At 31.5% G+C, this 72,089-nt stretch overlaps 5 protein-coding genes across 5 annotated transcripts; 2 read left to right on the top strand and 3 right to left on the bottom strand.

Annotated features, from left to right (window-relative positions):
- The first annotated feature begins 763 nt into the window (after positions 1-763).
- Positions 764-6,392, top strand: LOC114759796 (amino acid transporter AVT1I-like). Its single transcript, XM_028949047.1, has 3 exons — positions 764-1,088; positions 4,415-5,025; positions 5,669-6,392. Exons 1-3 carry the CDS (start codon positions 896-898, stop codon positions 6,185-6,187), a joined length of 1,323 nt encoding a protein of 440 aa, XP_028804880.1. The 5' UTR covers positions 764-895; the 3' UTR covers positions 6,188-6,392.
- A 4,371-nt stretch (positions 6,393-10,763) lies between these two features.
- LOC114759797 (amino acid transporter AVT1I-like) lies at positions 10,764-13,585 on the bottom strand. Its single transcript, XM_028949048.1, has 3 exons — positions 13,493-13,585; positions 12,206-12,813; positions 10,764-11,501 (listed from the first exon to the last, which is right to left on the bottom strand). Exons 1-3 carry the CDS (start codon positions 13,581-13,583, stop codon positions 10,977-10,979), a joined length of 1,224 nt encoding a protein of 407 aa, XP_028804881.1. The 5' UTR covers positions 13,584-13,585; the 3' UTR covers positions 10,764-10,976.
- An 18,219-nt stretch (positions 13,586-31,804) lies between these two features.
- Positions 31,805-38,648, top strand: LOC114759793 (inactive receptor-like serine/threonine-protein kinase At2g40270). Its single transcript, XM_028949045.1, has 9 exons — positions 31,805-31,946; positions 32,077-32,215; positions 35,486-35,557; positions 35,640-35,777; positions 35,881-36,006; positions 36,444-36,967; positions 37,346-37,536; positions 37,616-37,748; positions 37,850-38,648. Exons 1-9 carry the CDS (start codon positions 31,823-31,825, stop codon positions 38,455-38,457), a joined length of 2,055 nt encoding a protein of 684 aa, XP_028804878.1. The 5' UTR covers positions 31,805-31,822; the 3' UTR covers positions 38,458-38,648.
- Positions 38,649-39,170: 522 nt separating this feature from the next.
- Positions 39,171-43,868, bottom strand: LOC114759792 (ethylene-overproduction protein 1). The gene is made up of 4 exons (XM_028949044.1): positions 41,537-43,868; positions 40,907-41,198; positions 40,506-40,815; positions 39,171-39,529 (listed from the first exon to the last, which is right to left on the bottom strand). Exons 1-4 carry the CDS (start codon positions 43,468-43,470, stop codon positions 39,312-39,314), a joined length of 2,754 nt encoding a protein of 917 aa, XP_028804877.1. The 5' UTR covers positions 43,471-43,868; the 3' UTR covers positions 39,171-39,311.
- Positions 43,869-65,162: 21,294 nt separating this feature from the next.
- Positions 65,163-65,564, bottom strand: LOC114759800 (uncharacterized mitochondrial protein AtMg00240-like). The gene has a single exon (XM_028949051.1). It carries the CDS (start codon positions 65,562-65,564, stop codon positions 65,163-65,165), a length of 402 nt encoding a protein of 133 aa, XP_028804884.1.
- Positions 65,565-72,089: the final 6,525 nt, after the last annotated feature.

The following is a 72,089-nucleotide window of genomic DNA, read 5'->3' as shown; positions in this document are numbered from 1 at the left end:
ATCTGGTTCAAAATATAAGCATTAAATCTTTAAAATGTGTGTTTTTTTTATAAGCTTTATTTTAGATTTGTTTGATCATTTAATGTATTTTTTCACTTTTATTTTTAATTAATTATATGTCTCTCCTATATTTATTTTTCATGCATTATTCTCTTTCATCTTTTTTTTATTTATTCTTTCTCCCACCTGTCTTGTCTATAAATAAGAGTGTTTTAGAAAAATATGTTACATTTTTTTATGTATTTATGGTTTCTAATCAATTTTGGCTAACTTTTTAAATTTTATAATTTAGTTATTTAATGTTTATATTTTTAAAAGGAGGGAGTAATAAATACCACTCTTTCCTTTCAAAAAATTATCTTGGCATAAGCAGAGTATATGACATCCACCATAGGCGTATAATTTCATTATTTTAATACATTTGATTATTTGATCCAAAAAAGGGTAGGAGTGGACTTGAAAACTGAAATGGTAAAACAATAGACAAGCTTATCATCATAATTCCAAAAATATGGCCCAGGGTGGGCCCCAAACTCTGCAAATAGTCCCTCCAGTTCTGCACAATCTGAAGCCACCCGTCGTACTTATTATTTGATTCGTCAGTGTGTTCCCATTCTTTTTATCAAAACCAAGTCATATTTTATATCGTCCGTCCAAAGAGCAATAAAAGAGAAAGGGGCAAACCCTAAACTTACCCTCATAGATCCGAAGCAATATATTTTCTATTTCATATATATCACCCGTCATCTTTATTTTATTACAAGTTACAGCCATCTTCTTCTTCTTATATATATAAATTATATATTCTGAAGAAGGTGAGATCACCCTGTGGCTGGTTTACAGAGACTTCACCCAAAGAGAGACACGAGATCTTTTCCCTTTCTCGATCGTATCCATGGCTTCAGAGCAAGTTGCTGCAGATACGTCTTCAGTAATCATACCACTTCTGGCTGATGACAAGGCTCTTCTGAAACGGCATGTGGCGGCGACGGCTGCGGCGGCGAAAGGTGGCGATGATCTCCACAGCCTTCAAGTGGGAAATACGTCCTCTTTCAAGACTTGTTTTCATGGGATCAATGCTATTTCAGGTTTCAATGTCTCTCTTTCTCTCTTTAGTTTTTTTTTTTTCCCCTTGTTTTGTTTCTGTCTTCAATTATTTAATTTGCTTAATTTGTCCTTACCCTTCATCCAATTCCCCCCCCCCCCACTTTTGTCTTCAATTTGTCTCAGTTTTGAGTTTATCTCTTCATTTCCTTTATTTTCTTTCTTTTCAGTTTATTACCAGCTCTTTCTCTTCAATTTGTCTATGGGTTATTTTCTCTTCACTTTCTTTCTTCCTTTCTATTTGCCTTTCTTTCTGCATTTAAGGTTCAGATCTGCTCCTTGATGCTTAAAGATCCTTAGTCACTATAAAAATAAGGTGTTTTGATGGCAGTTTGAAGCCCTAATAAAAGACCTTAAGTTCGGAAAAACTGGCACTAATTTTGTGGTTGCCTTGAAGAACCGTTCATAAAGCATATGGGCTCTTCGATCCTTTTTGTTTCATAATTCACGTAGTTTGTCACAACAATGCAAACCTTGAAATGGACATAAAATTGTTAGGAATACAAGTCAAAAGAGAGAGCTAATCCTAAAAGACGATAACTTATTTGGGGGAATGAAGAATCTAAACTACAGCACTTGACCTTGGCAAAAAAAAAAACTACAGCACTTGACCTGTGAGGCTCTCAATGTAAAACTCATAATTAGTATAAAAAAATAAAAAAAATAGTTAATTATAGTTGATTTTTCTAAAATGTTCCTGTTTACCATTAGATTATATATTATCAGTTTATAAGTTTGATAAATTACTTTGAAAAAAAATAGCAAACAAATGAAACAGAATAAATTGAGATTTTATATTTAGAACTAAATTCAACCCTCAACTAACTTTTATATACATATATCCCTTAAATAAGATTCTTAGATCCTAGATCTAGTAACATAAGCTATAGCTTTCGAAAATTAAGATTGAAAATAGAATGTCCTGGATGTTCAAGTTAGAAATTGATTGACACTGTTATTGAATTCCATAACGCGATGTGTATCTTTCTATCAGCGGAACCAAAAGCAGTTCTAGAAAGTACCATGCATGCTTCATAATTAATAAAGTTGAAATAATTTCGAAGCAAATTATTAAAGCTTGTTTTTCTTTCTTTTAAAATTTATATATTGCAAAATACGTGGTCGATTTCAAACAGGGAACAAGTGGATCCATTGGGACCTTAAATTTTTCCTTTTTTAGGTCCAGCTGATGATGAGCTGGCAAGACGTATTTCAATTGAATACCAAAACTATTCATATTATTTAAATCAGATTTTGTTCTTTTAAGTTTCAACCAATAAATTTTGGTTTCTCATTTTTTTTAGTCTAAAATATTAGTCCCTATAATTTTATAAAAGCATAAACCATTTTACTCTTAAGAGACTAAAACCCATGACTTGAAATTTGAGAGAGTAAAACTAAAATTCATGCAAGCTTGTTTGAAAGACTAAAGATTGTATTAACCATTTCAAATTTCACACATCAAAATAAAAAAAAGTAAAATTTTATGAATTAAAATTGAAATTAACCCAATATAGAAATTTATGGTGGTTTATTATTAAAAAAACATACACAAAATTCAATTGCTGCATATAATTTCTCCTATTTATTTTATACCAAAATAAAAAAAAAACAAGAAAACAAAAAGTTGTTCTAAAAAGGTCCATGTGTATTGCGTATGGGAAGACATAACCCCTAGCTAGGGCTGCTGGCTGAGTATATATAGCTCTGTCAACAAAATTCAGTATTGCTCAAATTTATTTATTAAAATTTCAAAAAGAAAAAAGTATGTTCTGGTAACCAAACAAATATAATATTCTTAAAATTACAATAGACAAATATACTCGCCAATATAATATCATTAGATGGCCCCTACTTGGATATTTGAATCAATCTCTGTGTCATTTCTACACATAAAACGACAACGCACGAAGTGATAGATACATGAATACTGTCTACTTTCTGTCTTTAATTTTAAAATAAAACAAGAGTCTTGTGTATGTGCCGAGAGCTGGGAAGAAAATTAGCGATTTCAATCGAAAAATTATAAATAATTAGTATGTAAAATATTTAATAAAAAGTATAGTTTTATGAGACGAATCATATGTTGTTGTCAACTAAAGTGCGCGCATTATTTGTAGGCAGCCCCAAAAAGTTTGTCTTTCTTTAAATGGCAGCAAATAGGAATCTATTCGTTTAAGCATCTTCACGGATTCAATAATTGAGATGAGTGGATTCCCTTGGCGCCCCTGGGGGGAAAGATGGATTCAAATTTTGTGGCTGTCAAATAATTTTACATTTTTACTTAATATTTTGTTGTGCTGAGATTGTGTTGCTGATTTTGTTTTTTGTTTTCTTTTTATGAATTAAATTAAACGCTTGAAATAATAACTCTGTGATGTGCGATCTGTGCACATAATTCATTTATATATAATTCCATTTCTAATTAGGTTAAATGTATCCATTAGGTGAAAACTTTCAAAAGAAAAAAGAATTAATATGCAAGTCTCTACAATTTTAACTCAATTTTCAGTAAGTCATTGCAGTCGCCCCCCCCCCTCTTTTTATGGAGTCTTTATAGTTTTCTCAATTTTAAGTATTACTCTCTCTGCTCATAATTTGTTAGACAAATGATGTTTGTAGCTAATGGTGTGGTCCACATACAGTCAACATATATATGAAATTATCTTATCACATAACTCTAAATAAAATCAAAATCCATCATATTATGGATTATATTAAATACAAGAAACCAGTGATGAATATAATGATTTTTAATTTTTATATTGATAATAGATCAATTTCATTTCATCATTTTATTCCAAAAAACCTCTCTTATTTTTCTTTTGTTGCGTCTTGCATGTCATTTAGTCACCATCCACATTAACTCTAGGGTAAAGATACAAATTTAGCCTTGATCTTATTTATCAGATTCATTGATGCAATTTTACCTATGATCTTTGGGTGCACAAAAAAAAAAATCATGGATAAAACTGCACTACTAAAAGGGATTGGGGTGGAACATGCACTTAAGAAAAAGAATTAGCGGCACAATTGCACATTTACCCATAACTCTAACTAATATATTATTATGAGCATAGAAGCTAATGCCTATAATTGAGAAAAATTGTTGGTAAAGACCTAATAAAATTTTTAAAAAAAAACACACACACAAGACCTGATCAAAAATCAGTTGAATTTGTAAGGACCCATGAATTAATTTGCCCTAATTATTTTGGTAACTTGCATTGTTTTTGGGTTAAACGATAACTTCTATAGCAGGTTACATATATATGATACAAAACTTGATACTTTTACTTGTGCAATTCAGGAATTGGAATCGTATCAATCCCTTATGCACTAGCATCAGGAGGATGGTTAAGCATATCATTATTATTTCTCATAGCCATTTCCTGCTATTACACTGGCTTACTGGTTCAAAGATGCATGGACATGGACCCTCACATAAAGACCTTCCCTGACATTGGAGAACATGCTTTTGGAAGTAAAGGAAGGCTAATGGTCTCAATCGCCATGAACTCTGAGCTCTACCTTGTGGTCACAGGCTACTTAATCTTAGAAGGAGACAATCTCAATAAGTTGATTCCAAATATTAATCTTCATATTGCAGGCTTCACAATTGGTGGAACCACTCTTTTTGCTGTACTTGCAGCTCTTGTTATTTTGCCTACTGTTTGGTTACAGGATTTGAGTCTTCTCTCTTATGTTTCTGCGAGTGGTGCTTTGGCTTCCACTGTGTTTCTTGTCTCTCTCCTTTGGAATGCTACCATTGATGGAACTGGATTCCATGGAAAGGGAACTACCGCTATCAAATGGAGTGGGATTCCTGCTGCTGTTAGCTTGTACGCCTTTTGTTATAGTGCTCATCCCGTCTTGCCAACCCTCTATAATTCCATGAGAAACAAAAGCCAGTTTTCCAACGTGAGTATTAAATTCTTTCCATTTCTTATCTGTTAGGATGTCTAAGTAAAATGAGGCTTAATAATAGATATTTAACAAGTGAAAAGACTGTAGCCTATGATGTTATGAGGTAAAATGTGGAATCCTATGCTCATTATCGCCCATTTGTTTTCTTCCTGAATTGGCCTTCGCTCCCTCCCTATTTCTAATAGTTATGACATAAATATTGGGCTAAAAAGAGCATCTGAAAAAGAGGAATTTCTTTGGTCTATTATTACAAGAAAGTAAGTGTACACAAGTGGACTTGAATTCATATCCTAATAAGCAATCTCAATATCTTAAACTTTTCTACTTTGCTACTTCTTCCCACAACAATTTACACTTGACTTTTATAGTAAATTACTACAAAAGAAAATGAAATCCTTTCGCAAGTTGTTTTTATAATAGATTTTGCAATGATCTGTTCCATTTGCAAGAGATGTGTGCAAACTTTTTATTCTGAGATTCCGTCACTAATTTTCAATTTTGTTATACCACATCCTAGAGCTAGACAAGTGATTTACTTTGATCCTAAATCTAAGACCCCAATTTCAATTTTTTCATAATGAACTGGTTTAGTTAATTTTCATAGTATCTATAAATTAGTTATTCATTTCTTTTGCAGGTATTGCTGGTATGCTTTTCAGTATGCACTCTTGGATATGCAGCAGCAGCTATATTGGGCTACTTAATGTTTGGGCAACAAGTTGAATCCCAAGTCACTCTAAACCTTCCCACAGGAAAATTCAGCTCACAAGTTGCAATCTACACAACCTTAGTGAATCCCATAGCCAAATACGCCTTAATGCTCACACCAATTGTGAATGCTGTGAAGAAATTAGTTTCATGCCAATACAATAACAAAAGGCTCACACACCTCATTGTGAGTACTTCACTTCTTATCAGTACTGTGATTGTTGCTGTGGCCATTCCTCTCTTTGGATACCTCATGTCTCTTGTTGGAGCTTTGTTAAGTGTTTCTGCTTCCATTTTGGTTCCTTCTGTGTGTTACTTGAAGATTTCTGGAGCTTATAAGACATTTGGGTCTCAAATGATCATCAACTATGGGATTGTGATTATGGGTTTGGCTATTGCTGCTGTAGGAACTTACACTTCTCTCGTAGATATTGTTGGTCATTTGTAAAATCTGTATTATAAAGCTGTGTCGTACGAGAATAATTACCTCTATCTTTGTTTAATTATTTTGATAGTTGTTCAAGAACATGATTTGGTATGTGGTTGTACTTTTTGTTATGATTTTGGTAATTTTTAAATATGTTAGTGTCATTCATGATGCTTTGTACTCTGTTTTGACGACAAGAATATTCGAAGGTGCAAGGTTTAGTCTAGTTACATGCTGATCAACTGATAAAACCCAAAATCTTTCTGGTCATTAATATAACAAATCAATTTGAATACTACCTCCAGTCCTAATTATAAGAGCTAGTTGACTAATTTGAGGAGATTAAAAAAGTAAGTTGAGTTAGTTATTTGTTCTAAATAAGTGTTGTCTTTCCTAAAATATTCTTACTAATCAAATGTATTGACTAAAACTATCATTGTTAAAAAGGCTACTTTGAAAAAAAATGTATAAATATGAGAGACAAAGTGGATTGGGGTCTTATATTTAGGATCAAAATAAAAATCAAACAGAGTCTTATATTAAGGACCGAAGGTAGTATATTAATAAAGTCAAATAAATTAGTTAATTATATTAAATATGATATGATCTCTCTAAAGTACCTCTATCTTGGTTTAATTATTTTGATAGTTGTTCAAGAACATGATTTAGTTCAACTTGCATTTTTGGTTATGATCTTGTTTTAAATATGTTAGTTTGATTCATGATGTTTTGTGCCCTGTTTTGACTAGAAGAATAGTCAGCAAGTGCAAGGTTTTAATTAGTTTAATTTGCATATCCTATAGTCTCTTCAATTTCTGAATCAAAGTAGAAATTTGCTGTTATGAGGCGATCAACTGATAAACCATGTAACCCCTCTGGTCCTTGTTAATTAATAGCTATTTAATTAATTCAGATAGATTAAATAAAGTCATATTGGTTTATTATAACAAATAAGACATGATCTACCAAAGTGTACCACTGAATAACATTAGATTATATACCCATTTATGAGTTAAGTAAATTAATTTACGAAAAAATAATAAATATGAGAGATACAGTAAATTAATGTCTTATATTTAGAACTAAATTTAACTCTCTAATTAACTCTTATGTTTTTTTTTTTTGCATCCTAATTAACTCCTATGTTAGAGACTGAAGGAGTACAACACAAATCATGTGAAGGACTAAATCAGTATACAATCAACCACTCATCTTAGTAAAATGCGTATATTATTACAGAAGGATTATATTTTCTAAAATTGCCCAAATACGAGGTAGAGATTGTAGAAAAATTACAAAGACTTGTGCGGATATTGGGCTTGTACGTATAAAAATCGCCCAAAGATTATGGGCTTGTTTGGTTATGTTTTCTATTCTTTTGTTTTCAAAACAATTTTTATAAAACTGTTTTTTAAAACAAATTTTGAGGGAAAAAAACCAAAAAAACATGTTCAGATAATTGTTTTTAAAAATTTAAAAAAAATAAAAAATTTTTTTGGATGATTAATTTTAAAAATTATTTTTAACATCAACTTAAAAATGTAAAATTAATTACTTGAAATCTTATTATAAGGTAAATTAATTTGATAAAGCTGGTAAAAAAAACTAATTTAATAAAAAATAAAATAGAATGACTAATAAATAACACAAAAAGTAACATGGTTAAAATTTAAATGGACATTGTTTTAAACAAAGTCTCAAAAATAACATCTAATTCAAATTTCTAGTAGAAATTTGATCAGGATACGTTGACATCTCTAATGGCGCTTTGATTAGCTACTCTTAACAAGTTATCTAGATTATAACTTGCACTATCTAAATTTGTGTTTCCTATCAAATTTTTAATTTTTGAATTTGTGTTTACAGTTAATTCCTCCGCCTCTGCCAAATTCATATTTTTCCATTCTGTGAGTAACAAATCAGGTCGACTCGACTGGCGTATATAGTTAAGAATAGCACAATATGCTATCACTATAAGACAGTGTCTTGAGGGCTTGTATGGTGGCATTAATTTTAGAATTGGAAATTGAGTTTTCAAAACTCCGAAACAATGCTCAATCGTCAGTCTTAATAAACGCCGAGGACTAAAACCAAAGAATGAGGGGACGCGAGCACAAGGTTGAAGCATCGGCGAGCACTTCAACCCTCCAAGACTCCAAGAGCCATCGAGCGAGCAAAGAAGAAGTCCTGAAGAAGTCTCAGATTTTTTAAAATATAAAACAAAACTAGAAAGCATCTTAAAATTGTTTTGTGTTTTTAGGTTTTAAAAACAAATCATTGTTTTTTTAAGGAACACTTTATTAAAAATAAGTTCTCAAACATGTTTTTTTTTTAATTTTTTTGTTTTAAAAAAGTTGTTTTCAGAATAGATAAACAAACAAGCCTGACGTTTTTCTTTTGGTGCTAGGTGCCCAAAGGTTACATAGAGATTCATAATTTTTAAGAACAAAAAGGATGACATTTAAGTTTCAAAGGATGAATCCAATAACAATGAAATCCAAAGACTTATTTCTTAAGTTTCAAAGGATTCTTAGTGACAAATCACTGGAAGTAACACATAAAACTTAAATTTCTAATTTGCAATTAAAATCCACATAAAATTTTACAATTAATTAAATTGATATGCGTAACTCATCTTTAATTCTAGATTTTCCCTTCAAACAATGCAAGTTTAAAAATCATTTCTAGAACGAAACGTTTGAATACAACCAATCATATCGTCCGTTGTATTCTTACTTTGTATAATACTGCCTTTGATATTTAATATAGGGTAATACAGGATGAAAGTACAAAAATAACTATACATTTTTACCAAAGTACATTCACCACCATAAGCTTTTATGAGGTGCAAAAGTATACTGCCATTAAATTTGCCAAACGGCCGTTACTTTTTTTTATGGGACTTATGCTAATGTTATGAAAGTATCAAAGTGCTCCTAATTTAGAAAAAAGGGTGAAGGAACAAAAATACCGGCAAACTTTCAGCCAAAGCACGCCAAACACCATGTGTTTTTTTTTGCATATGCAAAAACACCATGTGTTTTGTTTTACTTTCACGGGTACTTTTACACATGTAAAAAAACATATGGTGTTTAATGCACTTTTGCTAAAAGTTTATGGTTATTTTGCACCTTTGCCTTTTTTTCCTTTTTTAGCAAGGGTATTTTGGTACTTTCATAACACCAGCATGGGTCTTACTATAAAAAGTAACGATTGTTAGACAAATTTAATAGCGGTATCATTTTTGCTCTGGTTTTGCAAGTTTATAAGTATTTTTATATCTTGAAAAAGCATATGGTGGTAGGTGCACTTTGAGTAAGTTTGTATGTATTTTTGCATCGTCAACCTTTTAATATATAAAAGTTAGTTAAGAGTTAAATTTTGTTTTAAATATAAGATCTCAATTCACTTAATTATCTCCCAAATTTATAATTTTTTTGTAATGGATCCTTATTAATTGTACATATCAAAGAGTTTCATGCCAGTGGTAATTCTATTACACATGATTAAATATAGTAATTTAGTAAAGCCAGCACACCTATGTTATAATAACTAACATAACTAATTTTCTTAATATCCGCGAGTTAGTTATCTAGCTTTCATATTAATAATTGGATTTATTATATTTATATATTGATTATAAGGATTAGGATGCTAACTTTAATATCCTATGGGATCGGAATGGATTTGAAAATATTTAAACTCTGACAAGTGGTTTATTTAACAATTAACAAATATAGAGGCTTAACCATTAACTTTTTTAAGAGAACATTTTATGAGATGGAAATGCAATTAGAAAAATTGAATGATTAAAAAGTGATAGTTGAAAACAAATCTCCACATATAGTAAATTGCGTTTTACCGTAGCAATTTGAGCAATTTTTTTCAAAAAGAAAAGATTGAGGAAGTTAGGAAAATATGAGCCCAAGAGTGAGAAAAGATATTAAGTGTGAGACTTATTACAGTGAAAAAAAGGTGGGTATAGAATCTACAATGAAATTACATAATTATTTACAAAAATTGCAAAAACTAAATAAACGAGCAACTTAACGAACAATTTTTGTATTTGGAATGGGAATTTATACAAAGATAACAATTTTTGTTAGAAAAGAATTGGGCCTTCTCTCTTTAGGCCTAAATTCTTATGTGTTTGTTCTGCGTAGTCTTTTTTTTTTTTTTTAGGGAAGCAATAATGTTAAAGTTCTTCTAAGAAATATACTTTTTGAAATTCGAACTTATATTCTCCTCATTCATTTCATCAAAACAACCCTTTTAGGATCCAAGGAATTGCTCCCAAAAAAAAAAAACAAACAAACAAAAGCCTTCTCAACTTCAATGTCCAATGGCTTGCTAGGTCTGAGGAAAATAGGAGAAGGATACAATTTTTTAAAAAAATAACAAACAAATGGGATTAAAAGATTTTAATTAATTTTAATTACTTTTTTCTGTTAAAATTTTATAAGCTAATTTGTCCATTTTTTTAAATCGAAATAATTAAGAGTTTCTCACCCCCTCGTTGCTATTCTCCAACCTAAGTAAACTTAAGAAAAACTAATACACAAAAATGAAAAGAAATATATTGTTAAGTGCTATAATCTTAAAACATGAACTCAATCAAGTACCACCAATTTATTGCCTTGACAATCAACAAGAGTTTTTGACAATTTTCATAAAAGTAGTACAAATTCTTGAGATTTCAAAAGAAGCCCAATCTACATATATAAACCCTAAATCAAATCATACTGAAATCTTGATCAGAATTTAAAGCTAATCAAACTTGATAAATCCCGGATTAAATGCCCAATATTAATTACACTTTCAAATGTTTGATTATTTCTCCTAGTGAAGTGTAAGTTCCCACAGCTGCAATTGAAATCCCCATGACAACAATTCCATAATTGACCATCATATCCCATCCAACCACCTTAAACTTTCCTGAAATCTTCAAGTAACACACACACGGGACCAGAAATGAAGCAGACACACTCAACAAAGCTCCGACCAGAGACATCAAATATCCGAAGAACGGCACGGCGAGCGCGACGATCACCGTGCTGAGCAGCAAGGTGGTGCTGAGGACTAAATGTGATGCTTTCTTCTTGCTTAAGCTTGAAGGGATTGTGTTTTTAATGGCGTCCACAATTGGTGTGAGCATCAAAGCATACTTTGTTATGGGATTCACCAACGTTGTATAAATTGCCACCTTTGAACTTATTTTGCCTTTTGGAAGGTTTAAGGTTACTTCTGACAGAACTTCTGAGCCAAACATCAAGTAACCCAGAATTGCTATTGCTGCGTATATTAAGGTGCAAAGTGTGAAGCACACCAGCAGCACCTGAAGGAATAATTAACAGTAATAAAAAGAATGGAAGTTAGTTCGACAATATATTGATTTTTTAAATTAAAATCAATGAATGTATAAAAAAGATAACGGGATACAATATAATAAAACTTTTTTCATAAAAATAAATAATCAACAACAGAAAAAAGAATTACTAACTAAAATAAGATTTTCAGCCATGTGAAAATATATTTATTGGCTTCAAATTTATTTATTTATTTGTCATGAACGATTTAAAACATATACAGAAAAAATTAAAAACAAAAATAATTTTTCTTACTAAAACTTATTAGTTAAAAATTTTATATTTTGTCCTCTTGTAAACTTTTTATTAGAATTTTGTTAGGTTTTAATGCAACAACTATATATAATCTCTCAAAGCACTTGTAAAGATGCTCAACGATAGGGGTGTGTGTGAAACAAAATCGAGACACGCACTCGAAAGGTGACGCAACTTGCGTTAAAAAAATGAGGATATTGATTTAGATAATGTATACTTTGACAAGATATCACACAATTACCTACGCCAAGAAAATAATAACGCAAATACTAACAGCTTTGCACCAACAAAGGTTAAATAAAAAATGGTTTAAATTACAGGAACTCAGCAAAAAAATTGCAAAACTATGAGAAATAAAAATACTACTATAATTTAAATTTTAAAAGAATAAAAATAAAACCAGTACCGGTATACTTACATTGGAAAATTGATGTTTGTTCTTCATAGAAGTGTAAAGATTAGGAAAAACTGGATGAGCACTGTAACAAAAAGCATACAAACTAACAGCAGCAGGAAGACCTTTCCAGTTAATGAGAATGCCTTTACGATGAAACCCAGTCCCATCAAACGCACCGTTGCACAACAAAGCACAGAGGAATATGGTAGAAGCCAACGCCCCAGTGGCAGACACATAAGAAAGAAGGCTCAAATCTTGTAGCCAAACAGTGGGCAAAATAATAAGAGCCGTAAGAATCACAAAACATTGCATTCCATTAATCCTTATCCCTCCTATGTCCACATGTACATGTGTTATCAGTTTGTTGAGGTTGTCTCCTTCCAGAATAAGGTAACCTGTCACTACCAGATACAGTTCACAGTTCATGGCTATGTTCACCATCAACCTTCCTTTCTCCCCAAACGCACGTTGTCCTATGTCGGGAAGAGATTCTATGGAGGGATCTTCGTCCATGCATCTCTTTATCAAGATTCCTGTGTAATATGCTGCGATGGCTATGATGAACAGAAGTATTAAGCTTAGCCATCCTCCTGATGCTAGTGCATATGGTATAGAGACTATCCCAATCCCTGAAACAAACCAAACCAGTATTTAGCATATATACTTATGTAAAACGAGTACAAATTTTTGGGAGAATCACATACCAAAAGCTAGCCGTTGGAGTTTGAGAGCCCAACGCCTTATATGGCCCCTACTTCAAGGTAACTTTTTTGACATAAGACTCATGACAACCTAGTATCTACTACGAATTATTAGGGCATTTTCGAGCATCATAAAACTTATTTGGGGTTTTTCTAACTTGATTGTGCATGACCTCCTTCATTACTAAATATAGGTGTTAAGTAACTAATTTGTAAACATTAAGATCCATTTTAATCATTTGCATTGGAACGTATATACTTTCTTGATGAATAACCCCTTAATTAATAAGTACAATTAATCGGAAAAGTTTAAGAAAAAAAATCATAAATTTGAGAAACAAGAAGTATTGAGGTAATGTATTTAAAACTATAGCAAACCCTATACTAATTCTTATATTCAGAATTGGAGGGAGTATTTACAAAATTTGAATCTTTGACGAAACTTAAAGGGATTCCAGTTTATTTCACTTGAACTCCTCTCACACACACACATATAGTTTTGTGTCAAAGTCTAGTCACATATCTGGCTAGAATCACAATGACGTTGAAGACTAATCAAGAAGTGCGAAGAAACTAAAATGAAAAAAGATGAGAAGTGAAGAAGAACCTGAAATGCCATTGACGCCATGGAAACAAGTTTTGAATAAGGAAGTACCGCGAGAAGAAGGAACATTAGCATCTTCAGGAGAGGAGGGCATGGTGCGTGCGTGTGTGTGTGTGTGTGTGTGTGTGTGTGTGTGTGTGTGTTTTGTTTTCCGAGTTGCGCGGAGGTTTATAAGAAACTGGAAGAAGGTAGGAGTAGCGGACTAGTGGAACTGTGCATTGCTCGTTTTAAGGCATGAATTAATAATGACGCACCGCACTCACACCGATCCCCACATGCCATATCTCGTCTTTATTTTATTGCTTTCCCTTTCTTTTTTTCTTTTTTCTTTTTAATTTAAATGTATCATCTCAACACCTAATGTTTCAAAAACTATCATAGTGCATAAATTGCTGTGCAATCTGAAATAAAAAGGTTTTTTTTATATTACAATGGCAAGCCAACAGCTTTGGGGGGGGGGGGAGAGCAAAAGCTAAGACCTACAAAACACCAAACTCAACCCCGTGAGATTCGAGGATTCTTGTTAATATGAAGATCTTGTAGGATAATTTACCCTTTTCTGGAGTCCAAGTGTCTATAGTTAGTAGCAGTGATTAATCCCCTCGCATTATAGACTTTCTAAAAAAGCTTTAGTAATAGCCACAAAACCCTCTCCATACCCATTGCAAGGGATTCAATCCTCTAACTAGATGTTTATGTTTAAGAAACTCAGCTAAATGACTGTGCTAGGCCTTATGGTTGCTTCTCTCTGAATTTTAACACTTATTCTCATATTGATGGTACATGAAAAATCTCAACAAACTTAGGTTGGCATGGTTAAGGCCAGTTATCATTCTTTAAATGAATAGATGGGGATTTGAATTTGAGAAGATCTAAAAAAAATACTTCTTGAACTTTAAAATTCTAAATTAGCTTTGTTTACTATATTTTGATAGTAATTGACTATCCTTGAAAAGCAAATAACAATATATTTTTGTAATAATTTTTTATTGGAGATTTTAAAATTTAAGAGGTAATTTTTTTTAATTTTCCCTTTGAATTTCTCCTTTACGTATGGAGCAAATTTAGTTGAGAATGTCCTAACATTACACAATGCCAGTGTCCCCTCCTAACGTAGCCAGCAAGGAATTTCCAAATTAGGGTTAGATAACAGGAACACTGAAACACTCGCCAAATTAGGGTTAAGTAACTGTTTTCATTTGTACCCTAAACATACTCCTCTTATCCTATTTATAAGACACTTCTAACATATTTTATACAATCAAGAAAAATCTTAAAATGCATTAACTCTTAATTATAACAACTTTCTAAATTTATTCTTATTTAATATATACACCTTTCACAAAATATAACTATCTACATGATAATAAATGAAAGATGAAATAATACATTTACATTAAAAATTTAATAAAATAACTTATAAATAAGAGTAAAAAAAGTCTTTTATCTCTATCGTATAAACAAGACTAGAGAAGTGGTTAATATCCCAAAATGGTTTTTAGTACATTGCCATAAAAGGGAAAACCAGCGGTGGGATTAGAAGATGAGAAACGGACGGCCAAAAAATGCCATTAAAGGATGAGAGATCACAGAAAAAGTTCTGATTGGAAGGTTGTCGAGTAGTGTAACCAATGGGACCATTGGAACTTGTACATTTTGTTTGGTCAAATCTGGTGTGCATGAAATCTGTCTTTTTTCCTTGATCTACGTGACAGGTTATTAATTATAGCTAATTATTAAATTAAAGTCGAGAGACATAATAATGTAAAGCTACAATTAATTGATTAATTAATTAATTACTATTTTGAAAAAATATACATATATACTTATGTAAGATAATTGCTGAGTGGTGGGCATTAGCGCCACGACCTCCCCTGGTCATCTGCCACCCCTTGGTTAGGCAGAAAAGACGGAGGGATCACTCTAATGGATCTTCACAAATCACACTTCACCTAAATCTTCATATTTAGAGGTTTTTTTTTTTTTTGCCAACATATTCGGATTGTTTAGGCTTCAAAACTTGTCTTTACTTTCATTTTAGAAAATATTTTCCTGAGGAATAATTTTAATACTTGTTACAGCATCTATCATGTAATAATATTTACATACAAGATTGGATTAAAATGTAAACCAATTTGTGAAGTATACGCATCGGGCACTTCAATATTTATTTAGGTGTAACAATGCCCATGAAAATTTTCAAAGGATGCAAAAAAAATCACGACTGTTGATTTAAGCAAATGTTTGTTAATTTTTAGAATATAGAACAGCGCCTACCATTAAAAGGTAATGGATGTTTGCTTAAATAAATTTTTATGACTTTTTTTTTTGCTCTTTGGAAATTTTCATAGATATTTTTACATTCAAATAAATATTATGATGTTAGCTAGGTGCGTATTCATGAGTATTTTATTAACAGATCTTTCACTCAACCTTATAAGCTTTGTTATATAATTATATCAACTATATCAAGGGCTACGGAGGGTGGAGCACTTTATGCTGGTATTGGCTGGTCAAAAGAAGTTTATGCTGGTATTGCAATTATTATTTAGGGGATCATCCTAATTTAATTTCATGATAACCACTAACCAGACGCGACCCAAGAAAAAGGAATCATTTCTCTCAGTCCCTCTCATTAAATAGCTAGTATAATAGTGTAATCCAAAAACCTATCACCATCACTATCAGCACCAAAAGAAACTACAACGACAAAACACTAGCGTTTAATTAAATAATAGTACCATATGTTCATTTAAAGGTTAACATAGATAGATTTAACACTCTTTTTGTACATTAAACACTTTAAAATATCTTGTGATGTGTCTAGCACCTGAATTTTTTTTGCTTAATGCATAATGCATCAAAAAGTATTTTGAATACTAAACGCACTTTAAAAGAAAAATTTATGATGCTTGATGTATAAAAAAATACTTTAAAGTATTGAATAAACTTTAAAAAAATTCAGAATGTTAAATATTTAACAAAATATTTTAAAATGCTGGATATTTAAAAAAAACACTTTCTTTATTTAATAATGATTTAATTTGTGATAAAAGGATTTGTTTCCTCAAAATAATCTTAGATAAAGTGATCAAAAAAGTAGAAGAGGGGTTTTTTTTGGTTTGTTTTATGAAAAAGTGATTGGGATTCTTCGGAAGCATTTATATAAATTGATTATATAAATTGAGATAAAAAAATTTTTTACATATTTATTTTAAACTCTATAAAATTATCTTTAAAATTATAGTTTAATCTAACCAAACAAGCATCTTACTTCGTAAAGTGATTTGTAATTTATTGGAATTTTTACTTTTTATTTAATATTTAGACAAATATAGTCTCAATTAGGGCATTCTGACACCATTCCAGTGATTATGTCAGTAATTTTGTTTACGTGCACGCAAGAATTTTTAGCTCAGACGAATCTCTGCATCTTCATGACAGCATAGCAGGTCGATTGATATTTCAATTTATTTTTTAAAATAATTTTAATTACTTATTTATTTTATCAAAGTAAAATGTTTCAAAACAAAATCCCAGCCTAATTCATTACAGATTCTGAATGAGCAAATGCCATGACAAAAGTTTCAAAGAAGATTTTATTCGTCTTATTTTTTTTTAAAAAAAATACTGGTAGCTTGGTATTCAAATTAGAACCTGCTTAAAATAGTTTTATTCAAATTAGAGTCTATTTAAAATAGTTTATAAATAACTTTTTAATAATGATTTACGATATACAAAGTAAATATGTGAAAGGAGTTTTGTCTCAACTTTCATAAAACGTGTTTATAAATGATTTCAATCGTGATGATAAACAGGACATTAAACTCTAGTTTTGATAGAAGCGAGTAAAAAATGTCAGATGCGACTGATTAAAGGAGTGTTTAGCAACCTTAAAAAGTGTTTCTAAGAAACATTTTTCCACAAAACGAGACAAACTCTTCTATATATTTATTTCGTAAACCATAAAAATATTTTTAAAACTATGATTTGGTTTCCATCCAAACGCTTCGTAGTTAGAATATTCTATCCTATTAACACAGTTTTTTTTTAAAAAAAAAATTCTCTGACCGAGAAATCAAGCAGATATTCGGTTGCATTACTTTTGAGACATTGCATTGAGTCAAAACCAGGAAAATATGAAGAAAATAAAGCTTTACATAAATGTCGATCAATGAAATCTATTGATGGAGAAAAGTATATAGCAGAGACATAGATCTTTGCAATTGTATAATAACTCATATTTACATGTCAATCTCTGGTATTTATATATGTTGTCCTCTTCTCTTATATTTTATTAGGAGGACTTATTAAACTAATCTCCTTTTTGGACCTATTTATATAAGTTTTTATAAATTTAAACTTGCAATATAATTTTATGTAAGGACTAAGGTGCACATTTATCTTGAAGTTTTCATTTAAGAAAAGTAATGCTGAACATTCAAATAGTGATATTAACTATTAATATTTTAATGTAATAAGTAAAAAATGCTACAATTTTATACTTTCAGAGTAAATTTATAATCAAAAATTTTTTAGGTGCTTAGCGCTCTTGAATGAAAGTTTTTAAGGTAAAATTATCATGTAATGTAGCAACTTTTTCCTATTACCATTAGGAAAAATAATAAAAAAAGAAGCTAAAAATTATTAAATTTTAAACCAGGTTTGGTAATAACACTTTGTTTAATGTTGAAAACATTGAATTTGCAAATGATAAGAAATTTTTGATAATATTTTTTGTCTGGCATTTACAAATTTTTAACTTCTTTTTCTAAAGTTTTTAAGGTAAAATTATCATGTAATGTAGCAACTTTTTCCTATTACCATTAGGAAAAATAATAAAAAAAAGAAGCTAAAAATTATTAAATTTTAAATCAGGTTTGGTAATAACACTTTGTTTAATGTTGACAACATTGAATTTGCAAATGATAAGAAATTTTTGATAATATTTTTTGTCTAGTATTTACAAATTTTTAACTTCTTTTTCTGTTATTAACACATATCAATCATCAATTATCAATCAATCAATCATTAATCAATTAATCACCAATCAATCAATTATATACTTAAAATCTTGTAATACGTGGTGCATTTAACAATGGATTGGGTAAAGTTTAACAACTAATAAATACTTTTAATACCACAAATTAAAAAAATTAAGTAAATATTTTCAAGGCCATTGATGTGGTCGATATTACAAGGAAGAGAATGGCTCAAAGTTAAATGCATAATAATATCTATTAATTGAAATATTAATAGTTTATTTTTTTGCCTTTGTAAATATTAATAGTTTAATATTCTAATAATTTATATTGTGTGTAATCATAAAATCATATTGTTAATATAATTATTTGAAAGAAAAAAAAAATGGATGGACCACAGTAGCATTAGCATAAATCAATGAAAAAAAAAGGGAATAACCTCCATTAGCAACCAATCAGAATAAATCAATTATTTCTCAAATGTTTTAGAGATTTCCAAAATATAAAAATGAAAGTTATTGGGATATTATGAATATTAATTAGGATTTTAACACCCAATAACTTATAACAATAGCAAAACTTTATTTTTGTTATGTGCATCATAGTAATTTGTGGTGGCTCTTTCAATTCCTAGGCAATAGGTTAAAATTATGTAACGCAGAAAGTTTAGGCAATTGCTTATTAGAAAAGAAAGTTTAGGCAAGTTTTTATTTTAATATACTATGGAGAATAGTCTCGATCATGTAGATGATTCATTGATTCCTTTGATTTGGAATTTTATGCAATATTTTGAAATAAAAGGAAAAACAAAAATTAGTCTGTTATTGGTTATGAGAAATCATTGTCTATTATAGATTTATAATTATAAAGTTCGCTATAAGTGAATCTTAAGTTGTTTAAAATAATATAGTCTAATAAAATTTCAAATTTAATCAAATGTACCGCCTTGTGCATTGCCCAGGGAGAAGTTTCTGGTTAGTAACCAATCAAATTGTTTTCTTTCTATCTATGATTATCAAAGCGGCAGGTACGTACTGTCATTGTTGAGTTTGGAAAGAACTCCAAACATTGCAAAAAAAGGGATATAACTCTATGGATAGTGGGAACTATTATTCTTGAAAAAGGAAAAGAAAAAAGATTCCTCATAAGTCGTAATCAACTTGTTATACACACACACACATATATAAAAGAATTACCATTCAAATTATCCTCAACTAAAAAGTCGTAAAGGCTCCTGTAACTCTTGTTGACCTGAATTAGTTGAGAAAGGAAATCCTCTCATTTTCCTCTCTCATCTTCTTCTCACAATCTTATCTTGACTCTTAGATTAAAAAATAAATTTTTTTTCCTTTTGTTTTGCACTACGTTTAACGGTTCGATTTTATTAATTAATATTTATAATCCATTTTTTATTTAAAAATGAATGCAAGGTTTGAGAGAGAGAGAGAGAGAGAGAGCATAGACCCGTTAGTTAAGATGTCATTTTCCTATTTGTTTTTATCAAAATCATTGTTAAGCAGTGGGATCATGTCACAGCATACATCAATGGAAATAGAAGTCCCGACTAAAGGGTGAAAAAAAAAACTGACATTTCTCTTCTTTTTCTTATTTCTTTAGGAAAAGTTACTTTAAATAATAATTTGAGTTTTTGAAAATAATAACTTCAATTTGAATGATAGTAGGGAGTAAAGACTTGTGTTTGAATTATAGTTCAATTTGCCACTTTATCATTTATTGGTGGTCATGAGGGATTTTATATATGCATTATCATATGCAAAACTTAATTTTCAAAGAAACAGGTTATGAAGGCTTTTAGATTAAAAAATAACTAAATATTTTTTTTAAAATAACTGATTGATTGGGTTCATTTTTAATAAAATAAAAAAATTTGCAGTTTCCAACTTTCCAAGACTTACAAGCTTAAGCTATATATTCGGCCCTAGAAAAAGAGAGCCAGCCTATTTTGAGTACTAACCAAAGATGCTCCTAGTATTAGACCCCCATCATGTTAGACATAACCAGTATTTGCATTATAAGAATAGCCTTGACAGATGTAGATGAGCCTCAAGCCCTCAAATATAATCGGAATTACTGAAACTTTTGCTTAAGAAAAAAGAGCCTCTTTATTTGGGCTGATAAACATAATTACTTTTCTGATCCTGACCCGTATGACTCATTATGCAATATACTCGTAAGCAGTGCACTAATTTAAATGGCCTGTGACTCACTAAGCATTGTTCAGGCCACTTACATAGATTCAAGCGCTTAGTTTCTGTTTTTTTTCTTCTTTTCCTTTATTCGTGATATATGTCACCCTTTTCCTTATTATTTGTCACCTGGAAAAGAGGATCTTGATCTTTTTTATTTGTCATATATGTTTTTTTTTCAATGTTTCATTTCTAATTCTGTCCCTATTAATTATAGTAACAGTAAATAGAGAGGGAATAAGTGAGAAAAAATATATTAGTATTTAATATTCTTCTTAATAAAGATAAAAGTAGGAGATTTTATCTATTTTATATTCTCATTAGTATATGATAAATTTCTACAAATGAAGTCTTTTTAGGATGTACTTCATTATCAGGCACAAATAACAATGTATAAAAAATCTGCCGGAATAAAAAATGTATAAAAATTATTTTGGTGATAATACTTTTGCATACTCTCTTTTGGTAGTTAGGAGAAACTTTATTAGCCTATTTTGCTCAAATCACTTAAAAAAAAAACTTTTAGTAGTGACTTTCCGCTAAAAATCTTACTTTCAGCGGTGACTTTTTAGAGTTATCGCTAAAAATTTTATTTTAAGTGGTGACTTTTTAATGTCATCCCTAAAGGTCTATTTTTAAAAGTGAGACTTTCAGTAACGACATGAAAGTATCAACATGTTGTCACTAAAAGCACCTTTCAACAGCGACATTTGTGTTGCCGCTGAAAGTCACTTTCAACGACGACACTAAATGCCACTGCCGAAAGTCTTTTTTTAACTTTTTATTATTATTTTAAGTTTTTTTATTAAAAAAATCATATTTAAACAATAATTTTGCTAATTAATATGATTTGTTATGACAAAATAAAGCATTTTTATGTCACCGCTGAAAGGGTTTTCAATGTCAACTACAAAAAATAAGACTTTTCATATCGAATTTATAAGCGCCAGTGAAATTAAAGTGTCAAAATTAAACTTTTTAGTTATAGCTGTTATGGCAATGACTTTTTCACAGCAATAACTCACTGTTGAAAAATTTCAACAGCGACTTTTGAACTATCAATGGTGACTTTTGTTACTGTTAAAAGTCAATTTTTTTGTAGTGTATATTACTAAGACCTGTAAATGGGGATTACAATATGCGGGAATACGAAAAATGATAGTACTCCCTCTAGTCCTATTTATAAGTTTCAAATTTAGAAAGGGGCCGGTATGATCTACTTTATAAGCTTCAATTTAGTTTTGTCTTAACACTTAATGCATTTGTTCTGATTTTGCCCTTAATTATTTCTCTCTTATCCTATTTCCCCACACATTCTCTTCTATCTTTTTTCTTATTTATTATAAAGGCATATTTAAAAATAAAAATATATTTCTAACTTATTTATTGCTTTTAATTAATTTTAACTAATTATTTATCATATGTAAATTAATTATTTGAAGCTTTTGATAAATATTGAAAAGAGTATTATTTGCCCTTGTATCTTTCGCAGTCTTCCTCCATTTGGCCAACCATCTGCCGTTGCCTAACCTCTACTGATGTAACTCCTCTACTAGCGAACCTCTTGGCCATCATACTCCTCCAACAACATGATGCCCCAAACTACCTTCTTTTACCTTCTCCTTTGTCTAGATTAACAATCTTGAATGCCATATTGAACGCTTCATTCAGATCGACCAAGATCAAACCCCTCAATGTAGATTACATTACCCTATATCTGTTCACTGATCAATACATTATATTAAGGGTGATTAAATTGTCCTGTTCCAATAGGTCCGTCCTCATCCTGGTAGTCTTGGGACAGGACGGGACAAAAAAAATTTGCAAGACGAGACAATGCCGAGACGGGACAGAATATACCCCGGGACGGGATCGTCTCGTCCCGGGGTATATACTATATAATTAAAAAAAAATTTGCAAATATACTGACCTCCCTATCAGATCCTAACTATATTTTTATTTCTAATAGTCTAATACCAAACCAATTCGGCACCTCTTCTTAGCCTTCAGTTCACTCCTCGTTCTTTCCTTCCCCAACTCCCCGCGACGCGACCTCCGCATCCTTCGATGCCTCCCTTGGATCACTTTGCCGCCTTCAAGATCACTTCCTGGGTTGACTTTATTTTCCGGTTGCTGGTACCAGAGGAATCGATCAGCAACTTCCATCATCTCTTCAAGGCACCGGGCTCACAAGCCTGCCAGGACAGAGTGCTAGAGGGGGCTATTTCTAAATTGGCTTCCTTGCGAAAGTGCACTCCTACTCTCCTGTAGATCTCCCTCTATTTGGCCTCTCGCATTCAGTCCAGTGTTACGGTGATGGTGTTTTTTATTTAATTAGATTAGTCTTTGATCATTATTATTATGTATAACAAACCAGAAAACTTTTTGTTAATTTAAAAGTATTGCAAAAGCCCAAATAACAAAGAGAAAACACCTTGCCCAAAAAAAACGAGGCCCAACAGAAAAGGTCCAGTTTGAAGGGGTAGGGGGAAAAAAAAAGGACGGGACAGGACACGGGACAAAATCTCTATCTCGTCCCTGTTCACCGAGACGAGTTTGTCCCGGTCTGGTCCCATCCCGTGAACACCCCTACATTACATTACATTTCTCTTTCAGTAACTATCATTGCATTACATCACATTCCCAATCATTATATTCCATTAAATTCAATTCCCACTGATTTCATGAACCAAATGGGCTATATGTGCTTCATATAGTCCTGTTTCTAAGTCATTACTTTTAACATATTTCACGGAATCTAAGAAAAATATTAAAACTCATTAACTTTTATCTAAAATATGAATAAGTTTTCAATTTTATTCCTATTAGATATACACACTTTAAAAATTAAATAACATACCAGTTCAGTCCTAATTATAAGTCACTTGTAGATGGAAGTTTTGGTCCTAAATGTAAGTCACTTATAGTAATTTAATGTTTTTTTTCAATTTTACCCTTATTTAATTCTCATTAGAAAAAGAAAAAGAAGGGGGTAATATGTGAGAATGATTTGTAAATGTATAAAGAGAATAAAGGTAAAATTAAAAATTTTTGTCAATTTAATGTATTTTTGGATATGCGAAACTGTGTTACAAGTGACTTCTATTGAAGATCAAAGTGGTACGCCAACTTTTAGTGAGGAGTAAAAGGGAAAACTAGTGATAAAAAATTAATGACATGCTTTATATCCATGGAAAAAAAAAAAATTCTTCTCTCTATCTTATAAAAATGGGACCAGAGTAGAATAAGGTGATGTATGATATCCCTGAATGGATAATTCTGATCATACCCCTTAGAGATCAAGCAAGTTAATGGCATGGATAGGGCCAGAGAATAGAACAATTTTCTTGTGTCCATTAGACCAACAAAACTTTAGTTCATGATGAAGCACTCCTAATAACATTTCGCTGTATCGATGATGAGTTTTGTAACACGCCGCCCATAACTTGCTTATTGTCAAATTAATAATGTCTTCGATCTCGTCTTTTGGGTGACGTGAGGAAAACCAATTCCTTATTTCAAGAAATGGATAGAAAGAAAGACGGAAAGATGGAATTGCTCTCCGCGTTATCCGTTCTGCAGAGTACAAACAAACCCCATCAGATTCCTCCCATGCATGCACGCAATTATATTTGATTAGTGCATTTCATTTCATTTCAATTTTTTTTTAATTTCTCTGGGGCCAATGGTGGATTTTACTTTTGGTGCTTGTCGTTGCATGTTATGGATATACATTACTCGCTTTCCTTTTCTTTCAAAAGAAATAAAAGAGTATATCTCTTTTATGCAGTCTGTTACGCCACTCATCGTGAGGAGTGGTTGGTGATCCTGACTTTAATCCTTTCTATATCATATATTACTTTAATTTTTAAGCAGAATTGAAAAAAAATCAACAATTTTCCAAACCAAGAATAGGCCAGAGTAATTGATCCCCAATGTAAAAATTAGTTAAGAGATTGTATTTGGTTCTAGTAAATGTAAGATCTCATTATATTCCATTTTATCCTTCAAATTTATAATTATTTCTCCAAAATATTTCTATTGATTGTAAATGGTTCTCACCAAAGTTTATTTCAATACACGTTATTAAATGTCGTAATTTGGGAAAATTAATACTCATTTATTATAAATAACCAATTTAACTAATTTTTTTAATTAATAGTTTCAAATTAATTATTTAGTGCTTATATCAAGGATTAGAGATACTATACTGCTATGTTTTTTCTGTTGTTAGTATGGTGAAGGAAGTGTGAGTGAAAACTTATTTAATTAATATCAATTAAAAAGAAAAAGGGAGTAAAGAGTTATAAAGCAAATGCGAAGATACGAAGAATTCATAGACCTACTGCAAAGCCCATTTTGTTAATGGACAAATCAAAGGGCCTTACATTAGGCCCACTTTGTTGCTAACTTCTACTTTTAGAGCCTGCTTGGCTCACATAGTGCGGTTCAATGGGGACCTAAAAAGAAAAAGGATAACTAATAAGGTTGAGTATAGTATAGAAGGCTAATCCCTTACCTGATAAACTAAGGTTCTAACTTTTACTAAGAAAAGTACTTACGTTCAACATCTGATAGTGTCTCGAATAGAATTACTTCTAATAAGAAAATACCTATGTATCATTAAAAAAAAAGTAAAAAAAAAAAAGGATAGGATAGGAAAGAAAATAAGAAATAACCGATTTAGAAAGGCCTTTTAACTAGGTATATTAGCAAAACTAATAAGCATTAAGTCTAATAGAAGATGTTAGTTCCTTACAACTTAACAAATTAATGTTTAAATTTCTATTGAGAAAAGTATCTACATTTAATACTTGACATGTCTCGAATAGGAGGATACGTCTGCGAAGTATGACTTTTCAAACCTTATTAGGCGTTTGCGTAAAGTCTAAAATGATTGTACTAATTTAAAGATAAAAGAAGAAGAATCAACACGTAAGATTTATCCTTGTTTAGCCTAAAACTTGATTTACGTCTAATCCCCAAGTAAATCACTTGCAAGTTTTCAAATCATGGAACTTGCAGTCACATCATAATTTAAGACCAATTTATTCTTAGCGCTATTTCTCTTCTCAATCTTTATGGAATTGTTTTTTCGATAATGTCACCCACCGATAGTATTTCTCTCAATTGAGGAATAAATAAGAATAAAGTAATAACGTTAGTTGTTTCTTATAAAAAAGTATAGAGTGGTATATTAATTTAGCCATTAGAAACGGAACTATGGCGATTGGAAACTGGAAAGCAAGAGAAACATTGCTCAGAAGGACAAAAATGTTTTCCAACTTCTGCTTTTAATGTTTGTCACGAGTCTCATTAACCTATTAATTGTTGGTTACCCCTTCCGATTCAAAATATAAGCTAAACTTTATCTATTTGGGTTTATCAAAAAACTAATTAAAATCAGTTTAAAACAATAAATATGGAAGACGTATTTTTTTCTCAAATATGTCTTTATTAATGAAGAAAATAAGTAAAAAGATATAATAAATGAATCAAAAAGAAAAGATAATATATGGGGATAAAATTAGAAAAAACTCATTAAATACTTAAACAAAAATGAATGTTATCTTATATAAAAAGAAAAAACCCCTCCAACAAAGTTTAGCTTATATTTTGAACCGGAAGAAGTAAAGTGTTAACTGTTAAGCATAGTACTCCTCCAGTTCTTAATATAATTTGGAAGTTTATGTTGGTCCTATATGTAAAGTCTATTTCACATATTTATTAATTTTTTTCAAATTAACCCTATTAATATTTCTTCAATAGTAATCAAATAGGAGAGAGGGATGGAGAGAATTAAAGAAAATTATTAGGATTTTTGGAAAAAAGTATCAGATTAATTAATTTAACTAATGTAATTAATTAATTTAAATTAATTAATTAAGTCTTATATTAAGGATTAAAAGAGTAGCAAGTAGTGTCATGCGCAAAATAACATCTCGACTTATATGAAGTACGACGGAGTACATTTCATGCTTATCAGAAAGATGAGGATGGCATCCTAACCACCATGCTGATTTAATATGGAAGAGATTCAGTTTATATATTTTTTATTTCGAATAATTATTTATGTTAATATTACAAAATTCAAAATAAAATAATTTTATAATTAACACTACTTTTTATAAAAAAATAAATTTATCATTAACAAGTTGTAAATTTAAAAATTTAAATTTGAACTATTCAAATAGAATTTTAGATGGTCTAAATTTTATCATAAGCATCCCGTGCTTATCATTGATAAACATTGAATAAGGGCCCGGTTGGAACTCGTTAACATATGAAAGGATGAAACACAAGATAGGGACACAACATGATTATGAAAATTGGTGGTGGGTAACATTCTCAATACAACAAATGATAACAAACATCGTAATTATCAACTGTCAGATCAGCGAGCTAACCAAAGTTCTTCAATTATGTTCCTCTCAAATTCCCCTCAGGTGTGCTTTTGGGCTATGAAAAAGAAAACTAAAAACTAAGCCAAGCGTGAAAACAAAGTAAAGAATTTTAACAACAAAGGATGGATCTCCTATTTCCAGTTCTATCACTATTATAGGTACTTCTGACATAACTGTTGTCTTAGCATTTATGAATGAGCATGTGGTGCAAGCCAATCAATTAGGTATTAACTTCCCTAGAAACATAAACGTATTTTATTTGACAATCAAGTTGAATAACTAAGTGGAGGTGGCAACATAGATCAGTTCCGTTAGCTGCTCTGAATAGGCTCCAGCTTGAAAAACCCACTTACTTTATCTTAAGTATCCTTAACGTTGAAACCTGATCTTCAAACCCTCAATTCTAGGACCAGTCCCTGGGTTTGTAGTCATTTTAAAAATGTTCAATATATTTTCACTCATTTCCTTATAGATTTAAATAAAATAATAGATCTCATAAAATTTTTAATTCAAATCAGAATGTTAATAATTAAACAAATTATTGTTCAAATATATTCAAAACTAAACCAAAGTAAGCCCTTGTCCACAGCCCTGACTCTAATAAACTTGTGTTACACAAGCCTTAAATGGATATATTTGAAACAAAAAGGAGTTATATGCAAGTGGGAATAAGCTGTAAGGTGTTATCTGCAAAATGAAAGGAGGTTGTCCTGTCCATTTGAAGATGGAACACGCTCAAACTTTGGCCCACTTCAAGTTACAAACTACACCTACTTCTAATTACAATTCACGAGCAAGACAAGTCATTCTACTCCATAACCCACAACACAAAACTTTTCAATCCTACCAACCGGGATGGATCCAGCAAAATAGACTAATCCCTCATAACATGATGAATTAAATATCAAATTCTCACTTGAAAAGATGTCTACATTTAGTATTTAACAATTCCTTAAATAAAATTATTTTTAATAAGAAGATCCCTATGCCTAGCAAAAAAAATTTTCAATCCTTGTCTGGCTTTAATTTTAAAGTAATTGTTAGGTAACATGATAAAGATTTTTGCAATCTAATGAAATCAACGTATAAATTCAACTGTATTACTCCTCCGGTCCTTAATATAAGACCCATTTAACTAATTTGATTAGATTAAGGAAGTTAGGTAAGTTAGTTAATTATAAAAAAAGTGACACATTTTTCCTAAAATACCATAATCATCTTTCTTAATACCCCCTCTCCCTCTTCTACTTGATTATGGGTAAGAGAGTATCTATAGGAGTAATTTAGAGAAAATTGATAAATATGAGAAATGGGTCTTATATTTAGGACCAAAACCAACTCAAAAATTGGGTCTTATATTAAGGACCAGAGGAGTACATCTTATTTACTAAAATGTCATCAGTCACACCTTTTATACTGTCCCCACAATGACCGATAAAGAATTCTCTATTTTCACCATACATATATTACCTCTAGTTCTTAATATAAAAGCTAGTTGACTAATTTAAATACAAATAGGCGTTGTCTTTCATAAATTACTATTGCTAATTATGTGTATTAACTAAAACTATCATTTGATGAAACTTTTAATATGTGCAACTACTATAAAAACTAGCTTGAGAAAAATGAATAAATATAATAGATAAAGTGAATTAGGGTCTTATATTTAGAACCAAATTGAATATTAAACTAGTTCTTATATTAACTACCGGAAGTAGTATATTTCAACTAAATATTGCTGGTCTTGTGTGTTACGTTGAGTTGAGTATTAGAAGCCGTATTGTTTATGATTTGAGAACTTCTACATGCCTAATTCAAATCAATCAAGTGCCACTCGCAATTTATTCTTCCGATCAACATTGATATTATGTCAACAAAAAGTGTTTAGATAGAAATCAAATCATAGTTTTAAAAATAATTTTACAGTATATAAGTATGTAAATATGTGAAAAGAATTTTATCTCGATTTTCATGAAAATATTTTTCAGAAATGCTTTAGGTTAGCCAAACACCCAAAACATAATTAGCTGGAAAACATAAATAGCATACAGGATAAATTGTTAACAATATGATTAACAATTAATCATGGTATAATCAATTTTCTTTAAACACCTAAGCGTCCAAAAAACGCTATATAAAAATTAAATTCATAATAAACATATGAAGTAGGGAAATAGTTTATACTTCTTCAGTAAGGAAAAAGTAAACACACTTTTTTTTCCACTTACAACCCGTTTGGTTGTTGAAAAGGACATGAATGGAATGAAGTAATAGAAAATGAAACGGACTAATAAAATGGCAATGATCATATAGACAATTTAATATTTTTAGGATAATAAATTAATAAAGAGATGGGAATAAGGATTGACATGTATATAAGATCATGAATATAAAATCCCAATTTTTAAGAAATGATGATTATTATGGAAGACTATTTCCCATAGTTGTGATCAACCGCATATGATTATATTGGAATAAAACCATGACAAATATGTGATTTTCATTGAAATTTTAGGGAGTTGAATCTAGAAGTCAAACAAGAGAAGAAAAATACAATCTTCCCTTCAAACAAAGAAAATTTTACTCCTTTTTCGTCCTTTTTTGTGCCCAAATCTAAAAATTCATAATTACTATGCTTAAGAATAAAATAAATTCTATGCTAGATTAATCTATTTTAATTTCTTCTCTCCTGATTCTACAAGCTCTCACTTTTTATGTGTGTGTCTAAAAATAAAGGAGTAATCTACATAATCTAATCTTAGGTCATATTCAAATAAGATCAAACATCTTTTTCTCTATGGGTTTCATATAAAATATATAAAGTTACACTTTTGTTAACACACCCAACACCAACTTGTGTACTTGTCTTTCACGCATCACATATGGCACTCATACCATTCTAACACTAATAACAAATCTTTATTTTTTTTTGGTTAGCATTGGAATGATTTTGGACTTATAATGACCAAAATTTTATTAAATATTTTATTATGTTTATATAAAAAAGACAAAACAAAGAATTTTTTTTACTTATGAATTATTTAATTGTGATTAAAATAAGAAAATATCAAAACTAGGTGATCTAAGTCAAATTTAAATCAAGTGCGTTAAAGGCAAATTAATCATGAACTAATGAAAGTACTTGTTTAAAACTGACGAGTTTAAATGTAATTGAGTAATTATATATATTAATTTAATAATATAAAATATTATATAACAATACAAAGTTCTTACTTCCTAACCCATTTTATTAATTTTGATATCGGTTTTGATATGACTATGGTATGTCAAAATCTTTTTGAAATATTTCATCCCATTCCATTGTGATCTAATTTTGAAAAGATTACTAAACAGTATTTGAATGGTTGAAAAGTTTGTGCAGGCCTTAGGCCATGAGAAAAATAAAAAAAATGATTTAATTTTAGATACTCCAATATTAAATGGTACAAAATACAAATAATATTGTGGAGTGTGGACCACTTCAGATTCTTTTTTGCACCTAATTTAAAAATATTATATGAAGGTGGCCATTAACGTAAAATTTAAGTTTATTACATCTTTAGCAGAAAATTCACTTCTACCGCCTCATCTTTTAGACTTGGAATTGGCCCATGTTGGGTTAACGTATAAGCAGTCTATCAAAGCACTTTATTCTAAGTATTTGCTAGGTTTAGTTATCATTTTGATTTTTAATTATTTTACTTTAATTTTTAGTTTAATCTCTGAATTTTTAGTTGACACCATTATCATTTTTCATTTTATTTTTTTAAATGATTCTTCCTTTTTTAAGTATTTTAGATTTTTTAAAATTAATGTAACAGGAAAAATATGCATAACGCATCTTGAAAAATAAGAGATTTGTTAAGGTCAAATAAATAATTTTTTGGCCAAAAATATATAAGGTATTGTAAGAAAATGTGTAGAATTATTTAAATATTTCAATCCAATTATCACTTAAAATTTGATCAAGCATATAGTTATAGAAGTTGGCCTCTAAAGTAAATAAGATGGACATAGCAACAAAAGACACTTATTGATTGCAAACAAATTGCAAATAGTAAAATTTACTTAGTTATACTTTGAAACTGATATTACTAAGTACTAATTCTTACTTTCTAGTTTAGTTGATGTTATTACAAAACTAAACACTTTTTCTTGGGTATCCTACCAATTTTCTTTTTTGAAAATGAGTATTACGATTTGTAAATAATGCAATTTGTCTTGCATTTAATATTTAAGATTGATACTAATATTGATGATTAAAATCATTCTATGCTTTTGGTAAGTACTATATAGATTTGTTTTTAAAAAAACTCGTTATTTTGATATATGACAGAGATTATGATTGACTTTTAATTGATTATAATTGATAAGAATTGACTATCTATTTGCTCATATATTTATTTTGTAGTTATCGTCTAATCATTAGCCATTATATTTGGTAGTATATAGTTGTCCTAATATTTGCAACAAAATTATATTTGAAACACACAGCTTTATTGAGGAAAAATGCATATACTTGAAAACAAAATAGATATAAAAGCCTCAAGATTTAGTAAAAGGAAGCATTAAAAAGCTAAAGCAGAGAGGCCTCTCACTGCATATAAATCCAAAACAAGCCACTTCGTTTGGACTCTGTCTCAGCAAACCTTTTCCTCTGTTTCATTATAAACCCATTCATATTTCAGATCATATCATCTCAGTAACAATTTCCAGTTTTATTTTATTCTCAATCTTCCAATGCAAGAAGAAGAAGGGTGGCGTTTCACGCGCTTGAAGCTGCGCACGGTGGTTTTCATGGCGGTGCTCTCTTTGTTTTCGGTGGCCACAAAAGAGAGCCTCTCTCTGTCTCTGAACACCCAAGGTATTGCACTTTAACTGAACCGATTCTGAACCAGATTGAGTCATATCGATTAAGCCAAGTTTAGCCGGGGTTTGTTTCTTCATGGGTTTTGATTTTGGGTTTGATTTGATTGGCGAAAACAAATGTGCAGGTTTGGCTCTGCTTAGGTTCAGAGACAGAGTCGTAAGTGACCCATTTGGAGCTTTATCGAATTGGAGTGCTAAAGATGGATTCATTGATCCATGTTCGTGGTTCGGAGTGGAGTGTTCAGAGGGAAAAATCGTTATATTGTGAGTAATACAATTATATCATCTATTTGTCTTTTGAAGAATGGAAGTTCTTCTTCTGGGTTATGCTCTGTTTTCTCTGCTCTGTCTGTGCCCTTCTCACCTTCTAATCACAACTCACAAATAATCTAATCACTAATTTTTAGAAATTAATAGAATTAATTAGTTTAATTACTCATAAAAAAATGCGTTAGTTTTCATAAAATATTCTTTTACTCTAATTTTTAGAATAATGGGAGGGTGAAAAAATATTTATAAATTTAAAATATAAAGTCAACTAAATTTTTATAGTTAGGATTAAAAAAAATTTCTCCTAATTTTTATATTTAGGACGGTTAAGGGGTACCAATCCGGTCCTAAATGTAAGTTATTTATAGGGGTGAGTTTTGATACTAAATATAAATCATTTGTAGTATATTTAATTTTTGTATTTCAATTTTATCTTTAATTAATTATCATTGGAGAAAAAAAGAAAATAGAGATATGAGAATGATTTATAAATACTACCTCCGGTCCTAATTATAAGAGCCAGTTGACTAATTTGAGGAGATTAAGGAAGTAAGTTGAGTTAGTTATTTGTCCTAAATAGATGTTGTCTTTCCAAAAATATCATTGCTAATCAAGTGTATTGATTAGAACTATAATTATTAGAAGGACTATCTTGGAAAAAATTGAGTAAATATAGAGATAAAGTGGATTGGGGTCTTATATTTAGAACTAAAATAAAAGTCAAACAGGGTCTTATATTAATGACCAGAGGTAGTATAAAGAGAGAACTTTAATAAGGATAAAATTAAAAAAATTTGGCAATTTAATATATTTATTGGTATGTAAGAATAAGTTATAAGATATTTATAGCAAGGAATAGAGCGGTATAATTTTAAATTCAATTATAGCTGAAACAAAATTGAGAGGTCGCTTACAAAGGAAATAAACTTAAAAGTTAGCATGAATTATATCAAGAAGTTTTGAAATTTCCCATGTTTTGAAAACTGTATTCAATCTTCTTTAGGGGATAGATTTTTGAGTTAGCTTCCAATTTCTTTGTAGTGTAAATATGGACCCGGATTTGGTGCTGTGATTGCCTTATGTGAATTAAATATGGCTATTGGTGGATGTATAATGCTATTTTTTTCAAAAAAAATAAAATTAACTAGTTTTAGCTATTAAAAAAAACCTCAGGGGAAGTTATATGTATAAATATAAGAGTTTAAGGGCGTTGATTGTAAAATTTTAAAGACTATAGACGTTATATGTGCGCGGATGAGAATTCAGAGATCTTATGTATAATTTAACCTTGGTTTTACATAAGTTGATAATGATAATTATAAACTTAGTATTATTTTATATTATACTTCATTTGTGATAAAATTATTAAATTTTAATTTAAAATTAATAAAATCTAAATCATCTGAATTAAATTTAGACAATGGAAATAAATGCGCAGCATTAAACACATCTAAAATATGTTCAGATTGTTTGTAACAAAAAGTGGGAACATGCACATGAAAAACCACAACTAATACGTTGCCTAGAAAATGAGACATTTCATTTGTACCCCTCGTTTCTCTCAAAAGAAGCTACTCCCTCACTTTTATTATAAGGATTTGTAAATTACTATCTTTAATACTTAATATAAAAACTAATTTAGTTTATATTAAAGACTGCGAGTATTATTTTATATAAATAAAAAAAATAGTTAAATAAATATTAGTCCTAATAGAAGGGTTTTTTACTGTTTAATCATGAGGTCTCGAGTTCAAATTCATGTGAATATAAAAATGTTTTAGTAACAGCTCTCCCAGATGGAAGTGTCGAACAATTTAAGAACTTTCAAAAATAATCTTTGTTTAAGTTTTTTTCTTAAAATAAGAATTCTATTCAGCCATGTTTTGACTAGAAAAAAATGGGAAGTTTATCCGCAATCCCTCATTATACGTTTATTCCAATCCAACATAATTGGCATATACATGAATTGTGGGTGCCTGGGTGGGTATTAAATAAATAAAGAGTTTTTTAATATAAATGTTTTACCAAATTATATAAAGAGCCTTGTAGTGAAAATTATAAAAGTAAGTTTGCAAACATGAGTTCTGGCAAGGCCGGCCATGGCCAAGTTAAAATTGACTTCAGTCAATAGTTGCTTGATCAACATAATAATTAATAACTGTAATAATGCTGCTAGTTGCATGGATTATTTAAGAGATATATAATATATAACAAACAAGCAAATTGGAGCCAAACTGTGCCATTCATTAGAGGACCACATAAATTGTGGGACGCACACATGGCAAAAAGTCAAGTGTGCGTTTGTACTTTGGTACCTAACTTAAACAGTATTGAACCATTTTGTATTAATATCACCACTCTTCGGTGTTTGGTAGAGGCTGCATCAATAAGACTTGGAAAAAGAGAGAGGATTGAAGATGAGAAGAAAACTTATGAGCTTAAAATTCAGAGTGACGAGGAGAAATTGAACTTAACACCAATATAACTTTATTTTAAAAAAAATTATATATAAATCGAATATACTACCTACTATCTTCAATATAAGAATTAGTTGGGGATTGGATATGGCCTCAAATACAAAACCTTGATCCATTACTTTTTTTTTCCCTTAAGGTGTCTCTATTGATTGGAAGAGGTTCTGCTAAGTAGTAATTCCAATACACATAATTAAAGAGGATAATTTATGAAGACCAATGCATATTTGTGATAAATAACTAACTCAACTAATTTTCTTAATATCCCCAAATTAGTCATCTAACTCTTATATTAAGGATTGTAGGTAGTATATTTGTTAGGATAATTGAAAAATAAAAAAGTAGTTAAACTACCAATGTGCTTCATAAACCTTGCTTTGGCAGTTCATATGCATTTCATCCTATTAGTGGAGTTTTTACTTAAAATGTAAGGTTAATATAATATTTGGCCTTTCAAGTTTGTCCTCATTCTGGTTCTAGTTTTAGTCACTCAAATTTCAAATCATAGGTTTTGGTTCCTTAAAAGGAAAAATGGTCCAAGTTTTTATTAGATTATAGGGACCAATGTTTTAAATTAAAAAAAACTTGAGGGGCCAAAACTTATTGTTTGAAATTTGAGGGACCAAAACTTATGGTTTGAAACTTAAGGGACCAAAACCAAAATGAGGATAAATTTGAAGGATAAAAGTTTGTATAAACCCTAAAATGTATGTTGGCCGTAGATTTCCTATTTTCCTTGGATTAATAATACTTCAATTTTCCATTAAAATAATAATAATTCAACTTGCAGGAATCTAAAAGACCTGTGTCTCCAAGGAACAATAGCCCCTGAAATTGCAAAGCTGACTCACATCAAATTCATGTAAGAATTCTGCTATTACTAAATGATCCAGTTATAGACATACAAATTCTTCAAACTTCTTGCAATCTCTTCTTGTTTGCAGAATTCTGCGCAACAATTCTTTCTTTGGAGAAATACCTAATGAGATTACACAATTAGAGAAACTGGAAGTGCTGGACTTGGGACACAACAACTTCAGTGGTTCATTTCCATTTGAAACCAATCCTTCCTTGACTAGCCTGTAAGTCAACCAAATCCTCAATTTCATGCCAAAACCTTTGTTATTGTCTTCTTTTTTCCGTTCCAATTCAGTAGCTTATATAATAATTACACTTCAATTGCAGTTTCTTGGACCACAATGATTATCTGGCTAACTTTAGTCCAGAAATATCTGAGCTCAAGATGATTTCGGAATCTCATGTAAATGAAGATCCGTCAAAAGCAGCATGTGTAAGCAGATCTAGTCTGAGGTAAGACACTCATCACAACTAAAAGTAAGTGACATCTCTGATGTGTCTTCTTGGCTCTTCTTTATAGAGTAAGATTGTCAGAATTTTAAAGAAATCCCATCCATTCTATCAAGAGCTATTTTGTGATGAACCGTAAGTAAATTATTTTTTTGAGTCCGCCCATGTCAAAATTTGAATTTGATCAGAATTTTCCGGCCCACGTTCTCTGTATTCACAGAAAGAACATAAATCGTACATTTAGAGTGATATAGACAGCAAAAAGTAAGCCCCAATCTAATTATTAGTCAGATACATAAGCATATTTTCTTGTATCACTCTTTCCCTAAATGCACTTTGCACATTCACTTTCGTAAACTGGGAGGACCCGAATTCAAAATCTTTGCTATTGCTTGATCAGGCTGTTTATTATTGCTTGATGTGACGTGTTTTCATCTTAGGTACAAGAGGAAACTTCTTCAAATATCAAGTCCTCCCACTTCATTACCACCAGATTCTCAAGTTTTCTCACCATCTGAACCTCCCTCAAATTCTCCATCTGCATCAGCTCCCATATCATTTCCACCATCATCATCTCCCTCCATTTTTCTTCCTCCCTCCCCCTCACCTGCACCTTCATCTTCATCTTCACCTTCACCTTCACCTTCACCTTCACCTTCGCCTGAAACTTCTTCCCCTATGATAGCACCAACTCCAGAAATATCACCAGCAAATCCACCTTCTGTTGTATCCCTTCCACCAAATTCCCATGGGGTTTCAGCTCCTTCTCCTGCTTCATTTTCAAACCAAGGGAGTTCTAAGCCAAACCATCGCTCTCTGATAATTTGGTCTACAATTGGTGTTTTCTCCTTTTTGGTTTTGGTGTCAGCAATTGCTTTTGCTTGCTTTAGTAATGCCAAGGTTGTAACTGTAAAACCTTGGCCCATAAGTTTGAGTGGGCAGCTGCAGAAAGCTTTTGTTACAGGTAATTAGTTCTTTCTACCACTCAGTCTTTTTGCTTCACGTTGACATTATGAATACAATCAGAAACATACTTCAAACTCCATACCCATTGTTTAATTTTATTATAAATATTTAACATGTCCTCTCAAGAGAAATCTTTTTGAGCTTAAGTATAGATAGCCAGAGCATAAACTGTCCATAACTTGTGTTGAAAACAAGAATGGATACTGACAAGGATTGAATTACAGATATGATTAATATGTTCTTCGTTCATAATCTACATTTCAAGCTGAGAATACTTTTGTATGGGGAGACGAGAATAAACTATTTGTGAGCCTGTGGCTACTTTTTTATTTACAATGAGTTGGCTATGCATGCTTAGTTAGCATATGTGATTTAGGTGTGCCAAGTCTCAGACGAGCAGAGCTTGAAGCAGCATGTGAGGACTTCAGCAACATTATTGGAACTCTTCCTGAGGGTACTATTTATAAGGGAACTCTCTCCAGTGGAGTTGAGATAGCTGTAGTATCCACTGCAATAATCTCACCTCAAAGCTGGTCAAAACATATGGAAGCCCAATTTAGAAGGAAGGTAGCCAAGCAATAAATGTAGTCATATTTATTTCATTTGTCTATTAGGTCTATAACGTTTTTCATTCTCCTGATTTCAGTTAGAAACATTATCCAGAGTGAACCACAAGAACTTTGTCAACCTAATAGGGTTCTGTGAGGAGAAGCAGCCGTTCACAAGAATGATGGTTTTTGAATATGCTCCAAATGGAACTCTGTATGAACATCTACATGGTGAGTGGCTTATTGTTCAAACTTTACTTGCTATCCTCAGCTAGCATGTCCTTTCTGGCAAATAGAGTTATGATTTGACACCACTCTTGTATCTTCCGCAGTTAGAGAAGCAGAGCAACTTGACTGGGGAATGAGAGTGAGGATAGCGATGGGAATAGCTTACTGCCTTGAATATATGCATCAGCTAACACCACCTATTGCTCACACAAACCTACAATCTTCATCTATATGCCTAACTGAAGATTATGCTGCAAAAATATCAGATCTTAGTTTTTGGAATGACATTGTTACTTCCATTAAAAGGGGTTCTTCTGCAGCCACACGGCTCTTGGAAACACCATTAGCATATACAAAGGGAAATGTTTATAGCTTTGGGTTAGTACTGTTTGAACTGATAACAGGTAAGATTGCCTACACTGAGGACAACAGAATTCTTACAGATTGGGCAGCTGAATATCTAAGATGGGGAAAGAAGCCCTTTATTGATGTGTTGGCTCCCACTCTAAGCAGTTTGAAAGAAGAAGAGATTGAAAAGTGGTTCCAAGTGATGAAAGAATGTTTGCATTCAGACCCAGAGAAAAGACCGACTATGAGAGAAGTTACTGCTGCATTGAAGGAGATTACAGCAATGGAGCCGGATGAAGCTACACCAAAATCATCTCCTCTTTGGTGGGCAGAGCTAGAAATTATGTCAGAAAACTTGAGTTGAAAATTAGAACCCCTAAATTGAGCATTTTCTAAAGCCATTTTTTCTCCATTCATCTTAAGTTTGTTTCAGATTCTTCAATGGACGTTAACAAGACTAATGAGGGCCGAAGAGACTGCTTATCCTTGTGTGGAATTGACTTTGTAAATACTTGAGATTTGTTGTGTATTTGTTTATTAACCTGTTCTTTATCACTTTTTTGGGTCAAAGTACCTTCATTTCTCTTTTTTTCACAGCAACGATTGAGAGTATTGAGAAGCTAATAAATAACATTGAGTACAATGGACCAAGAAAAATTACAAATGGATAAATTTTATGAATATTTACCTTAAGCCCATTTGGAGATGCAGTGTTCTTTCTACTGGTGCTTGATGGATATACCCTGACAGAAACATGGGAACACAAATTCTATTCTAGTCTATTCTCTGGAAAAAACGAAAGCATGCAACTACCAAAATGAAGTAAATTTGTGGGGAAATAGATATTTGAATCTGCTTATAAATATGTCACTGTACAAGAGGGTGTAATTGGCGAGCCATGGCTCACAAGAATACATATCAATCTAGTTTCTCGTATGAAAATCTGGTTTTCACGTGAATCATCCTCCTAAGGCATAAGTTCATCACTTTCATCTATCCATTGTCATGTTGTCATCATGCTTTTTTTGGCTTGGCTACCCACAATCAATATTCTCCGCTTCTTTCCTCACCAAGTATAGATTTCAGCTGAATATTATGAGATTTTTGGGGGGGGGGGGGATTCAGCATTCTGAATGTCCCTACAATTTTCTACACAAAACAGCTCAGCATATCAAGATTTCTCATTCTCACCATTTGACTGTTTGTGTTGAGATAATATTAGCTCGATTTTTGTGTCCTCTGATACAGATTAAGTGTGTCAGTGTGTTTTGGATCTAAGCAAAGAGCTGCTTGGCAATCTTGAAGAGCCAATGCTAGATCGCCCATTGACTCATAAAATGCTGCTCTCAGATGAAGCATTTGCAGATCAGGCTTGAAGTTTATGGCCTTGGTGAGTTCCTCCACAGCTTCAGTTTCCTTTTGCTCATCCATCATAACTGGTCATAAAGGACAGTGGATGTCAGTACAATACGTGATGTCAAAGGTCATATGTGTATTTCTGAATTGAACATAAAATAGAGTTTTAAAGTACTGGTTATATGTGAGAATATAAAAGCCTTGCATCAGTTATTCTTTTATTTCCTAATTATCCTTTTGCAGCAATATATGCACATGTATTCTGATCTTGTTTAGGATGGAAGGAGAATAAAATTTCTTACTATTGCATTTGCTAATATGTTTCCTTTTTGCATGGTATATCTATCCAGCCAACTACTTAACGAACTACTTACTGGAAACAAGTTGCCCAAGGATTTAATAAGCTTAAGCTTAATAAAGAAAATGGCGATATGCATTGAATGAAAAAGCTACTGCCAGGCAATTGTTCAAGTGACTTTAGCAAGCGAATAAATTTCAATTGCATTAACTGCTTTACAATGAGATATTCAATCGCAAAACAGAGGAAAAGCGTGCGTATAGCTTTAAATTTCAATAGCACTTGCGAAACTCCTTACTTAGTGTGCAAAAACTTCATTGTCTTATAAATCTTTTTCAAGGAAGTTGAATCCTCACTATACTGTATGCAAAAGCAAAAAGACAAAAAACCAAAATCAAGCATTATCCATATTTAATGCAAATTTATAATCATGCCACTGAAAGTTTAGCCTTTCATAATAGTTTAAAAAATCTCAATTCATGTTAAAAATGAGGGCAGCAGTACTAAGTGCGACGGTTTAGTGCTTAGCGTAGTCATCAAACAACTGAGGGAACCTTGGAACACACACACACAAAAGTACTTAAAATATAGAGTTCATCTGATTTGAGATGCCCACTTTCCTCACCCACAGGAAAGCTGATAAATGAGCAAAATTTGCATAGTCCAAGAGCATCATGGCATTATCTGATATAATTATCCCCACTTTGACTCCAATTCAAAGTAAATAGCAGATAACATGGACTGAAGGCAAAAAGTACCTGCAGCTCTGTATCTGTATGGATATGTCCTTAAAGGATCTAGTTGTGTCGCTACGTCAAGATCAGACTTTGCCATCTCACGATCCGAGTATTCTGATCGTTTCTCATATGCCGAGGCATTGTTCATTGCCTTCTCAATTAGCTTAGTCATTTCATCATACGCAGATTTACGCTGATTTTTCTGATGATAAACGCGTGCCAGACCTTGATGAGCTCTTGTGTGTCTGATTGCAAGGGCATTTGAGTAGCATTCTTTCGCGAGATCTAGCTTCCCACAATCAACATAAATACTGCCCAGATTATTCAACGCCTGCAAAACATTGCAGCACGCAATCAGATAATATTAGAATACATATTTGATGAGCAATAAGAGTAGCAGAAGCAAGCCAGAGATCACTTACTTGTCCTTTACGAAGTCCATCAGAAGGACATTTAAGAGCTTCTTCTAGAAGTTGGATAACATTTGAAGAAGACACAGGGTCAGGATTAGCATCTGCCAACACATATGCTTTAAGAAAAAATGCTTCAAATGATCTTTGAATTGAAATGGACCTCTCAGCCCGAGCCAGTGCTTCCTCTCGATAGCCAGTATCATAGAGAATCCATCCTTCATATATTAGTCTTTCTTGTATGGAACTAGAATGGTTTCTAGCCAACCGAAGACTACGCATTGCAGCCTTTTGACAGTTTAACCTTAAAAAATTCAAAGAGAAAAGTAACTCATCTGAATGTAGACAATAATTCCATTGTACAGAGATATCAACAAGCCCTTAGATGAACAAAGCATCTAGGTACAAGTAACAAGGATATCAGCAGTACTAAATGTGATAAACCAGTCATTCGCTCAAGGATGTTTTTGAATTGGCAAAAATGAAAGTAAAAAGAAGGGAAAGAAGATTTCATTTTGCTTTAAATGAAACATTTCATTTGTTTCAGTTTTCCTCAATTTAAGCATGCTCAGAAGGTCCAAGACAGGAAATAACTCAAGTAAACATGAATTTAAAGTCGAAGAAAGATAACAACAGCCTCACCTTAAAAGAAGTAGAGATTGACGAAACTCTAGAAGGCTCTTTCCAGGTTCATTTTCCAGCATCTGATGTATAATAGCCAGAGAACCAATATCATCAACAGAGGACCATTGTTCGTATAGTTGCATCCAGCAGTCAGCTAGACTCTTAGGCTGAACCCTACGGATAAGAAGCATAAGCAAGTATTTCCCTTTGATCTTCCCATGTGATGTTATGACACTGGGTTCTAATGTTAACAATGCTCGAATATCTCTCAAGGCACTTTTATAATCCTCAATTGAAATAAACAACCAACACCTTAATTCAAGGCAATCAGGAGAGAGCTTAAATCCAATAATTCTGTCCAGTTCCAAAATTCCTGCCTTTATCTGCTTCTCCTCTGCCTTTGCCAGAGCTCTGTATTTATAAGGAAACGAAAGTGAAGGATCCAATTCAGTTGCAAAATCCAAATCAAAACTCTTTTCCTTTCCAATATTATACAAAGCCCTTTCCTGATACATCCACCCAGCTGGTTTATACTCAAATATGATAGAACTTATCAACTTGTATGCTGAATATGGTTGACCTTGCTTGTGCTTTGTTCTAGCCACACCGGCCATAGAATAAACATGACCTGCCTCAGCTGCTGCTTCGAAATAATGCTGTGCTTCTTTATATTCTTTCCTTTCAAGCAGCACACAGCCTAATTGATGAAATGCAAGGGCCTTCTGCCATTTTTCTACGGCACATTCTCCTAATCTTTCTAGTAACATCAGTGTTGTTTTAGATGCCATGCTTTCTTCCATAGCCACCTGACTTAGGAAATAGTACAACAAGAAAGAAGCATACCCAACTGTGGCCAAACTTCCCTTAGCCTCAGAGCTACAGAAGATTTTGATCACTCTAGAATTGTACAGAGAATTCGGCAATTCTCTAAGTAATACCTGTAAACATGACCCTACTAGAAGGGAAGCTCTCTCTTCTAATGCATAATGAATGAGAAATGCTGCATCTTCAAGATTACCAACACTTGAGGCCAAATGGGCATCACAATCAGACTTCATTTCCTCACAACAGAACCTATTAGAAAAAGACAAAAGCTCCAAAACAGTCTCAACACAGAAAAGGTCCAATCTTTTAGTTCTGCTGTAAATTTCCACTGCTCTCATCGCCTCTGGACATATACCATTTCGCGAAAATTCAATCTTTCTCATTTGGGACTCTGCAAAACCACCATAAAGCATAGCCTTAAATGGTTCTGATAAAGCTGCGATTTTGTAACGAACGCAGTTAATTTCCTCGTGACCAATGCAGAATGAAACATCACTTTCTTCATCTGGTAAATTCACACTTTCTTCTGAAATCGTAATAATATCTTGATTTGGCTGATGGAGACACTGGCAACGACTTGCAACCGAACACGGACTATACCCAGATGCTAAATTGGCCTTTGGGCATTCGAGCATGTACCCATTACAGTCCATTGAAGAGACACCAACGAATTCATCCTCCCTTCTTTCGAACCTTAGCCATGCCGAAAGCACAATCTTTGTTGGAATATCGTCGGCGTTCTCTCGGGCTGTTTGGAGACATCGACGAAGTAACTTCAGGTCTCCAAGGCAGCGAAGAAGAGAGTACTGTTCGATGCAGAGCAACGGTTTCTGGGACCGTGGGCAATTTTCTAGGCGGGAATATATGTCTGACAAAGTCTCAACAAGATTTATGGGTTTAAGGTAAGGGTCAATGGGGGGTTCGAGGGAGTCGGAAGAAGGTAGTGGAAAAGGAAGGTTCTTGTCAATTCCTGAGATTGAGTTGATTCTGGATTTGGATTTTGATCCAAATGATTGGATTCGATATCTACTTCGCTTAGAGGTTTCGCTGATGGCACTGGTGTCTGAAGAATAAAGGGCATGAACTTGAGTGCTCTTGAACCGTTCAGTGAGCTTCAAACCCCGCATCTTATTCTCGTCTTCAGTGAATATATACTCTGTTTTTCAACCCCTTCTGAAAAAGACGATAGCTTTGATCGCCCATAAACTGAAGAAGCTGTGAAGAAACCCAGAAAGCAGAAAGAACAAAGAAGAACGACGATTACTTCACTATTTTCCAGGGAAATAAAAAAAGAAGAAAGCAAAGATAGTGGGGTGATTAATTCTGATACAAATCAGTGGCCTAAACTTGGCCTTCTTAGCTATAAAGGAGTGTGCTAATCTCAGATTTTATATCCAAATATCATTCGCGCTTGTGCGTAAAACAGATTGGTTGGAGTCTGAGCTTTACACAACAAAGACTAAACCAACAATTTGCAGGACAACGACTCCACAGAATTGTGCTTTCACAGAAAAAGAGGAGAGAGAGAAGACAGCACACGTAATTCCTCACGATGGAACCACTCCAATGAATGGGAGAGACGACAGGGCTAGATGATTTTGGTCAACTAGTTCCATTATCAGATTCTTCTTTTTGTTAATTCTCTTTTTTCTTTTCCTAAAATAAAAAAATTATAACTTTTTTGGGTGTTTTGGGAATCTGAGGAAGGAGGTTAATCATAGCTCATATTAAACCGCAAAATCTGCAATGAGATGGAATTTGCACATCAAGCAAAGGCGCATTTGCATTGGGTGGAGTAAGTTGAGATGACCAATCCCAAATATTTTATGTTGAGCGGTCTTATCAACACCAAACGGAAGAGCCATTGACTCATTTTTCGGTTTAAAATACTTAGGTCATTTTAGAAAATGCTACAGTTTAATATTAAATGCATATTTGAATGCTCATTATATATGGTCAAAACTAATTGAATGGATGTTTAAATGCAAATTCAAATTCCTGTCAGAATAATTCACAGGTTGACTTTGGAATCAAAACATTGGAGTAAGAATAATGTAGATTTTTTTAATAAATTTGATAATTATACTTTTCCTATTTTCTTGAATTTTTAAGGCAGGCCTAAAGTCTGATTTGAGAACTCCAAATCTGAGGTCACAAAAAGCACATCTTGTGCTAGTAGATGGTCATTGGCTATTTTTGCTATTGGTAATAAACAGGTCTAAACTTTTTTTTTCAAAAAAAAAAAACTTCGGACAAATTTTGAAGAGAGTGAGGTGGGTGGTATGCATAAGAGAATGAGGAAAACTATTCATTATACTAATTGGCAATAGGTATGTTTTAGCTTTTATGTTTAAAGATCACTTTTTTTATTAATTTAAAATATATTTATAAGTTATTATTGATATGATTCATTTTCTAAGCTCTGTGATGCATAGAATTTATGTATGTATAGTTATAAACTTATTAAAATTATTTTTTCGAATAAAGTTACTATCAAATCATGTTTATGTTGCAACCATAGAATTATGAGTGTAACAGTATAATTAGTTGACTTAATTAGAAGGGAATTAAAAGATGTTCCTCAATGATCTAAATCCTCTTTATATTCATGAAAAGAGAAAAGGAAATTCAAAATTAAAAAAAATAAAAGCGATTTAGACATCCAACCAATATGCCAAAATCACTTTTAATATATGGTGGTGATCGCCATTTGAAGAAAAGTGATTCATTATGGCTTTTGTTATAGAAAAAGGAAGTGATTCCAATTTCCATAACTTTCTTGTCTTCATTGGATATTATTTAACTGAGAATTATTTCTTTTAACATGCAGAATTTGATGAATAATTCGCACTCCTTACAACTTTTGTAAAGAGAGGAAACTGCATAAAATTTTGATGATTGATTAATATATTTATATTGAAATTGATTGTATCATTAAATATAAACCTCAAATTTATTAATAAAAATCTTAGAAATATAAGAAATATACACAAAATTTGTTACTTTTAATTCTTTTTTACTATTATGATTTTTCAAGTTATTATTTCTTTCCATACATAAAAACATATAATCAATACATTAGAATACATCCCAAAATTTTAATAAGTGCCATTATTTATAAACGGCAAAAAATAATATGATTGGTTTCCTAAATTTTGTTTAATACATATAATATGTTTAGATATTGCTGAATATAAAATATATGCTTGACTAAAATAATGGCCACAACATCTCCACAACACGTGAATATATATACAAAAATGCTTGACCGCATCTTTTAGTGACATGAAAAAAAAAAAAAAAGAAGAAAAAAGAATCGAATTCTTCAGACGTCCAATGGCAAATAGTAATGGACGTATTAATAAGGGAAAATAAAATATAATTACTTATTCCATCCTCTTATTATTTTAAGAACTTCCAGCATATTACATAATATTGTATATTTTGTCTAAAATATTAATTTTTTATTTAATATCCGTAACTAATTAATCAAATTCCTATAATTAAAAATTTTTATTGAAGGTAATTTTGATATTTTACAAAAATAATTCATTTTAATTGATTTCAGCAATTTATGTACTTATTGTAATAAGAATTGAATGACTTATATTAAATAAAGGGATTAGGAAGATCCGAGGAGGTTACATCTGATCTGGCTAACCCAATTTTTTCTTTTCTAATATTTTTTTAAAATGATTTCCACATCACAACTCAGAATTTATATAAATCACACAGTGGCACTTGTCATCTAAAGAGATTCGATCAATAATCGAAAGTATGTAATCATGAAATATAGCTGGAGTATGACAAGAACAGTATATGCATGTATGATACGGATGTATTTCTTTTAGAAAATAGATGTTTTATGATTTTTTTTCCAAACAAGTTATAATTGTAATTTAAATATGTATAAACATATTAGAATTTAGAAGTTGATCTTGTTAAACAAATATGTATGTCATATTATATTATTAGTAATAAAGTTGATTTTTTTAAAGCAAATTCATAAAGCTGCATTGTAACGAGGGGCAAATATTCCTCTTGATTTTGTGAAATTTATATGTATCTAGTACTGCAGTACATGTTGATTTTTCTAAAAAAATTTAATTAGAGCAGGTTCAATGTATACAAAGATTCATCCCATTGTTAACAAATTAATTTCATTGATCCGCTATCTGTATCTTAAATAATTAAACTATTTAATTTGTGTGTGTATGAATTCTTAATAATGAATGCAATTATTATTATTTATGTAGATTTTTTTTTATCAAATTAATCTATGTAGATTGAGCCATATGTGCTGATACATGGAAGTTCCGGCTAATAATAATATACGGACATATGTGATTATAGATAGATAAAGATACTAAAAATTAAACCAGTCATTAAATTGGTTGGGGTAATGATCTAAAGTTGAGTGGCCTAATATGATTAAATTCAGCTTAATTCAATCATACTTTTTACTACCTCCGGTCCTAATTATAAAAGCCAGTTGACTAATTTGAGGAGATTAAGAAAATAAGTTGAGTTAGTTATTTGTTTTAAATAGGTGTTGTCTTTTCTAAAATATCATTGCTAATTAAGTGTGTTGACTAGAACTATCATTATTAGAAGGGGCTACTTTGGAAAAAAAAAGTATAAATATGAGACAAAATAGATTGAGGTTTTATATTTAGATCTTATCTTAAGGACTAGAGGTAGTAATACATACAATTAATTAAAATATATAAAATAGTGTTCATAGATTTTATAAACTGTTAATTTTATTCAAACATCAAATAAAATGATTACATAAAAAGGTCGGTTAGTTACATCAAGTCAATTTGAGCAAAGCTCAAATGAATCAAATGAGAAGGTCGGCCTAACACGATAGAAACAAGAAAGCAGAACAAAACAACAAACAACAAAGACAAGTGATAAAACTAACATAATAAGAACAGAAAAGAGACAAATAACATCACGGAAACTAAAACAATCTTGTATCTGATTGTAGTCTCCCATTATTGTCAGTAGATCTGAGTTAGCTCAAAACTGAAAATCCTTGCTGTACCAACCATGTCCCTTCCACATATGGATGCTTCGGAGCATGTGTTTATTTTTCACAAAGTTGTATCATACGAAGGAACTTGCAGATATGCTTTTAAGAGATAACGTCACTACGAGGCATTGAGACAAGCCAACGTCTCACGATATTTGCACCCTTTGGTGTATTGAAAGGAGTTCTGGTATAAAACACTAATCATATTTGATCCAAGAGAACATAGTTACTAGAGCACATATTTGACGACTATTTTTTTTAAAACTCAAAACAGCATCATTTCAAGTTTAGTAAGAGGAGAATAAAAATATAAAATCCAATCAAGTTGATTTGTCCAATATACTTTGGGTTAGATTGATAATGAGACTTTTACTGATTCACTGTATGATGAACTAATGCAAATTGGATTTTAACGGCATGATATAAATAGATTTAGCCTTTTAAATAAACTATAATGATGGAAAATAAAAACTCTGTTATATTATCACACATCTTTTTTTTCCCTCCTCTTTTCTTCATTTATATGCTTTCTTCATCTTCCTTTTTACCCCTAACTATCTGGTCTCATTTTTCCATACTTTTCCCCCCAAAAAATTTCCCTTTTTTTAATTACTTTTTATTTCATCTCAAACATTATTCAAACTGTGCTTTCTTCTAAATCAGTTTTGAAACTAAAACAAAGACATCTACAAGCATATATATCTGTCTTGATCCAATAAAAATTGGAACTTCAATTCTGCGATTTTCCCTCTATTCTTTTCAAAAGAAACTGGACTCCAATTATTATCTTTTTAATTGAACAAACATTCTTGAATAGACATCATTCAAAGTACCATATATTATTGAGATCCTACCATATAACATATCTATGTTAGAATTTCACATGATAATGTTGGTATTCCCAGAAGAATAATTGCTAAATTAACCCAACTTGCTGTTCCTGTTCAGAAAAACATAAAGGCAAGAGGGACTATATATAAATATATATAACTTAAATAATATATAAAACAAACATACCAAAATGACAAGAATAAGGATCACATCCCCAAAATCACCATGTGACACTAGTCATTCAATTGCTTTATTTTCCCCTATTTTCTCTTGCAGATATCAGATATACACTGCTCAACATGGTGGAAATGACCCCAAAAATCTTAAGATCCAAATAAATAATTGAAAGAATCGTCACATTTGCTCAAGTCAATATGCTTTGCTTGCTATACAATTGTATATCAGGCGATAGAAAGGAATAATTTTTGTGGTTAGGAACACAAGATTTTCGGATTGAGATATTCCACAGCATTTTACATTTTGAAAGATATGATAAAAAATGTGTGCAAGATTCACTTATTTTCTTTCCATCAATTATTTATCATGTCTTTCAAAATACAAAAGGTGTTTATCAAATAAATATATAATATTTTTTTTGCATAATAAAGATATATTATTTAACTCCAAAGATTTGTATGGTACGTAGCGGCATTATTCATGGTTCTGTCTTCCAAACTAAGTGATCGTACTTGACACTTGGCACAATTTCAAATTTCATTTGTGAGATTATTTAATTTCGTGCAGATGTCTCTACCAATAGGTTCATTTTGGTAAGACAATCAACCACCACCATGTTTAAGTGGTGGAGCCGTGGAGATAACTTAAAACTAAGATAAAATAAATAAATGAATGAATAATCAATATATCGAGGGGGGAAAAGTCACATAAAATATTTTTTCCTAACATATTTTTAACTCCAACTTGAATGATCTAATGTATTTGTATGGAATTTGATATGAATTTCGCTATTAAAGTTGTGAATTGTGTGACCCTTTTATAATTTTTTGATTGATTATTGAGGAAAAAGATTTTGCATACATTTCAAAATATATTGTTGCAAATTTTTTCCTTTTAAATTTTGGCGGAAGATAATTAAATAAATGCATCATAAAAGTACATATAAGTATGATTCCATTTGTTACTTAACCATATAACAAGAGAATTAATTAAATCTAATATGATTTTAACAAACACATATGCTTCGATGGCTCCAGCGCAAGACAAATTCATAACAATAAGAACAACTAACAAACCAATATATGTAATATATTGTTGGCAAAAAAAAAAAACTAATATTTAATTTCGCTTCAAAGCATCCAATGATCATCAATACCATAGTACATCTGCAACAGAAAATAAAAATAATTAAGAGCGCAGTACATCAGAAATTTAGAATCACATGTTTTACGATTATATGCTTGTCATTGCAGGTCCACTTGTAATAAAAGCGAACACATATGTTCTGAATTTTCTGGTATGGTGAATTAATCAAATGAATGATGAACAGTTATGAGGATAATATTTTAGGATAAATTTTGAATTTGAATTTGGGGTCGTGTTTGACTTTTGAGTTTGGACATATGATAAAAGAGAATGTGTGTGTGTGTGTGGGTGTTTTTTTTTTTTTTTAATCCAGTTGTTTATGTTACTTTTGTCAACAAGACAATTTGTAGAGATGAGTCTCAAACCTTAATTATTATTATTATTATTATTATTATCAGTTTGTTTGATGTTGACTTGGTACTACAATTGTCTTAACTAGAAAAAGGGGGATAAATAAACAGGAAGGCAAACAACTTATGAAAACCAAATGTCTTGAAAGTTAAATTAAGGACTATCTTGATTTTTAATACAAGATCCAGTTGACTAATCTGAAGGGATTAAATAAGTTGCTAGATTTTTTTAGGTATAGCATATGTTATATAATTTCTCTATAAAATACTTATGTGTATTATTAAATTATACTAGCTTCTTCTGATCCTTAATATAAAAACTGGTTAACTAATTAGATCAAAAAAGTTTATTGAGTTAGTTATTTGTAAGACATATGTGTTATTTTTTCTGGAATATCCTTACTAATTATATGTATTAGTCAAAATTACTATTTGATAGATCTTTTAACATGTGCAATTATTACAAGGACTGTTTTAAAAGGAAAAAAGAATAAATATAAGAGACAAAGTAGATTGAGGTCTTATATTTAGAACCAAAAAAAGTATCAAAGTAGCTTTTATATTAAGAACCAGAGTAGTATCTCAATTTATAAGCGAGGCAAATTATAATTAGTTTAAATAAAAGTCATAAATATGAATACTTTAAAGTAATTTAGTAATTTTCTTAATCTTTTAAAATTAGTTAACTAGATCTTATATTAAGATGTATAGGTAAGATTAATTAATGGAACCATGAACATTGAATAATTGGAGCTTCGTCCCGATGCTTTATAAATTTTGCACAGCCTAAAAGCTTACTTGGTCTTGGCTCAATTCAGAAGCTACAGGGGACTTAATTAGCTCTGGGGCTTTCATTATTGAACTAGTAATTCTGATGGCCTATCTCATGTTGGGCCTTGTCCAATACTAATGTTTAATCAAAGGGATAAACCAGCATTGTGTAAATTTTATTTTTTCTGAGAAAGTGTAATTTTTCTAAATAACAAGGCCACTACTAGGGTCTAAGACTCTGTGGAAAAAAGGAAAATCACGACACGTCATTAAGAGGTCCTTTGTACCTTGTGATGATTAGGTTGATAAGCAAGTCATATTCCACACATTTGTTTGCTTAAAGCAATTATCAACGGAAATGATGAGTTTCTAAACTCGTATTAAATTTTTGAATTTGATTATGTTTAGTGACTTTATATGATTTTTATGGAAATTTTTTTGTTGAATATGATAAATTATGAACATTAATAGATATAATTTCAATTATTTAAATTTAAAATATATTTAAATGAAATTGATCTTATTTTTTATATATTAATTATTTGATTATATACTTTTAATATCAGTTTATTAATAAAAGTAAACTCTTACGAGTTCACGATATGAGTTTACATTATTATCACGAATTTATTTAACCTTGCGAGTTTGACAACCTTGCCATGAATGTCCACAGAGCCATCAATATCCAGTCTGAACCACCTTAGGAGTCGCAGGAACCACCTTAGGAGTTGCAGGAACCATTAAAAAAAAAAAAAACAGTTCATTATTAATGAAACTTGACTAGGGAAAATTATTCCGTCGCTCTTCAAATTTTATGTTTGGAATGTTTAATTAATGTAAGCCACATATATATATATATATATATATGTTTTGCTCTAATGCAAAAATCCCGAAGAATGTGAATAGTAAAAGTATGGGGAGTTCCGGCAGTAATCAATAAGGGGATTGCCTGTATTAATAGAGAAGGATACGTGTGTTTAGCCACACAAAAAAAAATGATGAGGATGATATCAAAAGGAAACTGTTTTTCTTGTTTTTTTTTTTTTTTTTTGAAGAAACTAAATTAATGTCATTTATATTGGAAGAATATGGAAAGACACCATGTGAATGAAAGATAATAATGCCCATATATACTAGAAAATTGTTCTATTTTTATGTTTGGGTTGTCATTTTTTCAGAACTAATTAATAACGTCATCTTACTTGGTTTGGGTTCGGACATTGCCTTGTGATCATTCATAAGGCTTATATTGAGAAGATAAAGACTAAGAAATCCATTATTAACTAAGTAGCATTGATATATATACCGCCTCCAATTCTTAATATAAAAATTAGATAACTAATTTGGGGATATTAAAAAAATTAGTTAAACTAGTTATTTGTAACAAATATTTGTAGACTTTCGTAACTTACTCTTATTCAATCATGTATATTAGAATTACACTTGGTAGAATTACTTTAGAATTAATAGAGATATTTTTGAGAACACATTATAATTAAATTTGAGAGACAAAGTAGATTGAAATTTTATATTTAGGATCCTCAAGTAGCTCTTATATTTAGGACTGAAGGTATTATTAAAGAAAAAAAATTAAAGCACTCTCTTTTTATCCTTTTAAATAAAGAGTCATATGTAATATTGTGATAGTCCTTTTCTGTGTTGTTTTTCTTTTATCTTTTTTTTTTTGCTAGGGTTAAATTTTAACGTGACTGTCAAGTTGATAAATTTACATCACTCTTCGTCTTTGCAATATCATTTGTATGGGAAAAGTAAATTTTTTAAATATTTGGACCTACAAATTTAAATAAATGAAAAGTGCCACTTATTTTTACTTATATATATTCATAGATTTATTTCATAAACATTTTCAGATATTTGGATGCAAAACATTTTTTGAACACAAAATATAATCCTTCTAGCCCACCGAAAAAACAGTGAAATACAAAAAATTTAAATCATAAACCCAAGGAAAGAAAAAAAGAAATTAGGAGATTAAAAATCTGGAAAGCAGATACATAATAACGTTGTCGATCTATAAAATCAAAGGCATGTGACCCATAATATAGTTGTTCAGGGAAACCTTATGGAAACTAAGAACCCTGAATCTACAAACGAACAAGGCATTTCAATGCAACGTTTTATTTTCTTAAGGTTACAAAAAAGAAGAAGAAATATATGAAGCGAGGATAAAAGTAATTAAAAATAAAAGCGAAGCTCTGAGCTAGCGTTATTATTCTCACTGAGCTTTGGAGGGTTAACAATGGCGTCCAACTCATTCATTGAGGCAACACTGTTCAGGCAATTCATTGTCTGCCCATCATCCACTTCCATTCCTAAAGATGTTCCTTCTGCGTTTTGAAAACCTTCAAACACAAAAAATATTAAGTGACATAAAAACCCATCAAATAATCAGATATAATCAGAACTTCATTTGCATTTAATAATTAATATAAGTCTTTTTTTTTTTGCAAAAAGAAATAGATGAATTGGATCCTGGGATTCATTAGGGCCAAGATATGCCAATAGGCTCAAAAAGCATTTACAAAGTTATTTATAGATCACCCACTAACAAGGTCCTCATATCATTAATAGGATTTGAACTCACGACTTTATATATTATGAGTCAACTCCTTACCAATAAAACCAACTCTTGTTGTTAAGAAAAAGAACTTTTGTTTGCAAGTTCTTTAGTTAAATAAATGTTCGCATTTATCTAATCATCCATACTCAATAGCAGAAGAAAGGGCACCCTATGTTTTTGATTTATTTTAAGGTACAATCTCTAATGCTTGATATAAGATATTTATTTAAGTAAATTAAAAATAACTGAATTATTTATTTATCAAAAATATGTGTTGGTTTCCTAAAAATATCTTCTTAAATTATTTATATTGAAACTATTCCTTAGTTCAAATTCCCTCAATATGTGTAATCAATAAGAATAACTTGAAAAAAATAATAATAATTAAGTATAGGGAACCCCAGAACAAAATGGATTAAGATTTTATATTTAAGACCAATTTTAAGCTTTTAACTAGTTCTTATATTAGAGACTGAAGATAGTATTATGTACATTCTTAAACAATTAATCCAAATTTTATATAATATATGTTCTTTAATTTTAATCCCTTATAATGAATTGCTCGCTCTGCCACTATCTAATAAACTTGAAGAAGGCAAAGTTTGTTGATTGGAGTGTTATGAATACATGATAATGATGCTCTTGTTCACAACGGCATATGAATTAATTATATACTAATAAATACTGGAAAATAATTTTTTTAGAAAAAAATATAAACAAATGTTAATTTGCTTACCTGGAGCTGGAATAATATCGGCATTAATTAGCAAATGTTGATTATTGGGAAGAGTGTCCCAATTTGCACAAGCCATCATTGCTTGAGCCTCTGTCTCCTTTTGTCGCTTTTCTATTTCCCTCAGCCTATACACTTCTGCTTGGTTCCTTTCTATTTCACCTGCAAATTCTCAGTTCTCAGTTCTACGTTACCCAAATTTACTTCTCAGTGAACCACTGCCACTCAAATCTTCTCAAGAATACTTTGATATTCTCAAGAATACTTTGATATAATAACAAAGTACTAAACATATATACCAAGTTACTTAGTGTCTAAATTGAACCTAATGTATATGTATATCACAGAAATATATACTACACAGTCCAAGGAGCTAGCGAAAGCAAAAAAAAAAAAAAAAAGGATATATATATATATATAGAGAGAGAGAGAGAGAGAGTGAGGATGACCTTGTTTAAGCAATCTTTCATTCTCCAGAGCTTGGACTCTTTGCGCCAAAACTGTTTGCTCCAACATCAACATGCGCTTAAGATTGGCAAATGCTTCGACTTGAGGCTGAAGAAGAGTAATCTGCTTCTGCACAGAGTTCAGTTAAACATGAAATCTAAGAAAGCAACATCTTATATATATGTACACACACCAGAATCATTGACATGTTTCTCTGGAAATGCATTATCCATGTATATCTATATATACACACCTCCAGTTGTGCGCATTGCCTCTCCAAATTTGTCACATGTTCAAGCTTTCTCAGTCTTGATCTATGGGCAGACATCCGATTTGACATCACTCTACACGCAAAAACTAATTATGATTAGCAAACCAATTAGGATCTATGATTCATTCATTCATTGAAGATAAATGTGTGTGTGTGTGTGTGCGTGCGCGCGCGCACATATACCGCTTGAGCTTCCTGGCATCAGAAGGATCAGATACTTTGGTTGGTTCATGTTGGTAGTTAGTTTCGAGATTCGAGGATTCATGATGATGACGATCAGAAGAAGCATCATTGAGCAAGACATTATTATTCTTCTTCCTGGGAGCAGAAGAAGACTCAGGTGTTTGGCGCTGTTCGTTCTTGTCTTGTTCTGAGTTAGCAGAAGCAGCTTCAATGGCAGGAAGAGAAGGAGAGTTATTATTAGGGTTTTTCAGAAGTAAAGGAACTGGTCCCAAAGGAGGCTTTGAGGACGACAACGATGGTGATAAGTGAGGTTTCTTGGTTCCTGATAATTGCATTCTTATATCACCTTGGACATTGCTGCCACACTTGTCTTCCATTTCAGAGTCTGCAAAGTTACAGGAAATCATAAAGACGCCATTAATGAAGAGCTTCAAAGAACTATATACTATACACAGAAACCTAATGATGATAAAGAATAAAAGTGGACCTGCTGTTAAGGGCTTTTTACTTCGCGAGTCTTCCATTTTCTCAGTTGGCAGAGTCTCCAGAAATAATCACAAAGACGCCAAGAAGCAGGAAATCAAATATTTATATTACAGAAAGCTAATAATAGAGGAAAAGTGTGGGCTTGTTTTGGTATACAGCAGTGCCTGCATTAAATGGCAAAAATGTCCTCCATTGCATCTATTATTTTGGCTATGGAAAAACTTTTAAGAGAACGTTAAATAGATATATGGTAATTTGTAGGTAATAAGGAAAGTTGTCAGCCCTGCATTAAAGGACAAGAATTTCAAATAAATATATTCGTGCTTGTAAAACTTGTAAAAGGGGTATTTTAGTAAATTAATTGGATGCTGTATCTCGTTAGATACATATTGATGGGTTTTTCTTTTTAGCATTTTATTTATATTTTTCAGCTCCTTCTGTGTCATATATAGTTGTGCTGATTTTATTAAATGTTAAATAAAACCAAATACAAATTAATGAATAAATGATAGCTGTCTCTTATTCAAACCAGAAAATTCACGAGGATAATGGTCCCATTGGAGCAGAGTTTTTTTTGGCTTAACATAGAAAAGATAATGATGAAGAAAGTTTCCATTTCTCAGTAAACTTTTGCCACTTGGATAGTAGAGAGATGCCCTTGAGGTACTTGCCTACAAGTTATTGGCTGAATTTAATTATTTGCATAAAAAGATTATTTCTCAATTAGGAGGAAAAGATAGGGAGAAGTAGAGAATCAAAGAGAAGTGCACTGCAAGTTATACAGCAGCTGTACAGTTTGAGTATCTAGGGGGTTTGAACAGCCGCCAAAGAAAAAAATGTTATTTTAATAGAAGGTTTAATGGCAAGTTTGCCCTCTAAATTTCAGCCAAATGTAAAACTTTTAACTAGCATAATGTTTTCCTGAAAGTTAAAAAAAAATGGTGCAACATTTGATCAATATTGATTGTTAGTTGAACAATTCTAGCTAGAGCTAAAGGAAAGTATTGCATTGTTTTGAATGTGGAATCATATAATGTTGGTGTTATATTGATGGTTGACAGTTTGGTGATACAAGAAGAAAGTTCAGTAAAAGCAACAAGAAGAATTGCTCAGATACTAGAAAATGACGTTTATCTAGGTTGTGTCATAAACCATAGCTAAACCTATTGATGGTGTGAGAAGAAATTTTAGCTTCTGAATGTTTCACATCCGATATTATATCAAAACATTCTGTTTAGAAATTTTTATGAAGAAGCAATTGACATCTAAAGCTTTTGATTAATGTTTTTTAGTTATGGATGTTCAAAATAAAAGAAGGATTCAACATGTTAGCAATGCCAACACATTCATATTCCCAAACTTAAGGGATGTTTGAAAACACCTATAAACACTTAAAAAAATATTTTCACGCAAGTTAAAATAAAATTTCTCTCACATAAGCTAGTCCATAAGTAAGGTCTAGATTTGCTCTTAGTTTTGCCTTTGAGCAAGTCTAGACATGTCCATGAGCAGGTCTAGGCAATTTAATCTTCTTTTGATTTAGTGTTACAAAGAATTGTTGTATCCTTTTCTTTTATTTGAACATTAATATCCCAAAGTCATTACGCCAATTGAAAATTTACAATACTAATTTCTCTGTCTCCTTCAGACAAACTTTCAAGGCAAAATTATCCTTTAACCATTGTAATTGTTCAACTATCCGTTAACGTTGGTGAAAACGTTCCTATAAAGTGACATTATACCAATTTGTAAAACTTTCAATGAAGAATTCCAACAATCAAATGTTAAGGATACCAATTATACTTGGTAGAAAATTTTCAAGACAATTTTGTCATTAAAGCCGCCATATTTTAATATTTATATTTTGTTCTAATTAACCACTGATCTACAAAGCATTAATACTTGGAAAAAAAATGGAGACCACACACATTCTGTACTTGTGCGTACGTATTCATTTTTACTATTTTTCACCCGTCTATATCATTGAATTTTTTATAGTAAAATATAACAGGAAAAATAGAAAAAAAAACAATAGTAATTTGCAATTTGTTATAAGCATTTTTTTAATGCATGTTTGTAGAAACTTTTTAACCGAAACATTGTTTTTAACCGGTGTAGAAATTTTTCTACGCGGATTAAAATTATAACTTATATAGAGATTAAAGTCCAATATCACTGTGATTTATTTACAAAAACGCTTTCGCTTCCCCTGTCTACTCCTATTATATGTTTTGAGAAATGTTTAGGTCAAGATTGATAGTTGTTTAAAAATCCGTTCTGAAATTTTTGGCTTGAATTCCTAGTGCTTTTCTACAATTTTCTTATGGATTTTATTTTGGATTTGAATTGGCAAATACAAGTGTCAAATTTTGTTAACTTTTTCATTAACTTTCTACACCGTTTAAGCAGTAACTGGTATAGAAAGTTCAAACATTCTACCCCTTTTGTTTTTACACCGGTTTTAGAGTCAGTAGAAAAATTTAATTTTAATCAATGTAAAAAGTTTTCATTTTTCTTCTGCTAGTGAGTTTAACAATACTCTCTCAGGTTCATAATACAAGTCATTTTAACTAGTTCATCATAATTAAAAAAAGGTAATTAACTCATTGAATTCACTCAAATTGAATTTTTTTTTTTAACTTTATCCATATTAAATAAGGTTGTGAAGGGAAAAAAAAGTAATTACATTTAAGTATTAATTGTAAGAACAAAATTGATAAATAAACATTAATGACTGTTTAAGTGACTTATATTTTAAAACAACATTCTTCTAGAAATGACTTATATTGTGAACTGGATGGAGTAAATAAAAAATAGAAGAGTTAGGGGAGGAGAAGAGAAAGAAAAGTAGATCAAGAAGCAAATTAAAAAAGAAGTTCAATATTGAAGAATGAGAGGAGGTTTCTTGTAGTTGAAGTAACTAGTGGGTTTATACCAGTATTTGTTCACCGCATAGTAAGGTCTACGCCGCTACAAAAAGTACAATCAAACTTAACATACTGACGACCTTTTAAGTTAATAAATTAATTTTAATATATTTATCTTTTGTTTATGTTTAGTTTATAGGGATTATATTTAATTAAAATGCTTTTGTTAAAAGATGGGTACATTGAGCCATCAGTTTGGGTAATCAATTACAAGTTGAACTTGAATAATCTAAGGAACCAAAAGATTTATTTTTTTAATACTTAGTAGTTGCTTTTTTAATTTTGAATAAATATTAAATACGAGACAGCTTCAAAATTTTTAAACGCTGATTATTAATCAACATTATTTGTAATTTTTATAATTAATTTATTGTCTTTTGTGTGTGTGTGTGTGTGAACAGATGACATGAAAGAATTGCCCACGATTCATGTTATGATTTGAACTTCTACGAATAATAGTTTTATTTTATTGAACAAAACATATATGTTTTTGTGTATTGAAAATCTGTTTTAGAACACAACAAAGTTTGGCACCATATATATAGTTTGGCCTAGTTGTACGAAGCTTGTGTGAAAATAGTATGTGATTTAGAAAAGTATTAATTTTAATTAATACCGGTTAGAACAATGTTGTCTTGACTAGTTTGATAATCGGTCTGGTTCTAAAAACATTGAAGCAAATAATATGTGTTATTTAAATTGTTGTGCGCGTTACAAGAATGAGTTGTGCTATTGAAGTGACTATCTACCAAAAATGTCCAATTTTATTTTGATTTTGGGTGAAAAGGTAAATTTACCTATTATAATATAAAAAAGAACATCAGCACCGTAATAAAATGTTGGGTGCAAAAAAGCTTTTCAAAACGGATCAAAATTGCAATTACCGTTAACTTAGGTCAACTTCCCTTACTTTTAAATGGTGAGCCCCGCAATTTTGTCCGTGTGTGCTCTCTTACTTGTACTCTGCCCAATAAAAAGATCACAACTCAAACTTTTACTCCTCTAGTCCTGTTTATAAGACAGAGAGAGAAGATATTTTTTAGTTTTATTTTAGGGCATTGGAAGAAATTTTGTATGAATGTACAATTTTATCCTTTATTTATTATTGTATTGACTTTGCTTAGATGATGTATAATGTATATTAAGTAAGGATAAAATTGAAAAGTTGTTGAATTTTAAACAAAAATTAATAAAGTTTAAGATTTTTTTGGTCTATACGAAACATGGTGAAAATGACTTATAAATAAAATCAGAGCAGTATTTCATATGTCAATCCAGTCACTATATGATATTTATTATTTTAATAATCTTTTTAATAATTTATATTCTCTCTCCTGATTACTAAATGTTTACTTCCTCTTTCTCTCTCAGTCTCCCTTTTCTCTTTCGGCGACAACGCCCACATCCATGTCTCCATTGCTTGCGAATAGTTGTTGTCGAAGTTGTAGTCAACCTCCATGGCTGAACAAAGTTAAAGGGTGGTTCAGGTGGGAGTGGGAGTGTGAGAGTGGTGGTTAGAAATCGCGAAAGTGAAGGAGAGAGAATGGTTATAGAGAGAGAGAGGGAAAGAGTGCAAGGAGAGAGAATGGGGTCAGATGATCTTTTCCTTTCCCATCGAAAAAGAGAGGAGGAATGTGTGTAAAGTGTGGTTGGATAAGAGGTGGCAAAACTAGCTTCTATTCTATTTTACTTTTACAAATGTGACTTGGAATAAAAGTATGTGATTTATGTTTGGATTGACATTTATAAAAAATCAATTTAAAAAATTAAAACTTGTTTGGATTAATAATGAGAAAGTAAATATGGATGTAAAATGACTAAAAAATGCATGAAGTTTTATATGAGACTCAATTAATTAATATAAAAATATTAAGAATATACATGAGTGTTTTAGAGAGATCGTGTAACATATAATATAATTAAATAATTTATTTAGCTTTTTAATCTATTTAAATAATATTATTAAAATATTTATCATTAAATTTTGCAATTTATTTTTAAAAAAATAAATTTAATTTTGTAATATTATTATATTTATTAAAATCTAAACCCTAAACAATATAAATTAAAAAAAAATAATATAAATGTTGGTAGGAAAAGAAATGTGTTGGCCGACACAAGGATCACTGACAAGGGACACGAAGGTAAAACTATTAGTGGGTCCCACTCACTGCTCTAGAGGCAAAAGCAAAAAAAAATTCTATTGAATAAAAGTCAGTTTGAAGCTGCAATGGTGATGGAACAAAACGCTGTCCCAAACAATCTTTTTTCTTCAAATAACTCTTCGACCCATGTTTCATGGAGCCGGTAATATGGGTTGAGCCCGCGGACTCAACCCACCAACCCGCCACTTAGTGGCGGGTTGGGTTGATAAAAATTAGGACCATTTTAAAATGGAAGTTTTGAGCCCATAACCGTCAAACCCAAACCCGCCGTGGGCTAACCCGCAAGGTTGGCGGGCCAGCCAGTTTAACCTTTTTTTTTTTTTTTTGCAAATTTTTCCTTTTGCCTCTTGGTCACTTCACTTGGTCTGTACACATAACACAGGCCAGCTACTACACTATCAATCTCGGCCCAGTCCACACTCCACACTGACTCACTGAGCACTTGGAGACTTTCATGCTTCCAACGTACGTTTCGTAGGCTAAGCAGTAATCCAAATATAGCCATAGAACGGGAGCCATGTGTCAGGAGGAGAAGGAGAAAGAAAGGATGAGAAGAAATTAGAGTTGACTCTCGTGACAGATAAGACGAGATTCAAGCATTCAATATGTAGACACTAAATGGGACCCATTAAAAAAAAAAAAAAGTAACAGCCATTTATAAGAATTAAAGGAAATGATATTTTTAGTTCAATTTGAAAAGTTTATAGGTATTTTTGTACATCTCAAAAATATTACCATAAACATAAGAGATAAATAAGATTAAGATATTATATTTATGACCAAAATAAATTTCTGACAAAAAAAAATGTAACATGCACGTCTCGTTTCCATCAAATAGTTATTGAAGTCAGAGTAATATGACATTCAAACCACAAATCACTTAGTTAAAGACAGAATTTTAAATCACAAAAGGAAAATAAGAGGGCGATACATCACAATTCAAACTACAAGTCACTTAATTGCAGAGTATTAAATCACAAATGGTACTCTCTCTCTCTCTCTCTCTATATATACACATAGTATATACGGTCAAAATCACAAGTTATCAAATTCTAATTACCTTTTTTCTTTTAAAAAAATTGAGCTTTGCAATAATTGATCATAGCTAGGGAGGGAACTTAGTTAATGAATTATGTTGTTGAACTCAATAGACTTAAGCTATATACATATATATATATATATATATATAGAGACCTTTTTTTCTTTATTTAAATTGTAGAAAACCCTCTAAACTTTCAAATTCGATCGTACAGCTATAAAAATCCATGTTGTTGATTAATCTATTATTCCCAAAGTAATTAAAAGGAATAAAGAAGAGAATAAAAGGAAGAGGAATGAAAGCTGAAACTGATGAAAGATTAAACCAGTTAAGAGACAAAATTTTGTAGCTAATTTAATTAATGACATTTTTTTGTTATAAAATTTACAAATTCCATCACTAAATTTCATCGTTAATTTACTCTTTTTTTTTTTGGGTAGTATAGCACTAAGAGATTCAAATTCATCGCTAAAGATACAACACATTTTGATAGAGAGTTTTAATAATAACAACAACAACAATAATAGAAGATAAGATTTGTTACCTTCTTTAACAATTCTCTCTTCTTCTTGACGAATACGTTTCAATTTCATGGATTCTTGTTCAGCTTGCAGTGAAAATTTCTGATTTTCGTAAGCTTTAATTTGTGAACGAAGATTAATAACATGAATCTGCAAAAGGATTCAAAATATATTAGACATGTTACAATATTTAACAAGTGTGAATCAATTGTAGAAAATTAATTTAGGACAAAAACGCCATTCCAAGGAGCAATTGCGGTTACAATTTTGCATTCTCTTTATTTAAGATAAGAAAATGATTCACTTTGAATAAATATTTTCCATTCACTCGATCCAAGCTGCTTTTATTTATTCTTTTATATTGAAAATAAAATATTATTTTCGACAGATTTAAATTGTCCAATTAAATCAACCGAACAGTGCTAATTATTTGATCAAAATAATAACAATTTTCTCGAGCAAGATTGACAAGATCTTGAAGCAAAATTCATCTATAAAGATCTTGCTTCCTCTTCCAATTCAGCCACATACTGGGCTCTCTTGACTCTAAATTTCTGTGAATAATCTCGATTCGCTATGAGCCTGTTATGCAAGAAAAGATAAGAGATTTAAAATCCTCAAACAAGTTTGATATCATATTGCATGTAACTTCTTCTTTTTTTTGGCATGATTATTCTCAATCAAAATTCAAAACCAAAATCTCAGCTACAAATTGAGCCAAATGGTATATATATTTCAAGCAATTATCAAAATCAAAATAAACTTTTCATTTGGGGTGTTGAAAAATAATGGGGGGAAAAAAGAACATATACTCTTTAAGCTTCTTAGGATCTTTGTCTGGATGAAACTTCTGATCTGGTGAAAATTGATCTGCTTCAGCTTCATGAATTCTGGGGATTTTGTTCTTATTACTTGCTGTAGCACTAGAAGAACCACCCACATCCACTATGCCTCTCTTTCTGATACCTTCCATTGCCCCTTCCCTGATCTAATCACGCTCTTCACTCTTTACTAAAATGTGTGTGTGTTAGACTTCATAAGAAAATTTATTTGCATTTATTATGAAAAATTATTTGATGAAAAATGGACTTTCAAAATGAGAAACTACTTTGAGCGGGTAAAACTCAGATTTGTGTTTGTGTTCACACAAAAAGTATTCACTTGTATTTGTGCGTGTGAGGTCATGTGCACGTGTATGTTTAAATTCAAAGATAAAATTGTATTTTTCTCAATTCTGAATGGATCACTTATTTCGATGCACCAGCGGTATGTTTCACGTGACTTTTCAAAGATATATTTATTTTTAAAAAAAAAAAACTATAACCCTTTATTTGAGTGAATTGGAGAGGAATTAGGCACCAATTCAACATATTTAAAAATTTGAGATGTTTTATTTCCTCTACTTGAAGGCAAACTTCTTCTATTCATATTTACTTTTTTACCTTGTAAATTAATTAAGGTGGCATCCTGTATATTGTGTAGAGTTTGAGAAATTAGTTATATCACGCATGACAAGGAATTACCATTGCTTAGCTTTTAAGTCGCCTCTGACCATCAAATGAAATGTGAATACTTAGTTGACATTCATAAAAAGTATCTAATAAATTATGGGGAAGGAAGGTACGAGGGATGGAGACTTGGATAAGCAAATAAGACGAAAGATTAAACAAATAAAAGGTGAGAGAATCCATCAAGTTCTTTAATCCATTAAAAGACTAAGAGGAAGTATTTAGAAAACCACTTTTTTATGCATATGATTTTTGAAGTTGAAACTTGTGATTGTTTAGAGAAATTCGATGGCTCTACCCATCTCTTGACAAAATCATTTTACTTATAATCTCTATCAATAAAATATAAAAGATAAATATATCAAAGTTTATTAAAGAAAAGTGCAAGTATGTTAATAAGTTCGTGTGTAATCTATGGGTTCACCATGTGATTTTAACAGATAAATTAACAACATGCATGGCAATTGAATTGTTAGCTCGATTTAATTTTATAAAATATTTTGCTGCTGAAAATTTGATAATGAACTCTTTAAATTTCATTGAAAAGACTTAATTTTTTTATAAATAGTTTTATACTTCATTAATCTATTATGTCATAAATGAATCATATCAGATGTCAGCGATGACGATTTTTTTAAAAAAAAAATTAAGCTATATGCTAATAAATAATAATCCTTTGAACTTGTGGTCAAAAAATGTTTGACCTTTTTTTCGATAGGAAAAAAATCTGTGAACTTTGCACTATATATTGATGATATATATGCAAATAACTTTGATTTACGAATGTTGGCCCCAAAAAAAGTTCAATATAATGAACTAATTGGAGCGAATTATAATGCATAATGCACAGATATGAAAGTTAAAAAAAAACAATAATTGACACATTTTAAAAATTGAAAAATATAAATAATAATTGACACATAGTTAAAAAAAGTTCATAAGCCTCTTAAATTTACAATATAATTGACCATTTAATAAAAGTGATTCGATTCTACCAATTTTGGCTGAGCGGTGGGGTCTCACATCACAAAAGAAATTGGTTGCTTACCTCATTTTATTGTTCTTTTAACATATATATTAACGAAATTGTAAAGAGCAACATAAACTGAATAGTGCACATATTATTGACAAAGGGGCCACATGGCCACGAATTACAACCACTACAAGTAATAGACCCAGTCACTCCTATTTATAGACTACAGGGCCCAACTTAATTGACTCAGGCCCACTTACATAACCTGACACCTCTTAACACTTCTCCTCAAGTTTGGAGTGCAAAAAGATTTACAATACTTAACTTGCGCAGAATTCTATTATGATCCTGCTTACCCATACCCTTAGTGAATATATCACCTTGCTGCTCTTTGCTTCTTACATGATTCAAACTTATAATTCCTTGCTGTAATTTCTCTCTAACAAAATGAACATCTATCTCTATATGCTTTGTTCTCTCATGATACACAGGATTATTTGCAATACATATTGCTGATTTACTATCACAATAAACATGTACAAATTTCAAATCATTCATTCTAAGGTCTTCCAGTAGCCATTTGATCCATACAACCTCGGATACAACATTGCTTAATGCTCTGTATTCTACTTTTGCAGATGATTTAGAGACTATATTATGCTTCTTTGACTTTCAGGATATTGGCGAGCCACCAAACTTTACTACATATCCAGTCACAGATCTCTTAGTGTCTAGGCATGTTCCCCAATCTGCATCCACAAAGCACTCTAGTTGGGCATTCTGTGTTGCTGCGAGTCTGATTCTAAGTCCTAGACAGCCTTTCAAGTATCTGACTACTCTTGTTGCTGCCGTATAATGTGATCTCCTCAGTTCATTCATGAATTGACTGAGTGTCTGCACAACAAAGCTTATATCAGGCCTAGTCACAGTGAGATATGACAGCTTACCCATCAAGTGCCTGTACATGCTTGGATCTGAGATCAAAGGATCCTCTTCCGGATTTCTTGGCTTGCTACTCAATCTTACATTCTGTTCCATAGGTATACCAAGTGGCTTTGCTGCAGTCAAACCCATGTCAGTCAATATGTCTAAAGTATATTTTCTTTGATTAAGTATTATCCCATGCCTTAACCTAGCTACTTCTATTCCTAAGAAATACTTAAGCTAACCTAAATCCTTAATTTTAAACCTGTTATGGAAAAATTGTTTTACTTCATCAATCTTATTTGCTTGATTTCCTATGATAATAAGATCATCCACATGAACTAAGATTAAGGTCATTTTAGAGTCAGTTTGCCTAACAAACAATAAGCAATCATACATACTTTGCCTAAAACCAGCTTGTATGAGAGCTTCACTAAGCTTAGCATTCTATTGCCTAGAAGCTTGCTTTAAACTGTATAGGGACTTGGTCAATTTGCAAACCTTATTGTTTCCATATTGACCAAATCCTTGAGGAACTCTCATGTAAACCTCTTCCCTCAAGTCACCTTAAAGAAAGGCATTATAAACATCTATTTGATAAAGATTCCAGCCATGTATCACAGCAATATTGAGAACAATTCGAACTGCAACCATTTTTATCACAGGTGAAAAAGTTTCAAACTAGTCAACTCCTTCTTGTTGACTATATCCCTTAGCAACTAATCATGCTTTAAACCTATCTATCTCACTATTGGAATTGTATTTTACCTTATAGACCCACCTGCAACCAATGGGTCTCTTTCCTTTGGGCAGATTGACAATTTTCCAAGTACCATTGTCTTGCAAGGCCTTTATTTCTGCCTTTATTGCATCAATCCACCTAGGATCCTTAGCGGCTTGCTCATAGCTAGATGGTTTTGTAATGCTATCAAGACTAGATAAAACATGCTTATATTCTTGTGATATATTTGAATAAGATAAGTATGATTGCATTGGATACCTTACTGGTTTTACCTTTGTCATCAACATGTGGTCTGCATCCAAAACACAAGCATAACCTACCATTGACTTAAAGGTTGTGTTTGTATGACACACATAGTCTTTCATCCAGGTGGGTTTCCTTTTCTCATGGTCTGGTCTAGTTGGTAATAGAGGAGCTTCTACATCTATTGGATCTCCAGCCTCGTTGAATGGTCCTTGATGGTTATCATGATTGTTAGATCTAACTAATGGTAGAGGTATTGGTTCAGGATCATAAATGTGATTTGTGCTACTAAAGGGATCAATCACTTAAGTATCACTGTCTCCCCCTTGATTGAGGCCCACTACATCGTTAAAAGGAAACCTAGATTCTTCAAAGATAACATCTCTACTAACATGGACTGTTTTGGATTGATAGTTATATAGTAAGCAACCATTTTGATTAGGTGGGTACCCAATAAAAACACAAGGTTCAAAATAGAGCTGAAATTTATCATGATGATGTAGAATGGTAGCAAAAGCAAGGCAACCAAAGACCCTTAAGGTGCACAAATCAGGTTGATGGTGGTACAGAACTTCATAGGGAGTTTTGTTGGCTAAAACTAAAGAAGGAGTCCTATTAATCAAGTAGGTGGTCGTACGTCTAGCTTTCCCCCAAAATTTTAAAGGAACATGAGACTGAAAAATAAGACTCCTAGCAACCTCTAAGAAATGTTGATGTTTTCTTTCAACCACCCCATTTTGTTGTGGTGTATAAGGAAATGAAGTCTCATGTACTATTTCTTTACTAGTGAGATGTGATTTCAATTCAGCATTAAGAAATTCTAAACCATTAGTGATTCTAACTTTCTTGACAACAAAGGAGAATTGAGTAGCAACATAAAGCAAGAAAGTCTTCAAATTGTAAATGGCTTCATTTTTATTGATCATAAGAAAAGTCCAAGTACAACGAGAGAAATCATCAACAACAGTCAAAAAATATCAATGTCCTCTATAATTGGGAACCCTATAGGGTCCCTAAACATCTACATTAATCAATTCAAAACTGCTGTGTGTTTTAGAAGTACTAGAAGGGAAAGGTAACTGGGTTTGTTTAGCATGAGAGCAAACAATACATTTCTCATTAGTAATAATAGGAATTTCTATTTGAATTGAGTCTAGATATCTGAGTTTGCTCATGGGACTATTATGCCAAGTGACTTGTTTAGAAGAGACATGCATCACATTGTCCATCTTGTTAACTTTCTCAATGATAGAGACCACCATAAAGGCTACCAATCCTCCTTGTTTTCCCAATTGATATATCTTGCATTGTACAATAATCAAAGTAAAAGGAAGCTACAAATTCCTTACTGGCTGTCAATTTAGATATAGAAATGAGGTTATAACAACAGCCAATAGCATAATAAACATCCTTTAGGATAATGGTATCAAGTATTTTAATAGTGCCTACGCGGGTGATCAACATCCTATCACCATTAGGGACCTTAATTACTCTAATAGGACTTGAATATTTGTCTACTGTATTAAACATGCTCAAACTATTTACAACATGACATGTTACCCTAGAGTCAAGAATCCAATTAGATTCACAGAATGACTTAGGGACAGCGAGAACAATACCTGAGATAGTCTCCTCCAAATAGTTAGTTGTTCCAATGGCTATGTCATCTAGCTCCTTTCACAGAAGCTTCAATATTTGATCATATCAGTCTTAAGTGAGGAGCATCTGACTTGATTGAGGAGAAGGCGAAGACGAGGTGGTGGTAAGATGAATAGCAGTAGGATTCTGAGCCTGTTTCGATCAAAGATTTGTGGGAAAACCGACCAATTCATAACAATTTTCCCTTTTGTGGCCTCTTCGATGATAGTAGGAACACTCTTCAAGGGATCTTCCTCTTTCTTGTCCTCAACCCCTGCCTTGTCTTCTACCATGAGCTACCATGGTTTCGTTGTCAAAGGAGGAGTTATTGGTATGGGTAGAAATATATTGTTGGGACTCATCCTGACATATCATAGAGTAGGCCTAGCTAACTGTGGGAAGTGGTGACTGAAGGAGGAGCTATGTTTGGGCCTGATGGAAATTGTCATTTAGTCTTATCAAGAATTGAAATAATCGTTGTTATTGGACTGTCTTGGTGTATTCTTGGGTGGTATTGCATTGACAGGTAGGCAGAGGCATGATAGCAGCATACTCATCCCAGAGACCCTTAAGCTAGGTATAGTATTCAGATACACTTACAGTGCCTTGGGTCATGGAATTGATTTTCTTGTATAAGGCAAAGATGCGCATACCGTCGGCCTTGTGGAAGCGATCCTTTAAGTCTAACCATACCAATCTTGCACTGTTGAAGAAGATTATACTGGTGGCTATTTGCTTGTCCTTCGAATTCACAAGCCAAAATAGGATGATAGCATTGCACCAATCCTAAAGAACTCAAAGATTTGCATCCTGTTTCTCTCAAGTACACGTTCTATCAATGAATTCCATTTTATTCTTGGCAAGAAGGGAAAGTTTAACTGATCCACTCCATACTTCATAGTTGTCGGCTTCCCGTAGCACTTGAGATACCAAGGTCACGGATTGGGTGTCAGACGAATGAAGATACAGGGGATGGGTGAAGTCTACAAGTGTGTGCATGTTTGCCGTTGTATCATCTTCTTTACCCATAGCAACTTAATAGACTTTGGGATCGACAAGGTGGTTGTTCAAGATGAAGGAAAACAAGAGCCAATAGCACAAGAACGGTTCTTTTATCAAACAAAATTCTGAGGAGATACCAGTGACGATGAAGGCAACGATCTTGAGGTAGGAATTACAAGAACAACAGCTGACAGATACTCGAAGCAGCAGTGACTACTCAAACGAATTGCAACTAGGGCTACAAATAACACAGCAAATGGGCACAGTGACTGAACTTCACGACGACGTTGTCACAGACACCAGTATTCTGTGGACTGATTAAGGTGTCTTCAGGAATTGGGCTTCTTACTTCTAAGCCTATACGAACCCGCTCTGGTACCATGTAAAGAGTAACATAAACTAAATACTACACATATAATTAACAAAGGGGCCACACAGCCATGAAATACAACCACTACAAGTAATAGACCCAGTCACTCCTATTTATAAACTACACGGCCCAACGTTTTGACACCTCTTAACAGAAATGTTTGAGTGAGATTTTTAAAAGTGATTTTATAGAGTTTGACAAAAGTAAATATGTAACATGAGTTTAGTCTTGATTTGTGTAAAAATATTTTTTTTAAGTTAGCTTCCAAACACCTTGATGCATTTGTGAAAAACACTTTTTCAATTCAAAACGGATCTCTTTTAAGTTTATAAATCGTTTCAATTTTTCTATAGGCACATGTATTTTTATTTATTGGAGGCAATGTTATTCTAAACTCCATCAAACACTAAAATGCAGTAATTCTCATAGAGAAAATTCATGTTCCAACCTCTCAAGTCAGAAGGTTCTAGAATGTAGAAAATGTCATTCATATTCCAAGAAGTCGTGAAATTTTTAATTACAAATAATGGGTACGACGTATTTTAAAGTTTAATTTGATTCAAACTTGATTGCCTACAAAATATAAACCTAAAGACTCAAAATACATAGTTAATGCTAACCTAGGAAAACCACAATGACTTGAAATACAAAGATTCAATGAACATGGAAAATTCAAAGGTCAAATGTGTCAACTAAATTCTAATTTTCGTCCATATAATGAGCTAAATTTAATCATCATAGTAAGCTCAAAATGAGTCTTCCAAGTCATGATACTTTTGTCCAAACTCTAATTCGAAGTGTAAAAGCCTTAAACTCTTTAATCACCTCTTGAATGCAACGTTGTTTTGAAAATCCAATCTCTAAAGTAAAAAATCTTTCATTTATTTCCATTAAAGCTAGCGCTTTGCTGCATATAAGGAAAATCAAGCAAACTGTTGCAAATGATTTATGAACAATCTCAAAAAGATAATTCGGAGCAATAGGATAAATGTCTCCCTATTATATATAAATCCCATGTTCGTCCATTGCTTAGGCACAATTGTCCTATTAACAATATTTCCCACTTTGTTTTATTAGTTTGTGATGGGTAGGTGGTATGAAGTATCCCAAAGTTGCTTCACGAGTACTCTAGACATTGTTTAGAAACACAGTTTCTTGACCTAATAATAATATTGTTGTCCCTTAAAGTCTCAAGAGTACAATCTTCAAATAAGATGCAAAATAAAAAAAACAAAACAACACAACTAAGGAGAGAATATTTAATTAAAATGAATTATTGTTAGTGTCTGAAGCACAAAAATCCCTCTAAACCTCACGTCCACACTACTAGAAAAATATTCTTTTATGTCACCTAATCTACCTCGGTTATTGTGCCAACAGTGTAATAAATGAGGTAGTGACATTATTGTAAAAAACAATGCAATATTTAAACCCCTTATAATAATGCCCAGTGTCATTATTACTTTTTACATCAAATGTTAATCCAACTGGTGTAATGTTAATTTAATGACATCGGTAATTATAGACAACTGATATTTTTAATCTTTACATCAGCCTATCTCTTGCCTTTTTGTTTTTCCAAAGTAATCTAAACTATTAGCCATGCCTTGTGACGATCTATTTAAGCTTAGAAGCCAACTATCTTTCTCGTTCTCCATCTTCTTCATCTAATATTGTTGGTAGCCTTACAATGTCAAAATAGCAGAAAACCGTCCCACCTCATCCTCCATCTTTCCCTCCTCCCCCTCCCTACCCTCCTTCCCTATGTCCTAGCTCATTTCGACGGCCTTAACAACAAGGTCAACTTACCACTTGATGATAGGCACATCAAATACGATGACATGGACAACCCCTCTGCTACCTCCTCCTTGTCATTCAATGAAGAACCCTTCTCCTCCTCCTTTGAATATTATATTTTTCATTATTGTAAAAATGTAATCTTTTTTTTCCAAATATTTTGTAAAGGCAACCTCTATACCCCCCACTAAATACAAATATATAATGATATTTTGTGATGACCTTGTAATATTCCTTTATTTTAATGCATATTTTGCTCTCCAATCTTTAACAACAAAACCTAAAACTGGTAAAAATGTTGTCTTTTTTTTTTGCCGATTGGTTTAAAGAAAGAGAAGTAAAATTTAAATTGGTTATCTTGTATTCGATGTAAAATGAGTTTTCAACACCAGTTTCTATGTCAACCGGTGTTAAAATTTTGTCCTAACTATAAATAAGGCCCTCTTGCCCTCAATTTTATAGTCTCAATTTCACAGTCTCAGAATACAAAGAGGCGCACTCTTACCTTTGGAGTTGTGTGGAGATGGTGCGGAGTGCTCAAGTCATCTTCCGTCACTTGCCGTTATCATCACCGTTCGTTACTTTCGCTGTTTTAGTCTCATCATAAGTATCATTGTCCTTGTTTTATTTCTCAACTAAGTTATTTGCCTAAACCGTAATACAAGTCTCTTTCTGTTCAAGATCACTTTGAACCTATCCATTAAAGGTTGCAAAAAGCTATCTGAGGCTTGAGGCATTATTGATGTATTTGGTCCATTAAAGAGGATGAGAAACTCTAGTAAGTATTTGTCATTCAAGTATGATCAACTTCGAGTTATAGTACCTTGAATGACCAAATACTTATCAGAGATCTAGTTCATCCATGCAAAAGAAACTGTCTTTC

This window comes from Neltuma alba, unplaced genomic scaffold, assembly GCF_004799145.2.
Source record: "Neltuma alba isolate B1F8T4 unplaced genomic scaffold, ASM479914v2 tig00010901_pilon, whole genome shotgun sequence".
NCBI classification, from domain to species: Eukaryota; Viridiplantae; Streptophyta; class Magnoliopsida; order Fabales; family Fabaceae; genus Neltuma; species Neltuma alba.
This window is presented reverse-complemented; position numbering and strand designations above follow the sequence as displayed.

Coding starts and splice junctions, on each gene's coding strand:
- LOC114759793 (XM_028949045.1), top strand. CDS start 31,823: ATGCAAGAAGAAGAAGGGTGGCGTTTCACGCGCTTGAAGCTGCGCACG. Junction 35,778..35,880: donor AATCCTTCCTTGACTAGCCT/GTAAGTCAACCA, acceptor CTTCAATTGCAG/TTTCTTGGACCACAATGATT. Junction 37,537..37,615: donor AAGCCCAATTTAGAAGGAAG/GTAGCCAAGCAA, acceptor TCCTGATTTCAG/TTAGAAACATTATCCAGAGT.
- LOC114759792 (XM_028949044.1), bottom strand. CDS start 43,470: ATGCGGGGTTTGAAGCTCACTGAACGGTTCAAGAGCACTCAAGTTCAT. Junction 41,199..41,536: donor CAATCTCTACTTCTTTTAAG/GTGAGGCTGTTG, acceptor GAATTTTTTAAG/GTTAAACTGTCAAAAGGCTG. Junction 40,816..40,906: donor ATGGACTTCGTAAAGGACAA/GTAAGTGATCTC, acceptor AATGTTTTGCAG/GCGTTGAATAATCTGGGCAG.
- LOC114759800 (XM_028949051.1), bottom strand. CDS start 65,564: ATGGGTTTGACTGCAGCAAAGCCACTTGGTATACCTATGGAACAGAAT.
- LOC114759797 (XM_028949048.1), bottom strand. CDS start 13,583: ATGCCCTCCTCTCCTGAAGATGCTAATGTTCCTTCTTCTCGCGGTACT. Junction 12,814..13,492: donor TGGCGTCAATGGCATTTCAG/GTTCTTCTTCAC, acceptor GGTTTGTTTCAG/GGATTGGGATAGTCTCTATA. Junction 11,502..12,205: donor ACAAACATCAATTTTCCAAT/GTAAGTATACCG, acceptor TTATTCCTTCAG/GTGCTGCTGGTGTGCTTCAC.
- LOC114759796 (XM_028949047.1), top strand. CDS start 896: ATGGCTTCAGAGCAAGTTGCTGCAGATACGTCTTCAGTAATCATACCA. Junction 1,089..4,414: donor TGGGATCAATGCTATTTCAG/GTTTCAATGTCT, acceptor TGTGCAATTCAG/GAATTGGAATCGTATCAATC. Junction 5,026..5,668: donor ACAAAAGCCAGTTTTCCAAC/GTGAGTATTAAA, acceptor TTTCTTTTGCAG/GTATTGCTGGTATGCTTTTC.